Source organism: Tamandua tetradactyla, chromosome 2, assembly GCF_023851605.1.
Source record: "Tamandua tetradactyla isolate mTamTet1 chromosome 2, mTamTet1.pri, whole genome shotgun sequence".
Taxonomy (NCBI): domain Eukaryota; kingdom Metazoa; phylum Chordata; class Mammalia; order Pilosa; family Myrmecophagidae; genus Tamandua; species Tamandua tetradactyla.
The window spans coordinates 44,335,771-44,406,297 of record NC_135328.1 but is presented as its reverse complement, the minus strand read 5'-3'; the positions used below and the strand labels follow the sequence as shown (position 1 = coordinate 44,406,297).

Genomic DNA, 70,527 nt, shown 5'->3' with positions numbered 1-70,527 from the left:
TTTGAAAACCAGTTTTTAAAGTTTTAATTTCATAAAAATATAATTAAAGCTGCAGGTAAAGATTTACTGCTGTGATACATCGTTATCTTCATGTTTATTTCAGTTATTTTTAGGTTTATGAGTTTTATATCTTGATATCAATACTTTTATATGCCACTCATTTGTACAAAACAATATTTGTGAGTTAAAGAAATCTTGTAAGCAATTGCATGTTGGACATTATATCATGTTCCCACAAAAGATGTGTTCAAGTCTCATTCTGCTTTCCTGTGAAGTTCGTTTGTAAATGCAGATGTTATAATAATAATAACAATATTATTATAATATTGTCATTAATATTCACTCATCTGTGAATAGGATCTGAATCAGGATTGGCCTTGTGTTTGAAGACGTTTTAAAGAGAGAGAATTTTGACAGATACACTAACTGAGCAGGAGAAGTAGAAGCCAGAAGGAGCAACAACGTAACAGAGATGCAAGCCAAGGAACCCAAGGATTGCAACAAGCCAGTTCAAGAATGTGACAGAGTCCAGAAGAAAACATGACCTTTGGAGATCTTGATTTTGAACTTTATAGGCTCCCAAACTGTGAGTCAATAAATTCCTGTTGCTTTAATCAACTATTGTGTGACATTTGTCATAGCATCTCTGGTAGACTAAGACAGTGCACAAACACACATATCTGCCCTCATCAAAACAGTAATGCTAAAAAACAGAACTTTGACTGTCAAAACCTCTCACGTAGTATTGGGGATTGTTTGTTTTTACATGTATGATCTTTTTGAGTATTAAGTGAAACAATGATTGTAAAGACCATGTTTTGTTACATAGTAAGAAGTCAAGAAATGATAATTTTATTATCTGTGTTAGAAATCAAGTATTTCTAATATTTGCTTCAGTGGGATTAGACTGTAGAGTGAGTAGGAGAAGACCTAGATATCCATTCCATCTGCAGAAACCAATGAGCATTTCCAGAAGTAAACAGCATTTGAGCCTCGAATGTTGGATAGGCTTTGAGAGAGTAGATGGGGAAAGGATACCCATGTTGTTTTAGTTTACTATAACTGCTGTAACAAATCGTTCCACAAACGAATGGAACTTACAAAGTAAAATTTATTATTATCTGAGTTCTGTAGGTCAGATGTCAGCCACTTTTATCACTGTGCAGAAAATAGAGGGGTTGGCAGTGATGGCTTTCCTTCTGGAGACTCTAGGTGAGACTATGTCTTCTTGCCTTTTCCAGTGTCTACAGGCTGCCTGCATTCCTTGACTCATGGCCCCTTTCCTCATCTGCAAAGCCAGCAATGACACAACTCTCTGAACCTTCTTCAGTTGGCTCTCTCTGATCAAAGCCAGGACAGGCTGTCTTATTTTAAGGACTCAGGTAAGTAGATTGAATCCATTTGTTTTATTTCAATATACTTTCCCCATCTCAAGGTCTTTAGCCTGAATAATCATATTGGAAAAATCTCTTTTGGCATTTGTGGTGGTTTGAAGCTGTTATGTACCCTAGCAAAGGACACATTTTATAAATTCATTCCTGTGGGTGCAGACGTGTTGTAGGTGGGAACTTTTGATTAGGGGAACTAGGTCAGATTTTTATACCCCCTGTTTCCCTCCCCACACAGATACTCAGACTTGATACAGTGCTGAGATTCAGAAGACAGAGTCTTAGGCAGAGATCAGTTTTAGAAAAATGCTCTGTTCATGACACTTTTATTTTGTTTACCCATCTTCTCAGTTTTCTTCATGAATTGTTCCTGACTGTGGAAAGAAGAGTTTACCTTAACCAGAATGAATTGTGGACCCCAGTTTAACAATAGGCATGTTGTGGGAGCTGAGACCTCATTTTGGGTTCTGCCCTCAAACCCTTTCATTTGTTTATCAACAATGAAATATTACTGCACTATTACTCACTGCCTAAGTCCTCCTAATCCTCTCCAAAGATTCAGGTTTCTTGGATAATATGTGTCATTACCTTTGTTAATTGTTGCCTTGGAGTCCCAAATCAGTGCTCAGAGATTGCCAGCAGATGGCTGTCCAGTTCAGAGTTCCAGGGACTCAGTGGGCCATCAATTAGTGATAGTTTTGAATCATGTGAATAATGGAAATAAACAGACAGATTAGCAGTGTAGGATGTTAATGAGAAACAGAGCAGAGTATGGTCAACACAGTTTTATATGTAAATAACTCAAAGACCCTAATTTGTAGAATTATAGAATTTTGGGAAAATGGGTGAATTGGCATTGAAACTAGAGAATCTGGGCACCCCAGAATCACTTAGATGCTTTTCTTCATTAGCTGGTTTCTAGTTGTAGTCAGCAGAAAGGCAGAGCTGAGTCAGGACTGAAGCCACGTTTCTGAGTTTCATTCCTGTAATACAAAGATGGTAGATAGGTTTGGTCTTCCATTCATTTGCTGATCAGTTAATGAGGTTTTTGAGTGCTGTCCTTACAAGAGTTCTGAAACTAGTTCTGTGCCTACGGGAAGGATTTCCATCAAGGATTAGTGGTGTTCCTGTGAAGATGAAAGTGATAATGCTGGTATGTATGCTGGAGTCTCCTGTGTTAGATTTAGACCGTTTCGAATTGCTAATATGTAATCTGTGTCTTCATGGCTTTTTCTGTAGCTATTAAAATCCACAGTATAGCTTTGTTAGAAAGAAAGCCATACTTGAAAGAGAACCAGTGCTCATCTAGTTGTGGAGAAGAAAAGAATTTATTCATGATCTTGCAAGAATAGGCGCTCAACCGAAAAAATGATGGCTGATACACGAAGTGATAGAATGCCACAGCCTTCATACCTTAAGCTTAGCACATAGGTCCCTCCAGTACTCCTCCACTGATGGAGTACTCCAGAGGTTACAGCCTATCCAGATAGTCTAACTGATTCAAATTTCCTGCTGAAAGTTTCTGCTTTTGATTATGCTTTACATTTCAGTGACCCTGGCCATTACTTATTTAAACTTGTTTCTACCTGTATAAGGATTTCGTGCCAGTTCTAGGCTTGCTTTAGAGGCTCTCTCCTTTCCCTACCTGCAAGACCAGTTTGAGCTGCCTTGAAGCCCTTTGTTTAGTAAGTTCTGTTTCTCTTTACTGTGCCATCTTGCATGAAAGCTAAACTTAACTTTATTCTTACAAATCCCCCCTCCCCTCTTTGTTTTTGAACTCTTTTAGTTTTCACATTTTAGTCTTTTTTTCAAACTAATAAGAGCCTTTTCATACTCTTGATCATTGGGATCTTCCTCTTTAAGAGGGCACAAATTGTTTTGCCTGTACTGAATAGGCATTTGCTTGGTTAAGGCATCCTCAGTGAGTCTCTGAACTAACCTTTGGGCATATGGGATAATGCAGTATGCAAGTTCTGTGAGTTCCCCAGCTATGATGATTAAAGAAGTTAGCGTGGACAGCGCCATCCCTTTCCATTTCCCAAACCATTCCATGAGGGGGTTATCAATGCCTGAATTTCCCACCTTTTCTTCACAACTGCTTTGGTGATAGTTCCATTTGGGGCTGTATTATTGGGTATAAATGTACAACGGCTACCCCATACCATAATAGAAATGCCTCCCTTTTCATCTAACATAATATCTAGGGCCATCCTATTTCTGATGTCATTTGACGAGTAGCATCCAACTGTTCTGCTATTCCCTTAACTGTATCCTTGGTGTAATTGACTGGATTAGATTAAAAGATCATGGCTTTTCTACAGTACAATAGTTTCAAGCCAGCACACACACTTAATAGATGACAGTATAACATAAATAAAACTTTTACGTGTACTGGAAAATCCAAAATTCATGTGACTCACTTTATTGCAATTTTTGCTTTGTTGTGATGTTCTTGAACCTAACCCGCAATATCTCCAGGGTATGCCTGTATAAGTATGGTTGGTTTTATTTCCCTAGAGATACCTGACTAATATATTAACTCTGGGATCTAGTCCCTGTGCTGTTGGTTCCTGAAGTTTGTATCAGTTAGTTACATGACAGAGATTTCTTTTGAGTGCCAGAAGCTAATGAAACAAATCAACCAATGCAAAAAGTACTTTTCACAGTGTTTGCAAATTGTGCCTGCATTGGCTGGTGCTGTCCTTCAGGGTTTAGCCCTCCAATCAAGAAAATCAGCCTTACATAAATTAAGGACTCATGTCTTTCTTTTCTGACCATCTGTCTTGTCCTGGGCTTGAGCTTTCTCCTGGTCTTAGGAATTTCCCCATTTACAGGAGTTCTAATGTCCCCTGTTCTCCTTATGAAATAGAATTCCCCTCATTACTGGGTGCTCTATTGTGACTTAAAGCTGATAATCCTTTGTCCCTACCTGCTTTGATTTAATAGTTTCTCACACCTCTTAGCTATTTGCAAGCTGTTTCTGCCTGCGTGGCAAAGTCTGCTGGCAAAATCTGTGAGGGTAAGCCAGAGCCACGTTTCCTTTCAGACTGAAACCTTATAGACTGGCACTGATATACAGGCACCACAGAATGTGCAGAGAGGTTACTCAGGCTCGTGGGTCACAGAGCAGGGTGGACAAGGTTAGAGAGAGGATCAAATGGGTAAATGGAAGCTATCTATACAACCCATTTCCATCTTCCTTCCTTATATTAACCAGAGTGGTCTTTATAATTTACAACTAATTACTTGCTCTACACCTTCAAAGACTCCCCCTTGTTAATTCCCTGTGTTTTTAAGGTGGTTTGTCATGATGGTGATGGTATAGAATTACATGTTTGAATGTGAATTTGAGTAATTTTTTAAGCAGGAGGAAGTTTATAATACTTACTTGCAAAATTAATGTAATAGGAAACAAAATATGTTAAGTGCAATTAATAAAACCCAAAGCTGTTCATTAAAAAGATCAATAGAGTGTACAAAGTTTGGTAAGTACAAATACATAAAAATGAGGGAAGACAACTAATAGCATTAAGAATAAAAAGGGGTAATAATATTATAGATATAAAGATGATTAAAAGTCATTAGGTATAATTACAGTAAATATAAAGATTTAGATTAAATGTGTGAATTTATTGTAATGTGTATATGATAAAACTGACAAAAGAAAAATTAGAAAACCTGGATAGCCAAATCAATAGGAAATTTAGGTAGTAACGTTAAAACCACTGCAATAAAGATACCAAGTTTACATATTTAGCAGTGAATTTCAGCAAACATATATTTATAATATTATCCAAATGGTCCACAGCTTAGAAAGAGAGGTAAAGCTTCCTAATCCACTCTATATGATACCAGATGAGACATGGAAAACACAAAAAGAGAAAGCTATGAGACAATCTAATTTAAGATATTATCTGCAAAAATTTCTCTTTAATATTGATAAATAATCCAGATGAGTAGTAATAGAATAAAAACAATTCACCATAATCAATTATGGTTTTTCCTAGGAATCCATACAGGATCAGAATTAACAAATTTATGAATATGCTTCATTACCCTAGCTGATTACACAGTAAAAATGAGACAATTAATAAATGTTATCAGTGTTCTTATGTTTTAATACTATTCTTGATAAAAATTTAATTAAGCTAGAAATATGATGAGACTTCTTCAACTTGCTAAAGTCAAGGTAAAAACCTACAGCAAATATGATATGTAACAAAACACTAAGACAGTGTGACTGAAGTCAGAAACAAAATAAACGTGGTCCCTACATTGCAACTATTTACCATTTCACTAGAAATCTTATCTAATGCAGCAAAAGAATTCAATACAATTCAATATGCCATTGTTTGTTGAATAGCTTTTTTTTTTTTAGATTTTTTATTTATTAATTAAAAAAAGAATTAACAAAACAATTAGAAATCATTCCAATCTACATGTACAATCAGTAATTCTTAATAACATCACATAGTTGCATATTCATCATTTCTTAGTACATTTGCATCGATTTAGAAAAAGAAATAAAAAGACAACAGAATAAGAATTAAAACTAATAGAAAGAAAAAAAAACAAAAAAAACAAAAACAAAAAACCTATACCTCACATGCAGCTTCATTCAGTGTTTTAACATAATTGCATTACAATTGGGTAGTATTGTGCTGTCCATTTCTGAGTTTTTATATCCAGTCCCGTTGTACAGTCTGTATCCCTTCATCTCCAATTATCCCTTCTCTTTTTTTTTTTTTTTTAATTAACGGAAAAAAGGAAATTAACCCAACATTTAGAGATCATACCATTCTACACATGCAATCATTAATTCTTAACATCATCACATAGATGCATGATCATCATTTCTTAGTACATTTGCATTGGTTTAGAAGAACTAGCAACATAACCGAAAAACATATAGAATGTTAATATAGAGAAAAAATAAAAGTAATAATAGTAAAATCAAAACAAAACAAAACAAAACAAAAACCTATAGCTCAGATGCAGCTTCATTCAGTGTTTTAACATGATTACTTTACACTTAGGTATTATTGTGCTGTCCATTTTTGAGTTTTTGTATCTAGTCCTGTTGCACAGTCTGTATCCCTTCAGCTTCAATTACCCATTGTCTTACCCTGTTTCTAACTCCTGCTGAACTCTGTTACCAATGACATATTTCAAGTTTATTCTCGAATGTCCGTTCACATCAGTGGGACCATACAGTATTTGTCCTTTAGTTTTTGGCTGGATTCACTCAGCATAATATTCTCTAGGTCCATCCATGTTATTACATGGTTCATAAGTTTATCTTGTCTTAAAGCTGCATAATATTCCATCGTATGTATATACCACAGTTTGTTTAGCCACTCTTCTGTTGATGGAGATTTTGGCTGTTTCCATCTCTTTGCAATTGTAAATAATGCTGCTATAAACATTGGTGTGCAAATGTCCGTTTGTGTCTTTGCCCTTAAGACCTTTGAGTAGATACCTAGCAATGGTATTGCTGGGTCGTATGGCAATTCTATATTCAGCTTTTTGAGGAACCGCCAAACTGCCTTCCACAGTGGTTGCACCCTTTGACATTCCCACCAACAGTGGATAAGTGTGCCTCTTTCTCCGCATCCTCTCCAGCAGTTGTCATTTTCTGTTTTGTTGATAATGGCTATTCTGGTGGGTGTGAGATGATATCTTATTGTGGTTTTGATTTGCATTTTTCTAATGGCCAGGGACATTGAGCATCTCTTCATGTGCCTCTTGGCCATCCGTATTTCCTCTTCTGAGAGGTGTCTGTTCAAGTCTTTTTCCCATTTTGTAATTGGGTTGGCTGTCTTTTTGTTGTTGAGATGAACAATCTCTTTATAAATTCTGGATACTAGACCTTTATCTGATATATCATTTCCAAATATTGTCTCCCATTGTGAAGGCTGTCTTTCTACTTTCTTGATGAAGTTCTTTGATGCACAAAAGTGTTTAATTTTGAGGAGTTCCCATTTATTTATTTCCTTCTTCAGTGCTCTTGCTTTAGGTTTAAGGTCCATAAAACCTCCTCCAGTTGTAAGATCCATAAGATATCTCCCAACATTTTCCTCTAACTGTTTTATGGTCTTAGACCTAATGTTTAGATCTTTGATCCATTTTGAGTTAACTTTTGTATAGGGTGTGAGAGATGGGTCTTCTTTCATTCTTTTGCATATGGATATCCAGTTCTCTAGGCACCATTTATTGAAGAGACTGCTCTGTCCCAGGTGAGTTGGCTTGACTGCCTTATCAAAGATCAAATGTCCATAGATGAGAGGGTCTATATCTGAGCACTCTATTCGATTCCATTGGTCGATATATCTATCTTTATGCCAATACCAAGCTGTTTTGACCACTGTGGCTTCATAATATGCCTTAAAGTCAGGCAGCGCGAGACCTCCAGCTTCGTTTTTTTTCCTCAAGATGTTTTTAGCAATTCGGGGCACCCTGCCCTTCCAGATAAATTTGCTTATTGGTTTTTCTATTTCTGAAAAATAAGTTGTTGGGATTTTGATTGGTATTGCATTGAATCTGTAAATCAATTTAGGTAGGATTGACATCTTAACTATATTTAGTCTTCCAATCCATGAGCACGGTATGCCCTTCCATCTATTTAGGTCTTCTGTGATTTCTTTTAGCAGTTTTTTGTAGTTTTCTTTATATAGGTTTTTTGTCTCTTTAGTTAAATTTATTCCTAGGTATTTTATTCTTTTAGTTGCAATTGTAAATGGGATTCGTTTCTTGATTTCCCCCTCCGCTTGTTCATTGCTAGTGTATAGAAATGCTACAGATTTTTGAATGTTGATCTTGTAACCTGCTACTTTGCTGTACTCATTTATTAGCTCTAGTAGTTTTGTTGTGGATTTTTCCGGGTTTTCGACGTATAGTATCATATCATCTGCAAACAGTGATAGTTTTACTTCTTCCTTTCCAATTTTGATGCCTTGTATTTCTTTTTCTTGTCTAATTGCTCTGGCTAGAACCTCCAACACAATGTTGAATAATAGTGGTGATAGTGGACATCCTTGTCTTGTTCCTGATCTTAGGGGGAAAGTTTTCAATTTTTCCCCATTGAGGATGATATTAGCTGTGGGTTTTTCATATATTCCCTCTATCATTTTAAGGAAGTTCCCTTGTATTCCTATCTTTTGAAGTGTTTTCAACAGGAAAGGATGTTGAATCTTGTCGAATGCCTTCTCTGCATCAATTGAGATGATCATGTGATTTTTCTGCTTTGATTTGTTGATATGGTGTATTACATTAATTGATTTTCTTATGTTGAACCATCCTTGCATACCTGGGATGAATCCTACTTGGTCATGATGTATAATTCTTTTAATGTGTTGTTGGATACGATTTGCTAGAATTTTATTGAGGATTTTTGCATCTGTATTCATTAGAGAGATTGGTCTGTAGTTTTCTTTTTTTGTAATATCTTTGCCTGGTTTGGGTATGTGGGTGATGTTGGCTTCATAAAATGAATTAGGTAGTTTTCCCTCCACTTCGATTTTTTTGAAGAGTTTGAAGAGAATTGGTACTAATTCTTTCTGGAACGTTTGGTAGAATTCACATGTGAAGCCATCTGGTCCTGGATTTTTCTTTTTAGGAAGCTTTTGAATGACTAATTCAATTTCTTTACTTGTGATTGGTTTGTTGAGGTCATCTATGTCTTCTTGAGTCAAAGTTGGTTGTTCATGTCTTTCCAGGAACCCGTCCATTTCCTCTAAATTGTTGTATTTATTAGCGTAAAGTTGTTCATAGTATCCTGTTATTACCTCCTTTATTTCTGTGAGGTCAGTAGTTATGTCTCCTCTTCCATTTCTGATCTTATTTATTTGCATCCTCTCTCTTCTTCTTTTTGTCAATCTTGCTAAGGGCCCATCAATCTTATTGATTTTCTCATAGAACCAACTTCTGGCCTTATTGATTTTCTCTATTGTTTTCATGTTTTCAATTTCATTTATTTGTGCTCTAATCTTTGTTATTTCTTTCCTTTTGCTTGCTTTGGGGTTAGCTTGCTGTTCTTTCTCCAGTTCTTCCAAATGGATAGTTAATTCCTGAATTTTTGCCTTTTCTTCTTTTCTGATATAGGCATTTAGAGCAATAAATTTCCCTCTTAGCACTGCCTTTGCTGCGTCCCATAAGTTTTGATATGTTGTGTTTTCATTTTCATTCGCCTCGAGGTATTTGCTAATTTCTCTTGCAATTTCTTCTTTGACCCAGTCGTTGTTTAGGAGTGTGTTGTTGAGCCTCCACGTATTTGTGAATTTTCTGGCACTCTGCCTATTATTGATTTCCAACATCATTCCTTTATGGTCCGAGAAAGTGTTGTGTAAGATTTCAATCTTTTTAAATTTGTTAAGACTTGCTTTGTGACCCAGCATATGGTCTATCTTTGAGAATGATCCATGAGCACTTGAGCAAAAGGTGTATCCTGCTGTTGTGGGATGTAATGTCCTATAAATGTCTATTAAGTCTAGCTCATTTATAGTAATATTCAGATTCTCTATTTCTTTATTGATCCTCTGTCTAGATGTTCTGTCCCTTGATGAGAGTGGTGAGTTGAAGTCTCCAACTATTATGGTATATGAGTCTATTTCCCTTTTCAGTGTTTGCAGTATATTCTTCACGTATTTTGGGGCATTCTGATTCGGTGCGTAAATATTTATGATTGTTATGTCTTCTTGTTTAATTGTTCCCTTTATTAGTATATAGTGTCCTTCTTTGTCTCTTTTAACTGTTTTACATTTGAAGTCTAATTTGTTGGATATTAGTATAGCCACTCCTGCTCTTTTCTGGTTGTTATTTGCATGAAATATCTTTTCCCAACCTTTCACTTTCAACCTATGTTTATCTTTGGGTCTAAGATGTGTTTCCTGTAGACAGCATATAGAAGGATCCTGTTTTTAATCCATTCTGCCAATCTATGTCTTTTGATTGGGGAATTCAGTCCATTGACATTTAGTGTTATTACTGTTTGGATAATATTTTCCTCTAACATTTTGCCTTTTGTATTATATATATCATATCTGATTTTCCTTCTTTCTACACTCTTTTCCATATCTCTCTCTTCTGTCTTTTTGTATCTGACTCTAGTGCTCCCTTTAGTATTTCTTGCAGAGCTGGTCTCTTGGTCACAAATTCTTTCAGTGACTTTTTGTCTGAGAATGTTTTAATTTCTCCCTCATTTTTGAAGGATAATTTTGCTGGATATAGGAGTCTTGGTTGGCAGTTTTTCTCTTTTAGTATTTTAAATATATCATCCCACTGTCTTCTAGCTTCCATGGTTTCTGCTGAGAAATCTACACAAAGTCTTATTGGGTTTCCCTTGTATGTAATGGATTGTTTTTCTCTTGCTGCTTTCAAGATCTTCTCTTTCTCTTTGACCTCTGACATTCTAACTAGTAAGTGTCTTGGAGAAAGCCTATTTGGGTCTAATCTCTTTGGGGTGCGCTGCACTTCTTGGATCTGTAATTTTAGGTCTTTCATAAGAGTTGGGAAATTTTCAGTGATAATTTCTTCCATTAGTTTTTCTCCTCCTTTTCCCTTCTCTTCTCCTTCTGGGACACCCACAACACGTATATTTGTGCGGTTCATATTGTCCTTGAGTTCCCTGATACCCTGTTCAAATTTTTCCATTCTTTTCCCTATAGTTTCTGTTTCTTTTTGGAATTCAGATGTTCCATCCTCCAATTCACTAATTCTATCTTCTGTCTCTTTAAATCTATCATTGTAGCTATCCATTATTTTTTCTATGTTTGCTACTTTATCCTTCACTTCCATAAGTTCTGCGATTTGCTTTTTCAGTTTTTCTATTTCTTCTTTATGTTCAGCCCATGTCCTCTTCATGTCCTCCCTCAATTTATCGATTTCATTTTTGAAGAGGTTTTCCATTTCTGTTCGTATATTCAGCATTAGTTGTCTCAGCTCTTGTGTCTCATTTGAGCTATTGGTTTGTTCCTTTGACTGAGCCATATTCTCAATCTTTTGAGCGTGGACAGTTATCTTCTGCTGCTGGCGTCTGGGCATTTATTCAGATTTCTCTTGGTGTTGGACCCAGCAAGGTTGTAATATTTTTCTGTGAAATCTCTGGGTTCTGTTTTTCTTATCCTGCCCAGTAGGTGGCGCTCGTGGCACACGTTTGTCTGAGGGTCCCACCAGTAAAAGGTGCTGTGGGACCTTTAACTTTGGAAAACTCTCGCCGTCCTGGGGGTTCGCTAGCCGAAGCGGCTTGAGCCGGCCCGGGGTCCGAACGCAGGGAGGGTTGCTGGTCGCCGCAGCCAGGGAAAGAGCCCGTCCGAATTTCCTAGTCGGCCCTGGGCAACAAGCGTGGCGGGAGGGCGCCAGCGGCAGCGGCCCGCCCGAGAGAGTGCACGTTCCCCGGGAGTCACGGGGTCACCGTTCTCCGCGGCCTGGGGGTTTCCGATCCAATTCTCTCAGTTGGTTCGGGGGCTGCGCGTGGTGTGGGCGCCAGTCGCCTTGGTTTCAGGGGACCACCTCTCCAATTCTCCCAGCCGGCCCGGGAAGGGGGAAGGGAGTAACTCCGGCCGCTTGCCACCCCGCCCGGTAAGGCCCGCGCGCCTCGGCGATCTCACCCGAGCTGCTTCTCTCAGCCAGCCAGCCGTTCCAGGATGGGGTACGCTGTCTTTTTTATCTCTGTTGTGGCTTTGGGCACTTTCTGTATCGTTTCTACTCCCCTAGTAGGTGTCCTGGAGAAGAAACTAAGATCTGCGCGTCTTACTAAGCCGCCATCTTGAATAGCTTTTTTATGGTACAAACATTTTAGAGAAGTAAAAAAGGAATAAACCATAATTGTTGAAATGGAAGAGTGAAAAATTGTTAAAACTGTTATTATTGTAGACAATGATTATCTGCCAAAAATATTTGAGAAAACAATTAAAAGTTTATTACATTGGAAAAGAGAATTTTGTAAGTTTTCTAGATTAAGGTCAATCTATAAGAATCAGCACCAGGGCAGGCTACTGTGGCTCAGCAGGCAGAGTTTTCCCCTGCCATGCTGGAGACCTGGTTTTGATTCCTGGTGCCTGCCCACATCAAAAAGAAGGAATCAGTACCAGAAGATGCATATGGAATATTTAATGGAGAAAAAAAGCAAAACTATTTATATTGACATAATCATTAGGAATTAACCTAACAAGAAGTGTGTAAGATATATATGAGGAAAAGGATATAATCTAGTCAAAGGTGTAAAAAAACCTACCGATGTTTATTAAAATTTAATGTGTTCCAGACACGCTTCCAGGTGAATTCAATTATTGTTTTATTTAATCCTTACATCAACTCAATGAGATAGGTACTATAATTATCATAAGTTTGTGGATGAGGCAACAGACATGGAAAGGTTGGATGCTTTGCCTAGGATCACACAGGTATCATATGGCAGCGGGAGGAGTCAAACCCAGGTAGGTTGGTTCTGGATCTGATGTTCTTGCACAGAAGTGTAAACGGCTTGGTGATAGTGTAAATGTGCACATGGTCACACAAACCATAGTTCTAGATGGGAAGATAATATAGTCAAGATTCCAATTCTGCACAAAATTAATACATATAGCCAATAGATAGAAAATATGCAAAAAGTACAAAATAATTTTTAAAAGCAACAAAACAATGAAGTGGGCTTCTCTTCCCAGTGAGTAAACAGACAATAATGCTATGCTAGTTAAAATGGCATAGTTCTGAGTATACATTCCAGCTGATGGAAAAGCATAGGCTCCTGAGACAAATCTCTCTTTGAAAGGACACAATCTTTTTGAATGTGTCAAGAAAGAGAAATAGTGGGACAACTGTATATTCAATGGAAAGAAAATAAATGTAAATTTCTACTTTGTACCATATATAAAAATGAAATCCAGATGGATTTAAAGACCTAAAAGACAAAAATCTATACAACTATAGCAAGTATGGGATAATATTTTTGTAATTTTGTGATAAAATAGCCCTTCTTCAGAAAAATACAAACCCTGGATATCTAAAGGAAAAGTCTGACAACCTTGACTCTAAGAAAGTTAAAACATGCATGACAAATGATGACTTACACAAAATTACAAGGGAGGTAAAGGATTAGGAGAAAATATTGATAAAATATAAAACATTTAAGATTAGTTTCCATATAATACAAAGCGTTCTTATAACTCAATAAGAAAATGATAATTATTCTAATAATGGCAGAGATAATGATGTTTACCAACCATTCTGTATGAAAATCTACATCTCCTACTTTCTTAGAATCGAGTATAACCACATGACTAATGTTGGTCAAAGAAGTATGATTTAAATGATATGAGTAATTTCTGGATTAAGGCAATGGAAAAGCACATGCAGTTTTTCAGTCTGTCTCTGCCTACTGCAGCAACTGAAGAGGCACATGTTTTAGCCACACTATCAATGTGTAGCTGAGTCAGCGTGGTATTTTCGGAATGCCTATATACATAGAACACCCAGATGACCCACAAGAGATGTGTAGTGTGAGTGCAAATTAAAGTATTATTGTGTCAATCCATGGAGAGTTGGGGATTAATTTGTTATTGCAGCACATATAGTATGTCCTGGCTAATATTACATTAGAAAATTGAGAATAGAATATCAACAGTCTATTCACTGGCTAGAAATAGAAATGACCAATAAACATATAAATGATATGTGAATTAAAGAAACATAGATAATTTTTGGACCAGTAGATTAGGGAAAACAGATGTTGATACTATGTGGTATTGTTGATGTATGTGTGAAGAAGCAGGTGCTTCCACAGGTACTATAGGTTGACATATAAAAGTACATAGCCTTTTTGAAGGACAATTTGACAGATACTATAAAATTTCACTTTCAGATGTATAAGGCATGCAACATATTTGAACTATATATCTATATGTATATATATATTTATGCACATATGGCATCATTGTTTGTAACATAGAAAATAGAATTAATTGAGATGTCTAGCAATAAGGAAATGGTTAAATTCTGGTGGTTTTATATTATAAAATATTATATGGAGCATTAAAAAAAGAATACTGTAGATTGTAGATAGTAGCAACTGGGAACTATTTCCAAGACATGTTTTAGATTAAAATTCAAGTTACAAAATAATATCTATATAGAATGTGATTTCCATGCTGTTAACATTTATATTTTCCTATGTAAAGATATATTATTTCTATAATGGGTTTGAGGGTTGGATTGAAGAGGGACTTCTGACTTTTACTTTATGACATCTGTTTAAATCCCACAACTAGAATGCCTTCATGTGTTATCTATGCAGTTAAGAAATAAAAGAAAAGGAGGATATTGATATGGAAGACAGAGAAAAAGAGAATTAAAATTTTTTAGTACCATGTCTTCTCACAGCAGCCAATACTGATGCACAAAATGTTAAGAAAAGTATTTATCATAGTGAAAAACATATGTAGAACATAGGGGAAATGTAATTTATCTACCCTTAAATTGCAACAGTAACTCTAACAAATTAAACGAGGCACTTTGGGCCATCTCTTTACATTAGTGATTCTTAGCCTTGACTGCTCATTGGAATAATCTGGGGAGCTTTAGAAATACTGATACCTGTGTCCCAAACTCAGCGATTCTTGTTTAATTGGTTTAGTGTGTGACCTCAGATTTTTTTTTTTTTCAAAGATCCCAAGATGATTTTAAATATGCAGAGGGGTTTGAGAACAACTGCTTTAGATAAAGTGGATTCCATCACAAAGATTTTTAACTAGATCAGAGGTAATATGGGAATAGATTTGCATGTCTCGGGGCAGTGTTACTCAGAGAACACAAGTGTTCTAGTTTGCTTGCTGCTGGAATGCGCCAGAGATGGATTGACTTTTATAAAAGGGGATTTATTTAATTAAAAACGTGTAGTTCTTCAGAGGAAATGCAGCTGACTTTGAAGTGAGGTTATTTCTTATGTGGGAAGGCACAGGGTGATCTCTGCTGGCCTTCTCCCCAGGCCTCTGGGTTCCAACAACTTTCCCGGGGGTAGTTCCTTTCTGCATGTCCAGAGGCCTGGGCTGAGCTGTGAGTGCTGAGATTAGGTATGCTGAGTAAGCTGTATATGATCTGAATCAGCATCTGCTGTATGATGCTGTTTTTCCCATAGCCAGTATCCATGGGTCCAGGGGGGATGGGGGGGCAGGAGCGGGGAGGAATGGGAGTAGCATCTCTCACTATTACTCCTAATGATCCACTAAGAAATTTTGCTTCCTTTCCCTGCAACCCTGAGCTCTGCTGGTTTACAGGTTTTAGTTCCAAAAGGGGGAGTGCTCCCATCAGGAGAAGCATCAGTAATTCCATTGAACTGGAATCTAAGACTGCCATCTGGTCACTTTGGGCTACTTATGCCCCTGGATCAACAAGCCAAGAAGGGGATTACATTGTTGGCTGAGGTGATTGACCCTGACTATCTGGGGGAAATAGGACTACAACTACAAAATGGAGGTAAAGAAGAGTTTTCTTGGAATTTAGGAGATCCCGTAGGGCGTCTTTTAGTACTACCGTGCCCTATGATTAAAATCAATGGAAAATTGCAATAACCTAATCCAGGCAGGACTACCAATGGCTCTGAAACTTCAGGAATGATGGTTTGGGTCACCCCTCCCGGCAAAGAACCCTGGCCAGCTGAAGTGCTTGCTGAGGATAAAGGGAACATAGAATGGGTAGTGAAAGAAGGTAATGATAAATTAACTATGACCATGTGATCAGTTACAGAAATGAGGCCTGTAATGCTGTTTTGTCCATGTTACACTATTTAAATTGTAAGATATCAAGTTTAAGAATGAATATTACCCAAGGACTTACCCTATTCTGGAGAGATTTAATGTGTTTCCAGTTATATGCAGGACAGTTGAGCATTGTTAGATAAAAGAAAAAATATGTGTTTTATTGTTTTTTATTTAGAAATTAGGTATGGTTTAAGGTGTTATGTATAGCTGCCAAATTGACAAGGGGTGGACTGACATGGTCTGGTTCATTTGTCTACTTGGCCAAGTGGTGGTACTTGTTTGTCTGGTTGGGCAAGTGCTGGCCTGTCTGTTGCAATGAGACATTTCATAGAAAGAAATCATGATCACGTCAGCCTTATCCACAGCTGATTCCATTTGTAATCAGCCAAGGGGTGTATCTTCTGCAATGAGTGATGCTTAATCTAATCACTGGAAGCCTTTTAAGGAGGATTCAGAAGAGACAGCCTCTCTTCCTGCTTCATCTGTCAAGCCTCTCCTGTGGAGTTTGTCCAGACCCTTCATCAGAATCGTTGGCTTCAACAGCCTACCCTGTGGATTTTGGAGTCTGCGTTCTTATGGTTACATGAGACACTTTTATAAATTTTACATATGCGAGTGTTTCTTGTTGATTCTGTTTCTCTAGAGAACCCTAAGTAATACAAGACCCAAAGTTTGATTCATGACATTTGATTTGGAAAGAGCTTGACCTTCAGTATCAGCAAACATAGGTGGGAAATTGAAATACTATGGAAGACCTTAGAAATAAAATAGAAGTTTCCTGATGCACTATTAGAAAGGCCCAGATGTTTAGAAGAACATTACGTGTTCTTTTATGAAACATTCAGTATTCCAAGCATGAAAATGTACCTGAAATGTATCTATAAGTTCAACTAAGCCCCAGTTAAAGTCTCATGATTTTTTTTGGAATGATTCACAGATGTTAAATTTTCTCTTGACAAAAACTTGTTTGAGAATGACCAAGAAATTTAAAAATAAATACTGTGAAAGCAAAGCCTTCCCCTTTCTTTGATTCAGTTTTCTTCCCCAAAGTCAAATAATATTACATATTTCCTGTGTATTCTTCCATAGTTATTTTACGTATTGTGATAATTTTATAAAGTAAAGTGGATTATTCCATTCCTTCTCCTGCATCCTTTCAGAAGCTCTACTCTTGTACATTGAGTTAAAATTCATACGTTTTCCCCAGCCAGTCTTAGTTTTGGGGAGGCAAATGCTCCTGTTCCTCCCTGAAAGACTCTGTCTTTCTCCCCTCTCATTCTTCTTCATACACTGTACAGAGGAGTAAGGGGGGAGTGGTGGTTGTCGGTAGGAGAGTTTGCAGTGGTCCTTCCCCAAAACTCTGAGAGGTGGTGATTGGATTCCAGCTGCTGGGTTGTTCTCTGGAATGTGGAAACAGAACCTTAAACCTCACCTTTGGACCTTAACTGTATTCTGGCACAGCAGGGTGCCTCCCAGTGGAGGGCCAGTTATAGGTTCCCCCTTGCCAGCCCACCACAGGGGAATTCCCATGGGCCTCCCCAAGACCCGAGGAACCCTCAGTACAGAGGTTGACCAATGGCCAATAATCAAGCTGTTGAGATGCTGAAGTGTATCCAGAATGATTTGTTCTTTCCCAATCAGTTTTTTTTAGACCCTTTGATCCTGGCTGTACATCGTTCCATTTTTCTGTAAAATCTGGCAGTGCACCAGAGATTCTCACCTTCCTTTGTTTTTCCTGTGAGTTGAATCTTTATACTAGGCTAGCATTATTTAAGTTGGTTAGTTTCAGCAAATTAACTAACTTAACTTTTCCAAGCAACAGGAAGGAGCTTCTGGTCCTCGTCTTTGCAACTACCTGTACAGCCCATTCTGTTTTCTCACTTGGATCCCAGGAGACCCTTGGCTCCTTTGTGGATATGTACCTTATCTTCTTCAATATTATTTTCTGTGTGCTTAGAATAGAGTCTGTGATGACTAGTAAATCTGTAATGAATGAATCAACAAGGTCAAATAAATGTTACTTACTGGGGAGAGGCCAAGTGCCCAGTTCGTACTCAGCTATGTTGAAAAAGGCAAGATAAGGTGCTGTCATAGGTTCTGCCTTTATAAATCTGAATAGGAAGCCAAGACATTTCTGTATTTTCCACATAATTCATGAGTTTGATGGTAGGGGCATCTTAACATTAATTCTTTATCCAAGGGATGCTTCAATTAGAAACTACGTTTCCTTGTCTTTCAACCCTTTTATTAATTTTTGCACTAGGTTTGAGTTCTGGGTCTAATTTCTGGGCAACGTAGACATTATGGTAAAATTCTAAATTTTATATTCTTGTATACATGACCCATAAATCAGAGATTTTCCAGGTTCTGAGGGCTAATTTTATAGCCAGAATGAAAAAAATGTGGCAGGCATACATTGTAGATTAAAAATTTGAGACAGTTATCACTATTTACTTTTCACTTCTCACTGGCAGTATCATTGAAGATGTGCTAGTGAACAGACACACCAAATTCTTAGCTTTTAAATACAGTAGTACATCTTTCACAGGGAGGAGTTGAAAGAGAAATCAAACTGAAGGAACAAGTTTAGATAAATTCAGAGAGCCTTTAAGAAATCTCTTTAGATTTGAAAATTTGAACGTAGATTGGATGTGAGCTCTGTTTCCAATTTGAGGGTTGTCCTAGTCAACGGAGTAGTAACACAAATGTGTATTCAGCTATAGAGTTGTCTTGCTAACCATTGGCTGACTAACATCATTCCTTATACTCTTGGGATTAGGAAGAGCAGTAAAGATGGTGGTAATGGTTTTGTAGAAACCAGTGAACTGGAAATTTCCCCCAGTAGTTTCCTGTAGGTAGTCCAAAGATTTACAAGAGTTTTAAGGGGCTCATTCAAATTAAATGAGTGAGAGAGCCAAAAAACTGGTTGATAGGGAGAAAAGACAGATATCAAAGTGATATGGCACAAATCATCTGATGATGGCCATGGATGATATGCTTAGTGGAATCATCGTGAGAGAGTAGAAAGAGTAATGAAAGCCAGTTACCAATCAATAATATAAGCCTAGTGATATCATCCATGGTGACAAACAGATGGGACAAGGTGAGATGTCAGCAACAGATTCTAGCATTGGATCAAGGATGGACCACTAAGAAATGTATCAGTCTGTCTTAGGGACATCAGGGGAAGTTGCATTAGCCCTTTGAGTTTAGAGATAGAACTTGAAGTGACAATAATAGTCTTGAGAGTTGAGAAACATGCATGGTTCAAAATTATAAATCTGAAGTGACTGAGAAATTATTGAATTGATAAAAGTCAGATTTGGGTTTCAATTAGGCAGACTGAGTGTTCTAAGTCAAAAAATAAAATGAATTTATAGAAATAAAGTTCCATTTTGAGTCCCTTTGTCTTGGGGTGTATGCTTGACTCTGAAAATTGATTTGCTATATGTACCAATACTCTTTGCTTCTATGTCTTTAGCAGATATTATAGTCAACCTTCATTTGAATTGCAGAACTTAGAGGCAGGCACATAAGTCTTCTCACCATACAATGTAAGAAGACATCAGTTGATCAGAATTTGGTAGAAAACTTAAAACTGATTTGTTATAAATGTAATAAAGAAATGAAACTGAGTAATATATCCTCACCCTTACTCTGCCCTGTCCCAGGTATAAGTGAATTGTTGAAAAATCAAAGGGATTTAAGAGACATCTTATTATATGATTTAAAACTTTAAGATTCTTCTGTCCCTTCTCTAACATACCATTAGAGATTAAGTTGAGTTAGACATTTTCATCTATTAAAAAACAAATAACATAAGAGAAAGAGATAATTGCACTAAACTACCGATTTTCTTAACAACAAAAATAAGTCAGCTGATCTGACTGCTTTTTAAAGTCATATAATTCATTTCCCAATTACATTGAGAGCATCTTTTACATCAGGAACTCTCAACTAGATCCTTATTTATGATTTCCATTCATTGATATTTAACTCTCTCCTGTGACCATAGAAAGCATGTAGAATTTTAGTTCAGGTATCAACTTGGCCAGGTGATGGTGCCCAGTTGTTCTGTGGACTTAAATCATCAGCATGTGAATTTCATCTATGGCTGTTACATCTTTGTTAAGCTGTGGGGATGCCTTCTGCTATGAGTGAAGCTTAAAAGAAATCAGAAGAAAGAAATAGCTCAGTACAGCTCGGCATAGCCTACTACAGTGTATCTCAGAGAAGCTCAGACACAGACCGTTGAAGATACAGAAAGGAAGCACCCTGAGGAAAGCTGTTTGAACTCAGAAGCTTGTAGGGAAGGCCAGCAGCTGTCCCCTGTGTGCCTTCCATTGTGACAGAGAAAGCCAGAGGAAAGCCAGCTGCCTTTCCTCTGAACAACTGTGCATTCATAACTAAACAAACTGGTTTTATAGAAACCAGCCCATCTCTGGTGTATTGCATTCCAGTAGCTTAGCAAACTAATTAAAGCATTTCTGGTAATGTGGAATAAAACTTCCTTTATTCTGAATATATTGACAGAACAGATAGTAGAAATACTGACCTCCCTAGACAGAAAAGCACATAGGCAAGAAGTCTCATGAAGAGTCAGGGTATAAGTATACTTTGAATATACAAAGGATGGGAAGGGTAGTGACCCAAATGTGAATGCACCCATAGAGTTGTTTTGATAGCCATTGACTGATTAACATCGTTTGTTGGGAAATCTAATGACTTCAAAGCATAGAATACTCATCGGTTGGTGTGAAGTAAAATATAGGGCCATAGCTCTATCATATCATGATGAGGGAGCACAGATTTTCCAGTTGGGAGCCCCTAGGCTTCTGGGGAGGTAACACAATTGAACACATATATACTTGTATACACGCTCATGCATACCCCTGCAAAAAGTATCTAACAGCTTCAAATAGAAAAATGTGGATACATATGTATAAATATATTTGCATATATGTAGATTTCTATGTAGCTATGTACAAGATTTATCTGGTAATTAAAGTAGCCAAACCTGGGTGAATATATACAGAGATGATTTAGGAAATCTGGGAGATTCCAAATAAATATGGAAGGAGAAAATGGAATGTGATTTTTATGGAATGGAAAGATATAGTGGGATAAGTTTATGGTTGATGGATAGTACCAAGATATGGGAAGAATTGTGAAACTAGAGAATATAGAGACCGCAGGCTGGGAGGTGGCAAACTGTAGGGTATAGTTACAATTGACAAGAGCATTTCTCACAAAAACCTTGCATCTGGTTTGGTTCTCTCTCTCTCTCTTTCTGTCTCTTTCTCTCTCTCTCTCTCTCATACACACATCTTGCAGTCAGAATTGATGGATATTGTTAGAGTCTGTAGAAGAAAGCTCATCCGTTTGAGGCTTAATACTGCTTATCGTTTTTTCTAAGCTCTGTTTCATGTCTTTGTTCCTTAAGCTATGGCTAAATGGGTTCAACATCGATGTCAATACAGTGTAGATGATTGCTACTATCCTGTTCTTGATGGTATAGCTGGCCACAGACTGGAAATAGACGTAGCTAATACTCCCATAAAACAGAGTTACCACAGTGAGATGAGAGCTGTAGGTGGAGAAGGCTTTGTGTTTTCCAGCAGCTAAGGGAATGGTGATCACAGCAGTGAGGATTTGCATATAAGAGATGATAAGACAGGCAAATGGGGCCATCACAGAGGCCAGTCCTTCTGTCCTGGCCACAACTTCATTGACAGAGGTTGAAGAGCAGGATAGTTTCAGAACTGCATTAACATCACAAAATAAATGATGGATAACATTTGAAACACAAAAGACCAGCCCACCAGAAGGACATGGAGGAGGGAGTGGAGATAGGAGAAAGTGATGGAAAAGGCCACTAACCACATACAACATCTGTAGTTCATAACTGTGACGTAGTGAAAGGGATTACAAATGGCTACGTATCGGTCAGTGGCCATAGCTGCCAGGAGATAACTGTCTATGTTTCCAAAGACCAGGAAGAAATACATTTGTGCCAGACATTCCACATAGGAAATGGTCTTTGTCTCTGATAAGAAGTTCACCAGCATCTTGGGCACTATGACTGTTGTGTAGCAAATATCAGCAAAGGATAAGATGCTTAGGAAGAAATACATGGGGTTTTGGAGACGAAGATCAGAGCGGATGGCCAAGATGATAAGCGAGTTTCCCATCAAGGTGACTAGGTACATGATAAGAAAGAGGGCAAAGAGTGGCTTCTGGTCCTCAGGCCGAGAGGAGAGTCCCAAGAGGATGAATTCAGAGGGTGTTGTTAGATTGGATGTTTCCACGATCTTGTGTGTGCCTGCAGATAATACTGTCACTTTTTGGCTCTTATGTCATATATTGATTGTCCCCTCTTGTTCTTACATGCAGCAGTTAATAGAGGATTTACTCAGATATTTGTCTTTCTTCCCGAGTATGGAAAATTCAGAGGTGAAATAGTGTCTTCACTTATGTATAAATCTTTGACACAGAGAGTTATGGAAAACAGATACAAGAGAAGAGGGTGAGGAGAAGGGTGGGGCAGAGAGGGACAGACTGATTCCCTTTTCCATCTCCTTGCTCTTTGGATGGCAATTGCAGGAACATCAGATGCAGATATCAGGTTCAAGTCAACTTCTAATTTAGGAATAATGCTATTTTCTGATTAAGGAGGCCAGTTGCTAATCCACATGTAGATAATCATGAGTTAGCTATATCAGTAACTTGTGGCTAATGAATAACCATCCCTTTAAATTGAGATGTTTATTTCCACTGCCAATGGAAGCAGAAACATCTGCTAAATAACATTGAATTTAATTGAATTATGTTATCTTCAAACATTTTATCCATGAACTTTTTTTGGTTGTTTTTTTATGGGAATTGTTTTGATTAAGAACTTAAAACCAAGATTTTTAGAAGTGTTTTATGTAGTAATTATTTTATTTAATATCTTAAGTATCACTGAATTCTCAGTGTTAGTCTTTTTCAACATGAAAGATCATTTTAAATATCTCAGTCTTGCAATTTGTCCCAAGAATTAAAACGTGATCATAATCACCCAAGTTTCTATGATGAGAAGAAGAAAGTAGGACCAGAGAATTGTTGTAATTCAAAAAGTTTCACAGGTTCAAAAGAACCTGGGCATAGGAGGGTGACTCACAGTTAATTAATATTGCTTCATTTGTTGTTCATGCCCCTCAAAAGTACTTTAAAAATCTTGTCCATTTGTCTTTTATTTAAAAGGAAGGGGGAATATTGTCAGTATTTGCTCACTAGGTGTTAGCAGTATCTAGGGTTTTTCATTGATAAGCACATGGGTCTGTTTTCTAAACCAGAGAAAGACTGGTTTGTTCAAAGCCCAGAGAAAGTCAGGTTTCTAAGGAAGTCCAACAGTGTGGAGTCTGAATTGTTCCTCAAGGTCATCTTTCCTAAGATTGTGAGATGTAACATGAAAAGCTTGAGCTTGATGGCTAAAACCTAACATGCAAGTAGTGGTTTTAAAGTAGCATTTTTACAGTAAATCAGCTACAGCATCGCACAGTGCCATATTAATTTGATATTTAGGTGCCTGAAATGTTTAAAGACTTTAAAAAATGGTAATACCAAATTTACCAAAATTACTAGAAAGGTTCTTTTAGGCAATATATAGTATTAAGATTTCCTCCTATTAAATATATGCCTCAATGACTTGGAGATCTCTCTGTACAGAAATTTACCTCAAAACTATGTAAAGAGAATAAATGTTTTATAAACAAAAGCCTTCCAGTTCTTCAGAATGAGTTTTCAAAGTTTAGTACAGCTATAGGATGACAGTGTTTGAAGATCTCTGTGGAATAAAACTAGCTCTAAAAATGGAATATATTACTTTAAAGGTCCAGAATCAAAATATGAAGGAAATGCTCAGTCTTGCATCTAACACCAAATTCTCATTCACACAGCTTGAGATGTTAAGTTGGCATAAGCAAGGTACCTTTTTATGTTTTGTAAAGAATTTTAGTACTCACCCTCCTGGCAGATTCCTGTCTTGGCTAAATAAAGAAGGCCTTAGTTTAGTCTGTAATGAAAGCCAGTATTTTTAAAGATCATTTTTCTGTCCCCAAAGCAAACATCTGAAGAGAAGGAATATTCCATTTAAATTCTTACATTTGTACTTATACAAGCATCACCATTCTCACATTAAGTTTGATATATAAGATATTCTGATTAGGAATCATAAAATAGTAATGCATTTCAACCAAAAGTATGAATATTTTACATCATCAAAATTTGGTCATTGTTAAGTGTGGTAGAGGAAAACAGAGAAGGTGGGGATAGCAACATCTTTAATTGCTATCTTAATAGTCTTCCTACATCCCCTCAGTGGGCCAGTTAGTCTCAGCTTACAAATAAAGACTGAATTTTCAGACTTAAAATTCTAAATGTCATTGCCAATAATTATGCAATGCACAAAAGTCTCTAGTGGTGTCCACCAAGTGGCCAGACTCCAGGAAGTGATTAATTCCCCACTATGCTTTCTAAACGCTATTGCATTATTTAGAAAAATAAGTGACAGTCACATTATTCTACTCTGAATACATATCATAATATACTTTGTTTATTGAAATGTATTTGAACTGTTAAATAGTAAGTTGCTGGATGATAGTTTAAAGAAAAAAAGACAAGCCTTATCCAGCCCAGATAAGTCTTCAGTATAATGGTCTACAACATGAAGTGTGGCTAAACTGAAGTTCAGTTTTTCAGTAACTACCATGGTTTTAGTTTTGTTATACATGGAGTCAGTGCTACTTTCATATCAAGTAAAAAATGAGTCAGTGAAACTCATTTTTGACTTGATATGAATTCTTTCACTAAGAAAACTGAACATGGTGAAAATGAGTCTTATCTTGCAAGATGGAATGATTTTATTAGCTATGGAGTTTTAATAGTTATTCAGAACAAGATTAAATTTGGTAAGCATCCATAACCATGTAAAGATACTTGGTGTCAGCATCTTAAAAGATTAAGATGCTTTAATAGAAAACTTTCTTCCTCAAGAAACCAGATGAATGTCATGTGTTTTCATCCAGTCCCTTAAGTCCAGATCAACTCTTGCATGTGTCTAGCTGTGTTTAATGGACTATTATTAACCCCCTCCTTAACCTTCCAAAGAATTTCTGGAAAATGTATCAGGTATCACCGAGAGTCAAGGAACTAGGCTGGGGCAGAGAAAACGTAGGTCATATTATCTCCTAGTCTCCACGTAGCCTCCTCTGCTCAGCCTTCATTTTTCTCGAAGGATAAGCTGCACATGGGCATTTTATTACTACTGATCATTTCTTCTCCACTATCCTTCTTTATAGAAAAACTCCTTGAGTTTTCTGTATTCTGTGACTCCAAGTCCTCATCTCACATTCTCTCCTTTACTAATCCAATCAGGCTTTTGTCCTCACTACTCCACTGAATGACTTTTTGTCACCAGTGATTTCCATTTTGCCAAACCCAGAGGACAGGAATCAGCCCTCACCCAGCCCTTACCCAGCTTCCTGACAACATTTGCCACATTGATTTCTCACTTCTATTTTTAAAACGTTTTAAAATTTAACTTTCAGAACACCACCTTTCATGTTTTTTTCCTTTCTTTACTGGAGTCTTCCTTTCAGTCTTTAAGTTGGATTCTTCTCCTTTTACCTCCTCCTAAATATTGGATAGTCAAATAGTGTCCATATACCATCACGGCCAGTAGGAAGTCTTCCAGCAGGGTGAGCGCCATAAAGAAGTACATCTGCGTGAGGCATCCAGTGTAGGAGATTGTGTGCTGCTGTGTCTGGATGTTCACCAGCACCTTGGGAACAATGGTGCAAGTGAAGCAGGTATTCGATGGAGAGGTTGGCCAAGGAAGAAGTACATGGGGGTGTGGAGGTGCAGGTCAGAGCCGATGGCCAGGATGATAAGCAAGTTTCCTAGCACGGTGACCAGGTACATGCCTAGGAAGAGCCCAAACAGGACAGGAGAGACTGCTGCTCCAGCTGCTCAGAGAAGTACATAGGAGGATGAAGTCAGAGATGCTCATTTGGTTTCTAATTTCTTACTAAGATAGGGAAATTAGTAATCCTGCTTAAATAAAATCAGACTCCAAAAATTTGAGTTCAAGGAGTTTGGTACATTTTTTTCTGTATTCCCTGAGGAAGTGTCTGAGATTCACAAGTAGCTGAAAGTGCAGGTGTGCAAATATGTACAAATATGAAGAATGTGGGCTATGATAGTGGACATCTTGATGGGGGTTGGTTTAGGTTCTAGATACCTATAATACCTTATTTTCCCCATAGATTTCCTGAGTGAGGCTGAAATGACATTTACATGTAATATATCTAAGTTTTAATTTCTTTTTTAAAAAAGGAAACCAAAAATCTTAGAATTTCTTATTCAACCTTATTGCCTTATTTTGGAATCTTGCATGGACTAGGATATCATGCGTAATACTGGGTATTCCTCTGTTTGCATGGTGTGATTGTGTGCATGTATTGAGACAGATAGAAAAACGAAAAACTTCCTTGAGATAAGTGTGATGAGACTTACAGGTTTCTAAGTGCACTGGGAGTTCTCTACCTTTTTTTGCTTTTGAAGACTCTTCCATGAAGTTGATGTGCATATGAGAACTTTATAAATAGAAAAGCACATTATCAATAAAGAACACATAATTTTCATCTTCATCATCACTCAACATCAGCTTCAACAGTGTTTATATCATGGGTCTTCAGCATCTAGAGATTGGTTTGGAATCCTTTCTCTAACCCCTCAACATTAACCTTTCTGAATCTTATTTTCTTAATTTGTACGTGTGGATCTACTTTATTGAGTCCTTGAAGTTATTGAGACCAGGTGTATGGAGGGCCAGGCCTCAATAAAGGTAGTGATTATCATCATCACTGTTAGTAGTAACTGATGAAACATGAACTTGGGACACAGTGCAATGGATAGCATCAGAAAAGGTGCTTTCCAGCTCTGTTCCTCACCTACCTTTTAAACCTTGGGAAATTACCCTCTGTGAGTCCTGCTTTTAAGATAACAAACCAGTGATCAAGCGCTGGAACCAGTTGAAGTTTCATCATGAATCATGATGTGCAATCAACATGAGAGATTTCAGCGTTCTTGTTTATGGAGTGAAGCAACAAATGCAATGAACCATCAATGTCTGAATGTGCTGTTGTCACACTTGTTCACTGTATGATTTAAAGTATCCCCCTCTACCCTTTACTTTCTGTGGCATTTTGAGAAAGTTATTTTAATGTTTTTTGGCATCTGTTTCTACATATGTTTAAAAGTGATGATTGTGGAGTGGTTATGAAGATTTATTTTGAAAATGATTGTAAAATATTTAGAACCTCACTAGCACATTGCAAGTGCTTAATAAATTTTGTTAGTTATTATTGTTGTTAACAAATTGGGTGACTTGTCCTGTGTCATAGTGTCCCAGGCAGTGCAGAGGGTGGATTGTTATATGATTAGTCATCATCATAATCATCATCGTGATCATCACCGCTCTTGAAAGGTTATGACTCCACTGAAAACTACTAGTGGGAAAACATTTGTTTTAGCATCTGGAAATCACCTTGGAACTTGATCAAATAACAATCACAACCTAAGAATTATTAACTTTTATACTACTGATGGGGCTTTGGGAAGGATCATCTGAGACCTGTTCTCTACAATGATCTTAGGCTGGATTCTCAGGGATCTGATGAACAGAGAAATAGACGTTCTTACAGTGACTAGAAATATTAGGAAATGATTGTCAGAGATGGAGGAAGGAAAGAAAGGGAAAAATGAAAAACAGAGATGCTTTTTGAGTCCTCTCTGTGTGAGTGTGTGGAAATGTGAGTGTGTGTGTGTTCACCTGCATGTACGCCTTAAGTAGACGTTGCTCTCTGTCCCCATCCCTGTACCTTAGTTCTTACTTTGAGACGCTGATCAGCCCCAGATCTTATCATTACCCTAAAGGAGAGTGGATTCATTGCCCCTTTGTCTCTCCAAGAAGTCATGGTTGGATCTACAGAGACCTTCTTCACTGCAATGGCAACATAGACTGAAGACTCAGGACTGGAGGTACTTGATCTCTGGCAAAGGAGCCAGGAGGAACTGTTGGCTTTTCACAAGTAGTATCTCCTGGGACTCAATCTCAGACCTCCCAGTTAGAGACAAGATGGGGCAAATGTCCATCCTCCCAGCTGTCCCCTTTGGGCTCTGACACACTGTTTCCCAGCAGTGGCATCAATGTCTCCATTCAGAGTGACCAGAGCTGGGGTCCATGGGGACACAGCTCCTGGTATTTTTCCCTTGCGTAAGGGATAGGTTGGATCTGTCCTCTCCAGCCTTTGCACTGAACATCAGTCTGCCCCTGACCATCAGTCCATATATTCTAGTACAGAGATCAGCTCTCATTGATGAGTCATGGTTTCTTCCAGAAAATAAGTTAAAAGGAAGGATAGAACAGATTGCATGTAACAATCCTTACTTTTAAATGTCATGTAGAAAAGGGAACACTCTTGTTCTCTGTGACTCCAGGAAGGAACGTATGAGTAATACGTAAAATCCACTGGGAGGATTTCCCCTCACCACTGTCCTTCAGGGACACCCCAGAAAGGGGTTGTAGTGCTACAGCTATCACTTTCAGGTGGTACCTGCATATCGTGCTGAACCATCTGTAAACTAGGCCTGAGTATTCTCTTCCTCAGTCAGTTCACTGTAAGGAACTCCCCAAGAGGCTATAGCTCTGGTCTGAGAAAGAGAAGGTAATGTGGCAGGAATGGAGACCATGGGCATTTGGGCTGCTTCCTCATATAACTTACTTCTGCCTTCAGGACCTGCTCTGGCCCTATCTCTTATATACCATTTCCATTTTATGATAGAGTGCTGCTGTGCACACCCCACTTTATGGCTTGGTGGGTTAGAAGACCCTCAGCTCATGATAGGCAACTCAGGTCTCATGGTAACTTGGTGGCCCAAGCTTAAGCGTTCAGTCTCTACTAAGGCCCAGTAGCAGGCCAAAAGCTGTTTCTCCAAAGAAGAGTAGTTATCTGCAGCAGATGGTAAGGCTTTGCTCCAAAATCCTAAGGGTCTGCATTTTGATTCTCCTATAGGGGCCTGCCAGAGGCTCCAAACAGCATCTCAATTTGCCACTGACACTTTCATCACCATTGGATCTGCTGGATCATATGGTTCAAGTGGCAGAGCAGCTTTTCTAGCAGCCTGAAGCTGTTGCATAGCTTCTACTTGTTCAGGTCCCCACTCAAAATTAGCAGCTTTTCTGGTCACTCGATATATGGGCAGTAGCAGAAATGAGGAATGAAGAATATGTTGTTGCCAGAATCCGAAGAGACCAACTAGGCATTATGACTCTTTTTTGGTCATAGGGGAGGCTGCTTCTCCTGTTGTAACTTGGAGCTTTACAGCTTTTGTGACACATTTGACTCCTTTAAATAGCTTATGTTTCTCCCCATACATGTCCAAATGGTTTACTTTCAAGCCTGAAATAGCAAGCTGCTGGATCTTGAACTGTATATTAAGGCTTGATTTGTCTTCTGGTTCGGGTGCTCCAGACTGTCAACTGACCAGTCCTTTAAGACTTGGGAGCTTCTGTGGAATAATTTTACCCACATCCCATGTTAGTGCCTTTGTGACTGGATCAAATGTATAACTGCCTTGTGTTGGTGTCAGGTTCATATTCAGCACAACTTTTGGCTTGTGAACTGCCACTGTGATTCCTTCAGTAGTTTTTCCCATATTCTGCTTTGGTCTAACAGTAATATCAGATCTGTTTTTGATATTACAAGAACTGTTCTCCTTAAAGCTGATGCTATGTTTCACATAAACTGGGATTACCACTAAATTTTTGTGATCTGACAGGGTATGATATGTCAGAAATCTGTCTGGATAAATAAATGGCAAAACTCTTTCAGTGCTTGAATCTGATGCAGGGGTGGAAGCTGATATCATTTAGAAGTCTTGGGTTCATGAAAGAAAGGGAAAGACCAGGCATTCCAGATAGTTTTATGAAAACATTAATGACCCCCTGAATTTCTACAAAGACTGCAGATCCTGATTTATCTATAATTGCATTTATTTTCTTCACTAACATCAAAATAGGCTTCGTTGTTCGTGTACTTTACTGCCCAGTGCCATAGACACTGTATAGCTGCCCAGTTGAAACTGTGCCCCCCGCATTACTACTGCTGGTAATAGACGTGACAACAGAACGTAGAATTGTTGCTGGTCTAATCAGTTTTTTCAGAATGTTAGATTCTGTAGCCAGTGGAAATCCATTGTCTGACATTTCTTCTAATTGCAGTCTCTGAACACTCACCAAAGTAGTCCTGAAAAGTGTCAGTAACTCAGTGTAGGAACTCAGTTACAAAGAGAGGTGGCACTTCAGTCCTTAAGACAGAAACAAAGAAGAGTTTGTCCTGATAGATACAGATGAGGTAGTGGTGAGGTGTTGGAATGAAGGGTGGTCCATTTTCAATATCATCAGTTTTCTCCTGAGCATCACAGAAATAATCGGAGAGACTGGCTCACAGCACTCTTCCAGTGCTTTTCTAGAAATATGTCAGTGGAACATTTATGAGAAATAGACAGTGAATCATTTTCGCTGTTCCTGGGCCTGTCAGTGATTGGATTCTGGATCCTCTCGTGAACTAGCTGCACAAGTCCTTTTTAAATTACTACTTTCTGCCTCCCCTTCCCTTCTAAAGAGTTACTGTGACCTAACTTCTAATTCCAAAGAGTAGTCGTTCCTGTTTGTAAATCATACAGTACATACTCATTTATGTCTAGCTTCTTTTGCACAACATTGTGGTGGTTAGGTTAATTCAGGTATGTACATGTAACAGTCATACTCATCTCCATTGCTATGTAGGAATTTATTGTATGTATATACCATAATGTGTTTATCCATTCTTCTGTTGATGAATATTTGAGTTTCTCCCCTATGTTTATGGCTGTTACAAATAGCATCTTTATGAACTTTCCTGCACCTGTCTCTTTTGGTATATATATGTACACAGTTCATTTGGATGTATGCTGAGGGATGGAATTTTCTGTGTCATAGTGTATACATATATTCAACTTTAGTAGATACTGCCAAATAATTCTGCTGTTATACCAATTTGTACTCCCTTCAGCAGTTGCTCAATGTCTATTTCAAAAAATAGCATTGTTCTTTAATATTAATCATTTTGATGTGTGTTTTCTGGTATTGTATTGTGATTTTAACGTGGATTTTCATGAAGATTAATGAGGATAAGAACATTTTTATATGTTTACTGACCCCTTGTTTATCTTTTTTGGGGGGGATGAAGAATGTTCTAGTTGTTTGCACATTTTTTCTATGGCTTGTTAGTCTTTTTCAGAGATTTATGTACATCTTTAATACATTCTGATTACAATGTATCATTATTTATACAGATATATCTTTTACAAATAACTTTTACCAGTCACTGTGTGGCCTTTTCATGAAGAGGCAGGGACAGAGGTCCAATTCTGTCTTTCTGTTTCCCAACCCATGCCCTACCCCTGTTGAGGGAAAAGAGATCAGGAAAGTAGTAGAGATTGTGAATAGGGGCTAGGGTTGCTGCTAATTCTCCTGTTACCCACAGGACACATTTCCCCCATTCCCCACAACAAATCATTATTCTGGTGCAAAACATCAATGGTTCCAACCTTGAGAAACAATAACTTAAGAAGACGTAAAAGTATAGGGCATTCAAGGTAGTCTGGAGAAGCCAAAAATGAATGGAGATTTGGAAGAATTTCAAAGCGTACCTGCCTGCTTAGGTTACTCTGCTCTGTTTGGATATGAAGTAGCTATATTTATTTAATGCATATTATAAAAAACTGGCATAGATAAAGAATTACTATGAGAGAAAGAGAGGGAGGAAGAGAGAGAGCAGGGGAGAGAGAGAGATTGATTCCATCTGATCAGTGTGGAGGATGTGAGTGGGTTCATATTGTAGAAGGGAGGGGACTTAAACAGGTCTGGAGAAGCTTGAGGTGCCTCAAAAAGGGGATTGTGTGAGTAAAGTCTCTGAATGAAAGGGTTTGATGTATATATAAGTGAATGATAGTTCAGAGATAGTCAGCATTTGTATTTGTAAATGTATTACACAAAAATGGAGAGGAGCCACTTGCAGAATGTGAGAGGGATGTGTTTGGAGAGAACCACTTCAATCATATGATTTCATTACAAAGTCATATATGGTTTCATTAAAAGTTATATTCCACAACAAATGGAGAAAATGCTGACTATTTGCACGAATTCTACATTGAGGATTTTCTCATTATAATGTCACCAAAAGAAGCTACAAAGAGGAAGATCTCTTGATTTGATAATATGTAGATTGAAAACTTCCTTACATTAAAAAAAATTGCAAAGTAAGAGATCAAGAATTAACTGGGAGCTCAGCAGGGTGAATATTAGAAGCATTAAAAGTTAGAGTTCTGAGACCTGCTCTGGAGTGGGTGGTATCAAACTGAGAAATCCTCATAGCCTAGATCAGCTTTTTAAATTTGAGTTACAGAGACTGTATTTTATTAGCTTGTTCATGGATGGAACTTCAAGTTAGAGAGAAGCATTACAATCTGCTACAAAATTTCAGCCATTTACCCTAAGCCATCAAAAAACTGTTTTGTTGGTAAGCCTTGTGTTTCTGATTAAGGAATTGAGAACTCAACCTCCATTCATCTGCTTGACGCAAACCGAAGGGCTGACATCATCACATCTTACATGGGATACCTGTGCTCTCCTGGGCTCTCTGTTAAGTCCCCTTTCAACCGGTTGTGTGGCAGTGCCAGTTTTAATTATTGTCAAAGCTGTGATTGAACAGTGGCAGTGCACTGGAATTTGGAACTAGAGAGATGAATTACTATTGAAGTGGACCTTGGTGAAAAGTACTGGTATCACTGTATACCAGTCTTATTCTTTGTGAGCACACAGCTAGCAACCACCCGTGAAGTTAATCTGTGGTCATATTATTATATTAAGAATTGCCCTGAATAAAGTTTTTAATGGTAACAAATTAGAATGTTCATATAGGCCAATGGAATAAAGTCCAGGAGGTTCAAAGTGATATTTTTCTGAGGCAGGAACTCAGAAATTGAATTTTGGGCATGTTTCACAAGAGTACATTCCATTTGATGCAGCTAACCAAGTAAACGACAGCCAGCAGTTGTTATTCATTGCAGGTTTTTGTACTTAATTATATGGTGATTTTTTTTACTTTTTAAAAGCAGAAACAGAAATTGACCTCCCTACCTTGTGTTTAAGATTTCTCTTGCTTTTACTTTTGTCATTTTCTTGACAGTTGTAAGCCTTTGGAAAGTTCATGAAAAAATTTTATTTTTTGTTACTTATACATAATTAAATGATAATTCTTCAGAAAAAAAACAAGAAACAAAATGAAACAAACCAATAAGAATTAACTTGGAAATTACCAAGACAAAGAAAACAAAGATATAGTATCTGTAACATATAAAGGCTTATACAGGTCAATAAAATATCTCTAGTAGATAATGGAAAGATGATGTGAACAAATAATAAGAAAATTAAAAGTTAACAGTCTCAGCAATATGGTCCACTTACCAGTAAAAAGGAAATTAAAATTAAAGCAAAGAAGTACATTTTGGCTATTATAATAGTATGGCCATTAAGGGGAGGGGATGTAGACAAAGGGGCATTCTCATTAGGGCCTTTTGGTGACATGGATAAAGAGCCCAATAAATGTTCTACCTATAATTCCACTTCTGAAATATTGAAAGTAACATATTGTAAACATAAAAATGGTTTCTTTTAAGAGATTTCCTTGTATTGATGTTTGTGAGAATGAAATTTGAGAAACTCCCTAATCATCCATTGATAGTGAAACAGTTCTGAATATCATAAATCTTGCTTCCGATTTAATCTCAAAAGTTCATAAGGAGTTAATAATGTAGAGACAAATCTACATTATTTATTACATTAAATATTTAGCATATTTAAGTTAAAAATATAATGTGTGTTTTCTCAACAAGGTAAAAAAGCAATTAGAAAAATACAGAAAGGAAGTGTTTAAAAATACTAACAAGTGGTTGTTTTTAAATGGAGGTATGTTTTCTTTTCTTCTTTTTCCTACTTGTTTGTGTTTTACTAATTTACTATAATAGACATGGGTTGTTTTTCAGTAAAGGCAAAATATAAGGCAGAGTATAAAAGCTAAAGAATGAGAGACTTGTCATGATAACTATAAGCATTCACTACCAGAGTTTTAGAGCTAATCCCAGTTGTGTGATTTTGGACCAGTCTCCTGATTTATCTGTGCCTAGTTTCCTCCTCTAGAATTATTCTTGCTGATTTTTTTTTTGCATGGTCAGGAATTGAACCCAGGTCTATGATATGGCAGGTGAGAACTCTGCCTGCTGAGCCACCATGGCCTGCCCTCCTGCTGATTTTTAATCAGCACTAATAGCCTTCTCCATGTGGAGGACAATCCTTCTGAGAATGTTTCTTCCAAAGCTGGAATTGGAAATAGTCCCTGCAGGTTGGAACCCTCAATCCTTCTCATGTCTTGTCTGCATTTCTTATAGTTAGGTGGGAACTTTAGTTATAGATTGAGCTGCTGACTGGTTTTCCTTTTAGAATCTAAGCTTTTTTTTTTCTGTTTTCATTCTTTGGGTGAATCCCAACATTTTGGTTCTTGGATACCTGTACCCACTAAATCAGGTCACCCTGTAAGGATTGCCAGCCACTTCTGCTTTCCAGACTGCAGCTCTATCTTTGGCTAGTTGGTTCTATTCTAGTCTGGCCACCTCAGGCCTCCTCTTTTTGTTAAACCTGTTTGTGATGCTAAGCATCCATCCTGAATGTGAGACTTCCAAAATTACAATGGAAAAGTCTAGTGAGGAAGGTGTTTTGAAACTTCTGTGCTTCTACACAGAGAAGTCTTCTTTATGGAGTGGAGCATTTTCTCCAGCCCAGGACCCTCCACAATGCTCCCTTCATGTCCCTGTTTCTCAGGCTGTAGATAAAGGAATTCAGCATAGGGATGACCATTGTGTATATCACAGATGCCACCATTCCAGTTTCTGCTGTGTAGGAAGATGAGGGCTGGAAATACACCAAAAAGAGGGCTCCATAGAAGAAAGTGACTACTGATAGGTGAGAGCCACAGGTAGAGAAGACTCTGTGCTTCCCCTCAGCAGAGGGGACCCTGAGGATGGTGTGGATGATGTGGGCATAGGAGACCAGGACACAGCTTAGAGGGACCACACCTGAGAAGGCTGCTTCTATGAACATCATCACCTGGAAGACATGAGTGTCTGCACAGGCAAGCTTGAGGAGTGGGTGTACATCACAGAAAAAGTGTGGGATAGAATGGTAGGCAGAAAAGGAGAATTGAGCCATCTGGAGAGTGAGTGAGAGGGCCAAGAGTTGGGAGCAGATCCAGGATGCAGCCATCAGCAGGAAGCAGCGTTGGGGCTGCATGGTCATGGTGTAGTGGAGAGGAAGGCAGATGGCCACATAGCGGTCGTATGCCATCACGGTCAGCAGGAAGTCATCCATCAGGGCGAGTACTATGAAAAAGTGCATTTGCATGAGACATCCAGTGTAGAAGATGGTGTGCTGCTGTGTCTGGATGTTCACGAGCATCTTGGGTGCAATAGTACAAGTGAAGCAGGTCTCAGTGAAGGAGAGGTTAGCTAGAAAGAAGTACATGGGGGTGTGGAGCTGCAAGTCAAAGACAATGACCAGGATGTTGAGCAGGTTTCCAAACATGGTAACCAGGTACATGCCCAGAAAGAGCATGAACAGTAGAGGCTGCTGTCTTGGGTGCTGAAAGAAACCCAAGAGCAGGAAGTCTGAGATGGTTGTTCGGTTCCAAATTTCCATTTATAGAAGAAAAATTGGAAAAAATCTTGTTTCAATATAGGCAGACTAGAAAAAGAGTTATATCCTTCAAGTCCTGTGGTCTGTTTTACTGCATTCTTTTCAAAGATCACAGAGAAATGCTTGTATCTCTTGGTGGTAGGCATGTAACCATGTGCAGAGGTATGAACTCTGAATGATGATAGAGATTTAGATGGGGTGAACTTTGCATACTAGTTGTCTTGTGAATTATCCTGTAGCCTTCCTGAAGGATGTGGCCCTGGGATCAGATGTGAAGATCCTAGGTTTTAGTTCCCTTTTCTTCTTTAAATAACAAAGCTATTTCATTGGATTTTGAAGTTTTCATAAGATAATCTTGGGGCTGTGCATTTACTATGGGCAAGCAGTGGTGTGTGTGTGTGTGTGTGTTTGGCAGAATTGAAGGGATAACAATTTACACAAGGTTGGTGAGAGTGAGACTCAGTCATTCTTGGTTTGTTGGGAGTACCTGCCCAATTTTTCCATTGAAGACACATCAAATGGGTTAATATGGATAAAATAACTTTACAAACTGAAAAGCATTTTATAAGTAAAGGCTTCCATCATCTTCAACATCATCAGCATCATCAGTTATTAGGAGTGTTGGCTTTGGTGTCTTGTAGACTAGATGCATCTTTTCCTGCTGTTACTGCCTGTGCATTCTCTTGCAACATACACATCTTATTTTCTCTGAGCTTTCGTTTCCTACTCTGTAGAATATGTGCACACTTTATTTAGCTTCTGAAAATAGTCAATTAGATGAAATAGAATGCTAACACAGAATGGGCCATCAATATATTGTGTCATAGTTATTACAGTTATTGGTGATAGTAGGAAAAAAAGGGATCCCAGGTGCCTCATGCTAGGAGGCATGATGAACAACGCACCTCCCAGCTCTAAATCTCAATTGCCTTTTATATTTTGGGAAATTATTTACTTCCTTGAAGCCTCATTTTCTTAACTGTAAAATGTGGATCTAATCCTACCACATAGGACTTTGGAAAGCATCAAAATGCCAGAATTAGTTGAAGGTTTATTCAGGACCCATTATATAAAATTAAAATGATTCTCACATTTACATTTGGACAGCGTGGAAGGATGATGACATGAACAGGCAATGGCAGCATGAATTTATGACAGGCTCTTTGATAGAGGAATAAAACACACTGTTTGTAGGACTTGACACACCTTCATTTGACACTAACCCTCTTATGGGCTGTGACCTTGAATGAGTTGTTTGTTTTTTCTTGACTCTAATTCTTGCATCTGCTTGAAGGAGATGATAATAATTTCCAACTTATAGAATTGTTCTGAGGATTGAATTAGTTAAGTCCTACTTTGAAAGAAGTAGGGCAATGACTGGCTTATATAAAATGCCTGTCAAACATTAGTTTTTCTTGATATTATTGTTTCTCTTGTTGAAGTTAAAGAAAATGAGGGTGATTTCTAGAGTAATCAATTAGTCCATTCAGTTTGCCCAGAAATTTCTGAGTTTTAAAACTGAAAGTCCCTGTATGCTTAATTTCATGTTTAAACTTGGCTTGGTTTTGGTGATCAGTTGTTTTGCCAAGCAAGCAGTGGCCTGATTGTTACTGTGAGGTTATTTTGTGGATTTAAATCATTAGTCGATTGAGTACATCTTTGTCTTATTACCTCTTTTCAGCAAAGGAGATTGCCTTAAGCAGTGAGAGAAGTGTTATCCTTTAATTGAAGATCTTAAAGGAGAAACTGGTGATTGCAGCTGTCAGAAAGAAGAATTTTAACCTCTATAGCCTGACTAATACAGTCCCATTTCCCAGGAAACCCCTGATTTCTAGGAACACTGGAATGGCTGGTCAACTTACACATTGCAATTTCCTGGTCACTATCTGTGGGGAGTTGAGCCTTGAAAACTGTAAATTTCACTTAAAGATTCATAGCTACCATTGTCATCAGTATCATCATCGTGACTATTGCGTAACTATGACTTGACTCTGCAATATCATGACAAAATTTCCACCTGTACTAACTTGGTCGAATCATTTCAATTCTACCTAAAATAATTCTGAGGCTCATGTTAGAACAACAAAACAGCACTTGGTGAAGTATTACGTGCTTGGGAAATTGTTATTGTCCTTGGGTGATGACATAGAATGGTTCTGAAAGTGACTCATGATTGCGTGACCTGAGAGTGAATTGTCCGTGCATAGTAAAGGAGCTTTGGGCCTGTTATTGCACAGTTACAAAATCTCGGCCACTGCCAGGGATCTGGGGAAAGTTGGTCTGCATTGACTTCAGGCTAGATTCTCAGGGAATTCATGAATTTTGAGTCAAGCTATCCTCGTGTTGATCAGGAGAGCCAGGATGGATTTGACTGAGTGAGTAAAGGGTAGAAAGGAAGAAAGAATAAGAGAGAAATTTGTATGTATGTGTGTGTGTGTGTAATGTCTCCCATCTCAATCCCCTTCAATCCTTACCTGGAAATTCTGGCCATCCCCAGATCCCATCATCACTGAAGAGACTGAATATGCTTCCTATACTCCATCTGCCTGCCCTACTTCTCCTCTAGCACACTGGCTGGAGCACAGATGTCTTCCTTTCCTGAAGCAGGTAGCACTGACTGAAGGCTTCAGGCACAGGAGGCAGGAAGAGCTGTTGACTTTGCACATGGACTGTCCCCTGGGACTCAGTCCCACACCTCCTAGTTAGAGATAGGATGGGGCAAATGCCCAGCCTCTCAACTGTCCTCTCTGGGCCCTGGAGTCCTGAATCCCTGAAGTTTAAGAGTGACCACTTCTGGAAACTGAAAGGCTGCTCCTGGTACCCCTCCCTTGGGTAAGAACATGAGGGTTCATCTTCCTCCATCCTAACCTGCCGTGGAGTACACACATTTTAATGATTCTAATCCTTATGAAGAAAAACCATTCTTTCCCTCATGTAAATAAGAATAAGGGAATAGAGCAGATTTGGTGTGAGATGATCAACACAATCATTGCCTTCAAATTCCTATATTTCTGTCATGTGGAAAAAATGCACAGATTTGTTCCTAGTGTCTCCAGAGGCTACATTTTCTTATCCTGTCAAGTACGTGCACACTTTATATAGTGATTATAAATAATCAATGAGTTGGCATATTCAAAGCACTAGCTCAGATATGTAACATCATATTTAAAATCTTAGAAGCTATAGAGGCATTGATCTGGCCTCCATCAAATTATTTCTAATTTTTAAATTATGGAATACATAATATATTTTAAAAATGTATAAAACATATAGGAAAAATTTTCTTTTAGCTTACTATTTATATAAGTATGTATAATCATATATTGTTTATATTTGCCTATTTTTGTCCTTTCCATAAATGGAATAATTTGGTTTCTTTCACTCAATATTATGTTTTTTTTTTTTTTTTCTTTTAAAGAGGGAGGAAGGGAAGGAAAGACAGAGAGAAGGAAGGAAGGATGGAAGGAAGAAAGGGAAACATCTTTAAACATTTTCTTGTTTTATTGTATTTTGTTTGTTTGTTACATGGGCTGGGGCCGGGAATCGAACCGAGGTCCTCCGGCATAGCAGGCAAGCACTTTGCTCGCTGAGCCACCGCGGCCCGCCCCACAATATTATGTTTTTGACATTCATTCATGTTGATACTTGTGGCCATTGGGCATTCTTTGTCACTGTTTTATGGTAAAGAGCCACATGTTCTTATTCAGTATCTTTAGGGCTTTTTATTTGGAATGCACAATGTTTTCAATTTTAGAAAGGAATATTGTTGAATATATTATCTATTGTATGATACTAACAGTGAGTTCAGAGGATACACACCATATTCAAACACACTGATATTTTGACAAGTGAAATGGATGTGGATATTCATACCAAGTGGGATACATAAAGATTTTTAAATAGCCACATGCCAGTTCTTGAGAGGTTTTGCCACAAAATGAGTCAATTGAATCTGTACAAAATAGCTTTCAGTGATGTTTGGATTTCAGGATTGCAGATAAGGGATTGTGGATTTATACTGTATTGTGGAATTCCATCATAGTGTATTTAAGTATTCTAATGTTGATGGGCATTTGGGTTTGTTGCCAGCTTTTACCATTCCTTTTTCAAAGGATATTTTTTATCTCACATGGAACTTTTTATTCTCACTAGAATACATAAATGACATTTGAATAAATATAGCATAGCCTCCTTTATTGCTTACTTGTTCTTTAAAAAGGTTTTCCACTTGCAAGTTGGAGAAATATTCTGAGACCATCATTTCACTAAGGAGAGCATCTCTATAATAAGAATAATTTACCATTCCTTTATTCTATTATTGCTATTTTAGTAATAGCCCAGACTTCATTAGTTCGGCAGAAATGGCTGGGGAACTGCAAGTTTGTTTCCTATTCCATCTATATCCAGTTAAGTTATATAAAGCTTAAAAATGAAATAGCAATAAATGAGGTCAGATGTTCAAGCTTGAATAGTCTTTTCCTCTTTTATCTTTAATAAAAAACTTTAATAATATAAATACTACTATGAACATCATGTACAGCCTCCTGGTATACCTGTTCAAGTATCATTAGGCTATGTATCAAGAAGGGGAGTTGTTTGCTGGCTGACTGATTAGTGCATTAGTTCATATCCTCCCAGAAGCAGATGTCAAAATGGAATTAGCTGTGTAAGAGATTTATTGGGAAGGGAGCAGGAGAAATCAGGAAGGTCTTCAGATTATGATGCAGACCTGACATGGGAGGAAGAAAAGAGGGAATAAAGGATGATTAAGGTAAGAAGAGTTTCAGACCTCAGCAAAGTACCAAGAGAGTTTCAACCATGCCAATGAGGAATCCACGAACCAAAGCTGCCCATTGGAGGAGTCCTGTGTTTCTCTGAAATGGGCCTGGCTTGGTGCTCATTTGTTAACTGGCAACAGCCTGTATAAGTGTGGACTTTGTACAAACATGGTAGCACACCCAGGAAACCAGTAGCTGGGTCATTACACAAATGTACTGCCCACCACAGGAGGTCTGAGTGGTGCATCTTCATGCCTGCCACAGTGTTCCTTTTGTGCTACACATGGCTGTTTTTCCACACAAGTCCAGTGAGCTGATCCTCCTTGGTTTCCATGGGCCGCTCTTATTCAGGGGAAACCTCGAAGAGAGAGGTAAGTGGAATGAAATACCCACCCCTTTGCCACAGTTAGTATCAAGGTGGCAATTAGTATTCATCCTTACCCTTCTCCACTATCCATTCTGAATTCCTCTTCTTTCACATTGACAAGTTTTTATGTGACCCAAACCTTCACTCCTAAGATGTCTGTGACTTTGATAAGGACACCCTTCAAAGGCCAAGATTGCGGCATGTATCCATCACAGTTACAATTGTGAAAGGAGTACCACAAGGCACCCAAGTGTATCACCCAGGTTGCACATGTATTGCTTCCTGTTCCTCTTGTGTGAAAGCAGCCTTACCTTGAGAATGGGCTTTGTCTGGGAAAATGGATTCGATGTCCAGCTATCATCACTGATTGGTATTTTCCCATCTGCTCTGATCATCTAAAATACTTAATTTATCTGTCTCAAGTTATAGAGTTCCAAATTCTATCTCAATAATAATAGTTGATTATCTCCATTATGTACATGAGAAAAGTGAGGCTGAGAGAAATTTAGTGACTCAGTCACGGTCACAGACTTGTAAGACTGCAGAACTTAAGCTCCTTGACTCAGAATCTTAAGTTTTCTAAGTTACAGATGTTTTATGTGAGCTGGCCCATATAACTGAAAGTTTCAAAATATTACTACAGAACCTTTACTTGCTTTGCATAAGGACACATATTAATGGCAGAATATCAGTCACCTATGAAATAATTATGGACCAAAGATTGCCAAACAAAAAGAAGGAAACTATGTGGCTATTTAAAATTGAGTAAGGTGTCTCTATCTAGGACTCAATTTATTTATTTTTACTAAAGAGTACAATTACCTTTGATTGCAGTTATCTTCTCTCTATTCAGTGAAATGTAGTTACTTTTGAAGGCAGGAATTGTGATTGTTATATCTTTCCATTCTTCTTGACTACAGGTACTGGTATGTAGTAGTACCTGCTGCATTCATGGTTGAATGAATGATGCTGAGAAGTATCAGAATATAGTTATGCTATTCTACCCTCCTGGTCAGCTTTCTCAATGCCTGCTTCATGTCCTTGTTCCTAAGGCTATAAATGAAAGGTGGTTAAGCATAGGGTTAACTACCATATAGATGACAGTAATCCCATGGTCCTTTGTCACTGTGTAGGTGGGCAAGGGGTGAATTCACACATATGATGGTCCTATAGAATAATGCCACAACTATGAAATCATGACACTAGTGATGAGCAATCTGAGGATGAAATTAAGCAAAAAAATTTCATAGACAGTAGCAACTAAAGGAATCAAATATCTAGGAATAAATCTAACCGAGGATGTAAAGGGCTTGCACACAGAAAATTATAAAACATTGTTAAAAGAAATTAAAGAAGGCTTAAAAAAATGGAAAGATGTTCCATGTTCATGGATTGGAAGGATAACAATCATTACGATGTCAGCACTACCTGAATCAATTTATAGATTCAGTACAATGCCAGTCAAAATTGCCACAAGCAGAAATGGAAAAGCTAATCATTAAATTTATATGAGAGGGTAAGAATAGCTCAAGTCATCTTGAAAAAAGAATGAAGTTGGAGGATTCACACATCCTATCCTTAACATGTATTTCAAAAGCACAGTAATCAAGACAGCATGGTACTAGCACAAGGACAGGCACATAGATAAATGGAATAGAACAGAGAGGTCAGAGATCAACCCTCACGTTTATTACAATCTGATTTTTGACAAAGTGGCAAAGACTACCCTATTGGGAAAGAATAGTCTCTTCACCAAATGGTGCTGGGAAAACTGGATATAAATATGCAAAAATAGAGGAGGACCCCAATCTCACACCATATACAACAATAAACTCAAAATAGATCAGTGACCTAAATGTAAGAACCAGGGCCATAAAACTTCTAGAAGAAAATGTAGGGAGGCATCTTCAAGATCTTGTGGTAGGCAATGGTTTACATTTTACATCCAAAACACAAGCAAGAAAAGAAAAAGAAAATAGATAAATGGGACCTTCTCAAAATTAAAAACTTTCATGCATCAAAGAACTTTGTCGAGAAAGTGAAAAGAAAACTTACTCAACGGGGGAAAATATTTGGAAATCCCATATAAGTCATAATATCCAGAATATATGAAGAGATCCTACAACACAACAAGAAAAAGAGAAACAACCCAATTACAATATGGGCAAAAGGCTTGAATAGGCATTTCTCCAGAGAGGAATACAGATGGACCAAAAGTGCTTGCATGATTAATGATGATGATGCCCATCATCACTGCTACTAGGGAAATGCAAATCAAAACCACGAGATATCATTTCATACCTATTAGAATGGCTACTGTTAAAAAAAGAAGAAAGCTACAAGTGTTAGAAAGGTTGTAGATAAAGAAGAACACTCATTCACTGCTGGTGGGAATGTAAAAAGGAGCAACTGCTGTCGATGATTGGGTGGTTCCTTAAAAAGTTAAGTACAGACTTGGCATATGATCCAGCAATCCTGCTACTGGATATATACCCAGAAGAACTGAAACTGGGTTACCAACAGAATACCACACACTGCTGTTCATAGTGGAATTATTCACAATTGCCAAAAGATGGAAGCAAACCAAGTGTCCATCAGCTGATGAATGGGTAAACAAAATGTGGTATATATATGCAATGAAATATTGTTCAGATATAAAAAGAAATCAAGTACTGATGTAATGACAACGTGTATATCATATGGTATTGAAGACATCATGGGCCAGACTCTGTGATAGATGCTGGGGGATACACCAATGAACTAAAAAGAACACCTGACTCTACTTTCACAGAGCTGACTGGCTAGTGTAGAAACCGTTTGTTCAGCTTTTCCAGGGTCATGGAGGTAGCAAGTAGAAGGAAAAATTTTAGAGGATCGTATGGTAGCCCATGACGAATTCTGGGATCTGTCCTGTAACTACTTATTGAAGAGTCCTTTTGAAAACTATTGCTTTTTTATTTCTTTGCCTTGTATGTGTGTTATACTATACAATAAAAAAGTTTTAAAATAATGCAATTTTAACCACAATCTATCTTCTGGCAACCTTCAGTCTAGATTCTAATTCTATGAGTTTGCCTGTTAAAATTAGTTAATAACAGTGAGATCATACATTATTTGTCTTCTTATGACTGATTCATTTCACTCAACATGATATCTTAAAAAATGAAATTTTAGGATATGTGTATTATTAGCATGAAACTTAAAAGGTAAAACAGGACTTGTACAGCATAGTGAACCCTATTGTAGATGATGTACAAGTATAAGAACGTTCTTTCATGGGTTATAACAAATGTATAATTCTAATACAAGGTAGTAATAATAGAGTGGTATATGGGAAGATACACTTAATGTAAATAATGTACTATATAGAGAACTATTTTAATAATCTTTCATCTGTTGTGACAAAGATAACTACTGTTAAAAAATACAAGTATAAAAAGGTGCTATCATCAATAGTAACAAATGAAAATGTTGGTGATGGGGTGGTCCATGGGAATCCTGTATGTTATCCGTGATTGTTTTGTAAACACACAACTTCTTTAATTAAAAAAAAAAAAGATTTCTCAATTTCTAACACTCTGGTATGGGACCTGGGTGTGCTGATAGAGTTGAAAAGTATGGCTGTGTGTTAGTTAGATTCAGTTGTCAACTTGGCCAGGTGAGCATACCTATTTCTGTTGCTGCAGACACAAACCAATGGTACGTGAATCTCATCTATTGCTAATTACATCTGCAGTCGGCTAGGAGGTGTGTCTGCTGCAATGAGTGACGTTTGACTTAATTGGCTGGTGCTTAAATGAGAGAACGCAATGTAGCACAGCCTAGCAGCTTGGCATTCCTCATCTCAGCACTTGCAGCTCAGCCCGGGCCCTTGGAGATGGAGAAAGAAATCACCCCGGGGAAAGTTGTTGGAACCCAGGGGCCTGGAGAGAAGACCAGCAGAGACCATCCTGTGCCTTCCACGTAAGAAAGAACCTCAGTGGAAAGTTAGCTGCCTTTCCTCTGAAGAACCAACAAAATTGGCTTTTTTTTAATTAAAAGCCAATCTGTCTCTGGTGTGTTGCATTCCGGCAGCTAGCAAACTAGAACAGGCTGCTTACTCAGGAAAGAGATGATGGCTTCCAGGGTGGTCACTGGAGGGTGTAGCCATCTTCTCCTCAACCTCAGTGATCCTTGTTATTAGGGGAGAAATGGGGGCTGGACAAATAGGTGAAACTCTTTTATCAGGCAAAGAAGGAAAAATCCGCAGACTTGATGTGGGGGGTAATAGGCTTTGTTAACCTTAGGAGTTGTGTGTATGAGTGTCATCTCAGCCCCTTCTCTTATTACCTTTAGAAAAGTAGTCTTTCAGTGTATCCCCAGTCATTGAAAACATGAAGCTCTTTCTTATCCCCAGCTACCGTACTAGCTCTTCATGTTTCATTGAATGATATGGAGGAAATATCTGGACCAAAGTGATTGCATTTCACATTATCTCACCCCAAGGAGATAGGCAATCTTTCAATCCACCATCACCAGGGAGCTCCTTAAAGAGGGAGGTTTGGGAGAGGAGTTAGAGAGACCTTGAAACTCTGGATTCCAGGTTGACAATTTTCTTTGGATGTATGAAAATTGGCAGCTTGTTATCATGTGATTTTGGAGGTGATTAAGGCAGGTCATAGAGAGGGTTTGGGCCAGGGATGGTTTCTGGGCTCTTAGGGGAAGAATGTGTAGCACCTGAAAAGGATCCAGGGCTGACAGTTATGGTTCCTGGATTCTACTTTGTCAGTGAGTGAGTGCCCCTTAGGGCAAACTCTGCCTCTTTGAGGTTTAGTTAGTTGTGTATAAGATGGGTTTAGTAGAACCTATATACCAGAGGTGGCTGACTGGAGAATTACAAAAATTCATGGATGAGAATATTTTCATATAATCATATTATATTTTCATATAATCATATGTGCCACTTTATAGGTAGGCCTGCAAGTGCATTGTCCTTGTTTTTGTTGATGAAGGAATCAAGGCTCAGTCCAATTAAATAACTTGCCCAAAGTCATTTAGCTAGGAATCTCTGGACTTAGAATTCAAATCCAGGGTTGTCTTGCTCTTAAATTCCACATTTATTCCACATAGTTGTGCAACAACTACACTCATGAAGTGCCTCTTATGCTCCCATCACTTTCTTCTCTGAGGTACTAGCCCATCCCTGGATAGTCTACAAACCCAGCTATCTCCATGACCCTGGTAAAGCTGAACAAACTGTTTCTACACTAGCCAGTCTGCTCTGTGAAAATAGGGTTAGGTGTTCTTTTTTAGTTCATTGGTGTAACCCCCAGCATCTATCACAGAATCTGGTCCATGATGTCTTCAATACCATTTGTTAAGTTAATATATGAACGTACCAGACATAGAATTCCTTTTCAATATTTTTGAAAAATTTAAAAAGTAATTCCAAAATGAAATCAGATGTTGTTGCTGTGTTACCAAAACAATAATTATATTTATAATGTATTTAAAGCCTTAAGATAAGGGAATAAATCTGGTCAGCAATAGCAAACAGAGAGACCTAAAGATGTCTATATATAGTCTGATTGACGGTCGCCATTTTATCAACTAGCTTCTTAGAATGAGAAAGCTGGTAAACATTCTGAGATTTTGCCTTTAATTATATCACTCCTTTGCTTAAAACCTTCAATTTATTCACTAATTCAGCACAATATTAGATGCTAGGAATAAGGAAATCAATCACACTAAGCCCTCATTCTCACAGTCTAGTGCAGAGGGAGGCATGTAATCATACAATTATTGGATTTTATGTCATAACAATTTTTTTCTCTTTTTACCTTTACTGACAGTCTTCATTTTTATACTCTTCTCCACACCTCCCTCTCCTGCCTTTTCCTGTCTGCCTATAGTGCTCTCCTTAGTATTTCTTGCAGAGTTGGTCTCTTGGTCACAAATCCTCTCAGTAATTGCCTGAAAATATTTTAATCTCCACCTCATTTTTGAAGGACAATTTTGCTGGATATAGAATTCTTGGTTGGTAATTTTTCTCTTCTATAATCTTAAATATATCATAGCACTTCCTTCTTGCCTCCATGATTTCTGCTCAGAAATCCACACATAGTCTTTTTGAGCTTCCCTTGTAAGTGATGGATTGCTTTTCTCTTGCTGCTTTCAAGATTCTCTCTTTCTCTTTGACATCTGACAACTGATTAGTGTCTTGGAGGATGTATATTTGGATCTGTTCTGCTTGGGGTACTCTACACTTCTTGGATCTGTAATTTTTTGTCTATCTTAAGACTTGGGAAATTTTGGTGATTATTTCCTCCATTAGTCTTTCTCCTTTTCCCTTCTTTTCTGTTTCTGGGACACCCACAACACGTATATTCATATGCTTTATGTTGTCATTCAGTTCCTTCAGATCCTGCTTATATTCTTCCATGTTTTACCTTTATTTTCTTTTGTGTGTTGGATTTCAGATATCCAGTCTTCTACTTCACCAATCCTTTCTTCTGCCTCTATAAATATATTTTTATAGATTTCCATTGTTTTTTTTAATCTCTTCTGTTATGCCTTTCATTCCTATTAGTTCTGCAATTTGTTTTTTCAGTCTTTTGAGTTCTTTTTGTTCACCCAATGTCTTCTTTATATCCTCCCTCAACTCATTGGTTTAATCTTTGAGATTTTCCATGTCTACTTGAACATCCTGAATTAGTTGTTTCAACTCCTATATCTCATATTAATTGTTGGTTTATTCCTTTGACTGTTATATCTTCAATTTTCCTTCTATGACTCAATGATTTTTGCTGGCATGTAGGCATTTGATTTTCTTAGTTCATTCTGTAGGTTATTTTCACTCTTTTACCTAGGATCTTCTTGCTGGATGGCTTTGTTTTCTATCTTTTCTTTGACAGCCCGTGTAACTTATTGTAGACCTCTAACATAGGTTTTGTTTAACTGATCAGAAGTTTTCAGTTCTTGTTTTTCAATTTCTTGTCCTGCCTACATGGTACCTTTTTTTCAGGAGAGTCTCCCAAGATATTATAGACCCCAGTCAGATTTTCGCAGACTGGATTTGCCTCCTTTCAGAAGGTAAGAGTTGCCAGCATCAGTTTTCCCTTGGGGTGAGACCCAACAGGTTGTCAGACTTTCCTGTGAAGCCTCTAAACTCTGTGCTTTTCCTGTTTTGCCCAACAGGTGGCACTTGTCTGCTGTGGCTTCCCACCATTGTAAAGTGAGGTCTTGTCTTTAATTTCAGCAGACAGCCGAAAAACAGCCAGGGCATCTTTGAGACAGAGGTGAAGTTGTAGGTTGGCATTAATTGCTTTAGTTTTCTAGTCCCTGGGTCCTGAGTTCCTTCAAGGATGGACTCTGCTTGAGCTAGGCCCCACCTTTCTCTTGGGGGAAGTACAGCCTTTAGGGAATTAAGTCCTTTAACCTGATTAATTACCTTGTCTCTCAGACATGCTTAATTCTGCCCTTGTCTGGGGCAGTGCTGGAGCCTGAAAAGGCTTCAGGTTCTATTTAATGAGTTGTTAAGTTCTAGAAAAAAGTGAAAAAAAAAAGCCTTTTCAGAGTGATGGAGGGGAGGGCTGTTCCTCAGGTTTGTCAATCAAGAGCTTAATTTGGTATGTGGCTCTGTGTATCTCCAGGGTTTATGTGCCCCCTTTTCTTTGGGTTGAGCCCTTTCCCATATTTTGTGCTCTCTGACTCAAAAAGTTTTTTTTTTCCCATCAACTCTGCCCCCCACTCTGCATGAGCAAAAACTCCTAGTGCCTTTAGTTCTTATTCCAGGTTTATCTGTTCTGGGGGCCTATTTTCAGTAGTCAGAATTTGTTAATTAATTCTGCAGTTGGAGTGTAGTTGAGCTAAGCTCTTGATGCTGGTGAATTCTGTTTCCTTTCCCCTTGGGTAACTAACCTGCCTTGCCTCTGGGGGGGGGGGTGCCAGCCCCCACAGCTTGGGGTACTTAGAGTTCCGTGTGGGGTCTCAGCTGGTCCACCTGGTCCAGACCAGTGTACTCTGTGTGTCTGTCTGGTCACTAACATAACCCTAGCAGTTGTTCTGTACTGTTCCTGGCTATCTACTAGCTGCTTTGGAGGAAGAACTAAATTCCATACCTCACTAAGTTGCCATCTTGCCCTATCTCCAAGAATTGACATCTTAACAATATTTAATTTTTCAGTTCATGAATGCAGAATGTACTTCTGCTTGTTTAGGTCTTCTTTGATTTCTATAAGCAATGTTTTGCAGTTTCTGTGTACCATCCTTTATATCCTTTGTTAAATTTATTCCTATACATTTGATTCTTTCAGTTGCTATTGAAAATGGATTTTTCTCTTTTTAAATTTTTATTTATTTAATTTTTTTTAACATATGATCATTCCATTCTACATACATAATCAGTAATTCACAATATCATCACATAGTTGCATATTCATCTTCATGATCATTTCTTAGAACATTTGCATCAATTCAAAAAAGAAATAAAAAGCAGGAAAAAATAAAACAAAAACAGAAAAAAATTATACATACCATTACCCTTACCCTTCCCTTTCATTGATCACCAGCATTTCAATCTAAATTTATTTATTTATTTATTTATTTATTTTTTATTTTTTTTTTTAAAGAGAGAGGGAGGAAGGGAAGGAAAGACAGAGAAGGAAGGAAGGATGGAAGGAAGGAAGGGAGGAAGAAAGGGAAACATTTTTAAACATTTTCTTGTTTTATTATATTTTGTTTGTTTGTTTGTTTTTTACATGGGCTGGGGCCGGGAATCGAACCGGGGTCCTCCGGCACGGCAGGCAAGCACTCTTGCCCGCTGAGCCACTGCGGCCCGCCACAATCTAAATTTATTTTAACATTTGTTCCCCCTATTACTTATTTTTATTCCATATATTCTATTCATCTGTTGACAAGGTAGATAAAAGGAGCATCAGACACAAGGTTTTCACAATCACACAGTCACATTGTGAAAGCTATATCATTATACAATCATCATCAAGAAACATGGCTACAGGAACACAGCTCTACATTTTCAGGCAGTTCCCTCCAGCCTCTCCATTACATCTTGAATGACAAGGTGATATCGACTCAGTGTGTAAGAATAACCCCCAGGATAACCTCTAGACTCTGTTTGGAATCTCTCAGCCATTGACACTTTGCCTCATTTCACTCTTCCTCCTTTTGGTTGAGAAGGTTTTCTCAATCCCTTGATGCTGAGTCTCAGCTCATTCTAGGATTTCTGTCCCACATTGGCAGGAAGGTCCACACCCCTGAGAGTCATGTCCCATGCAGGCAGGGGAAGAGTGGTGAGTTTGCTTGTTATGTTGGCTGGAGAGAGAGGCCACATCTGAGTAACAAAAGAGGTTCGCTTGGGGGTGACTCTTAGGCCTAATTTTAAGTAGGCTTGACCTATCCTTTGTGGGGTTAAGTTTCGTATGAACAAACCCAAAGACTGGGGGCTCAGCCTGTAGCTTTGGTTGTCCACACTGCTTGTGAGAATATCAAGAATTCAACTTGGGGAAGTTGAATTTTCCCCTGTTCTCACCATTTCCCCAACAGGGACTTTACAAATACATTTTTATTCACTGAACAAAACACTCTGGGATTTATTGGGGCATTACCCTACATAAGTTATATTAGGAAATGCACTAGTCAAAATATAAATTTTGTACTAAATAAGCATTTTTTGCTTTACTCTCACACATAAGTTGAAATTTTAAAATATTAATTACCATCTATTTTCAGCACCCTGCAGTAATGACATTCCTTTGTTCTTCCTCATGCAAAAACATTTTTAAATTTTGTACATTTGGTCACTATCATTATATATTCTAGGCATTCCTAGAGTATACCATCTCAGTCTTTATCATCCATCTTTCCTTCTGATTTCATTTATGCCCCCAGCCCTCCTCCCTCTGTCATTCTCACATTCAGCTTCATTCAGTGTTTTAACATAATTGTATTAGAGTTAGATAGTATTGTGCTGTCCATTTCTGGGTTTTTGTATTCAGTTCTGTTGCACAATCTGTATCCCTTCAGCTCCAGTTACCCAGTATCTTACCTTATTTCTATCTCCTGATGGTCTCTGTTACCAGTGAAATTCTCCAAGTTTATTCTCTAATATCAGTTCATATCAGTGAGACCATACAGTATTTGCCCTTTTGTTTCTGGCTAATCTCTCTTAGTATAATGTCTTTAAGGTCCATCCATGTTGTTACATACTTCATAACTTTATTCTGTCTTACAGCTGCATAATATTCCATCGTATGTATATACCGTACTTTGTTTAGCCACTTGTCTGTTGATGAACATTTTGGCTGTTTCCATCTCTTTGCAATTGTAAATAATGCTGCTATAAACATTGGTTTGCAAATGTCCGTTTGTGTCCTTCCCTCATGTCCTTTGAATAGATACCTAGCAATGGTATTGCCAGGTCATATGGCAATTCTCTAGCTTTTTGAGGAACCACCAAACTGCCTTCCACAGCAGTTGCACCATTTGATATTCCCACCAACAGTGGTTAAGTGTGCCTCTTTCTCAACATCCTCTCCAGCACTTGTCATTTTTCTGTTTTATTGATAATGGCCATTCTGGTGGGTGTGAGATGATATCTCATTGTGGTTTTGATTTGAATTTCTCTAATGGCCAGGGAAGTTGAGCATTTCTTCATGTGCCTTTTGGTCCTTTGTATTTCCTCTTCTGAGAAGTGTCTGTTCAAGTCTTTTGGCCATTTTGTAATTGGATTGACTATCTTTTTGTTGTTGAGTCGAACAATCTCTTTATAAATTCTCGATAGTAGACCTTTATCTGATATGTAGTTTCCAAATATTGTCTCCCATTGTATAGGCTGTCTTCTTACTTTCTTGATGAAGTTCTTTGATGTGCAAAAGTGTTTAATTTTGAGGAGTTCCCATTTGTTTATTTATTTTTACAATGCTCTTGCTTTGGGTGTATGGTCTATAAAACTGCCTACAGTAGAAGATTTATAAGATGTTTCCCTACATTTTCTTCTAACAGTTTTATGGTCTTAGATCCAATGTTTAGGTCTTTGATCCATTTTGAATTAACTTTTGTACAGGGTGTGAGATATGGATCTTCTTTCATTCTTTTGCATATGGATATCCAGTTCTCTAGACACCATTTATTGAAGAGACTGTTCTGTCCCAGGTGAGTTGGCTTGACTGTCTTATCAAAGATCAATTGTCCATAGACGAGAGGGTCTATATCTGAACACTCTATTCGATTCCTTTGGTCAATATATCTATCTTTATGCCAGTACCATGCTGTTTTGACCACTGTGGCTTCATAATATGCCTTAAAGTCAGGTAGCATGAGACATCTGACTTCATTTTTTCCCTCCGGATTCTTTTAGCTATTCGGGGCACCCTGCCCTTCCAGATAAATTTGCTTATTGGTTTTTCTATTTCTGAAAGGTAAGTTGTTGGGATTTTAATTGGTATTGCATTGAATTTGTAAAGCAATTTAAGTAGAATTGACATCTTAACTATATTTAGTCTTCCACTCCATGAACACGGTATGCCTTTCCTTCTATTTAGGTCTTCTGTGATTTCTTTTAACAATTTCTTATAATTTTCTTCATATAGGTCTTTTGTCTCTTTAGTTAAATTTATTCCTAAATATTTTATTCTTTGGTTGCAATTATAAATGGAATTCGTTTCTTGATTTCCCCCTCAGATTGTTCATTACGAGTGTATAGAATCACTACAGATTTTTGAGTGTTAATCTTGTAACCTGCCACTTTGCTGTACTCATTTATTAGCTCTAGTAGTTTGGCTGTGGATTTTTCGGGGTTTTCAACATATAGTATCATATCATGTGCAAATAGTGAGACTTGGTTGTTCATGCCTTTCTAGGAATTTGTCCATTTCATCTCCATTGATGTATTTATTAGCATAAAGTTGTTCATAGTATCCTGTCATTTCTTCCTTTATTTCTGTGGGGTCAGTGGTTATGTCTCCTCTTCCATTTTTAATTTTATTTATTTGCATCCTCTTCTTCTTTTTGTCAGTCTTGCTAAGGGTCCATTAATCTTATTGATTTTCTCATAAAACCAGCTTCTTGTTTTATTGATTTTCTCAATTGTTTTCATGTTCTCAATTTCATTTATTTCTGCTCTAATCTTCATTATATTTCTTTCCTTTTGCTTGCTTTGTGGTTCGTTTGCTCTTCTTTCTCTACTGCTTCTAAGTGGACAGTTAATTCCTTGATTTTTGCCCTTTCTTCTATTTTGATATAGGCATTTAGGGCAATAAATTTCCCTCTTAGCACTGCCTTGGCTGTGTCCCATAAGTTTTGATATATTGTGTTTTCATTTTCATTTGCCTCAAGCTATTTACTGATTTCTCTTGTAATTTCTTCCTTGGCCCACTGATTGTTTAAGAGTGTGTAGTTGAGCCTCCACCTATTTGTGAATTTTCTGGCACACTTCCTATTATTGATTTCCACCTTCATTCCTTTATGATCTGAGAAAGTGTTTTGTATGATTTCAATCTTTTTAAATGTATTGAAACTTGCTTTGTCACCCAGCATATGGTCTGTCCTTGAGTTTGCTGTTCTTTCTCCAGTTCTTCCAAATGGACAGTTAATTCCTGAATTTTTGCCCTTTCTTCTTTTTTGATATAGGCATTTAGGGCAATAAATTTACCTCTTAGCACTGCTTTTGCTGTGTCCCATAAGTTTTGATATGTTGTGTTTTCATTTTCATTCACCTCGAGATATTTACTGATTTCTCTTGTAATTTCTTCCTTGACCCACTGGTTGTTTAAGAGTGTGTTGTTGAGCCTCCACATACTTGTGAATTTTCTGGTGCTCTGCCTATTATTGATTTCCAACTTCATTCCTTTATGATCTGAGAAAGTGTTTTGTATGATTTCAATCTTTTAAAATTTGTTGAGGTTTGCTTTGTGACCCAGCATATGGTCTATCTTTGAGAATGATCCATGAACACTTGAGAAAAAGGTGTATCCTGCTGTTGTGGGGTGTAATGTTCTATAATATCTGTTAAGTCTAGCTCATTTATTGTATTATTCAAATTCTGTGTTTCTTTATTGATCCTCATCTAGATGTTCTGTCCATTGATGACAGTGGGGAATTGAGGTTTCCAACTATTATGATAGATGTGTCTATTTCTCTTTTTAGTGTTTCCACATATATCTTGGAGCATTCTGGTTTGGTGCATAAATATTTGTGATTGTTATGTGTTCGTTCTGAATTGTCTCTTTTGTTAATACATAGTGTCTTTCTTTGTCTCTTTTAACTGTTTTGCATTTGAAGTATAATTTGTTGGATTTTCGTATAGCTACTCCCGCTCTTTTCTGATTGTTATTTGCATGAAATATCTTTTCCCAACCTTTCACTTTCAACCTATGTTTATCCTTGGGTCTAAGTTGTGTTTCCTGTAGACAGCATATAGATGAGTCCTGTTTTTAAATCCATTCTGCCAGTCTATGTCTTTTGATTGGGGAGTTTAATCCATTAACATTTACTGTTTTTACTGTATGGGTATTACTTTCTTCTACCATTTTGCCTTTTGGATTGTGTATGTCATATCTAATTTTCCTTCTTTTTACCTTTACTCATAGTCTTCCTTTCTATACCTCTTTCTTCTTCCTTTTCATATCAGTCTCTAGTGCTCCCTTTAATATTTCTTGCAGAGCTGGTCTCTTGGTCACAAATTCTCTCAGTGATGTTTTGTCTGAAAATGTTTTAATTTCTCCCTTGTTTTTGAAGGACAATTTTGCTGGATGTAGAATTCTTGGTTGGCAGTTTTTATCTTTTGGTAATTGAAGTACATCATTCCACTGTCTTCTCACCTCCATGGTTTCTGCTGAGAAATCTGCACAGTCTTATTGGGCTTCCATGTATGTGATGGATTGCTTTTCTCTTGCTGCTTTCAAGATTCTCTCTTTCTCTTTGACCTCTAACATTCTGATTAGTAAGTGTCTTGGAGTACATCTATTTGGATATATTCTTTTAGGGGTATGCTGCACTTCTTGGATCTGTAATTTTAAGTCTTTCATAAGAGTTGGGAAATTTTCAGTGATAATTTCTTCCATTAGTTTTTTCCCTCCTTTTCCCTTCTCTTCTCCTTCTGGTACACTCACAACACGTATATTCATGTGCTTCATATTGTCATTCAGTTCCCTGAGTCTCTGCTCATATTTTTCCATTTTTTTCCCCTATAGTTTCTGTTTCTTGTCGGATTTCAGATGTTCTGTCCTCCAGTTCACTAATCCTATGTTCTGCCTCTCGAAATCTACCATTGTAGGTTTCCATTGTTTTTTCATCTCTTCTACTGTGCCTTTCATTCCCTTAAATTCTGTGATTTGTTTTTTCAGACTTTTGATTTCTTCTTTTTGTTCATTCTTTGCCTTCTTTATATCCTCCTTCAATTCATTGTTTGGTTTTGATGAGGTTTTCCATGTCTGTTCTTATATTCCATGCCTGTTCATATATAAATTTACCTCTTTCTTTCTGATTTTGATGCTTTTTATGTATTTTTCTTGCCTATCTGCTCTTGTTTAGAACTTCTAGCACTATGTTGAATGTGATAGCAGCCATTCTTGTCTTGCTCCATTCTTAGAGGAAAGGCTTGTAGCCTTTCACAATTAAGAATGATGTTATGTGTGGGTTTTTTTTTTTTTGTGTGTATACCCTTAATCATGTTGAGGAAGCTTTCTTTTATTCCTATATTTTGAAGTTTTTAAATCAATAAAGGAGGCTGGATTTTTCCAAATGCCTTTTCCACATTAATTGAATTGATTGTGTGGTTTTTCCCTTCAATTTTTTAATGAGGTGTATTATATTCAATTATTTTCTTGTGTTGAAACATCCTTGCATGCTTGGGGTAAAACCAACTTAATCATGGTGTGCAACTCTTTTGCTGTGTTCTTGTATTCAATTTCCAAATATTTTGTTGAGGATTTTTGCATCTTTATTCATTAGAAGAATTGGTCTGTGATTTTCTTTTCTTGTAGTATCTTTATCTGGCTTTGCTATTAGAGTGATATTGGTTTCATAGAATGAATTAGGTAGTGTTCCTTCCTCTTCAATGTTGTGGTAGAGTTTGAACAGTATTGGTATTAATTCTTCTTGGAGTGATGGAAAGATTCACCTGTGAGTCTGTCTGGTCCTGGACTTTGCTTTGTTCTGAGGTTTTAGATGATTGATTTAATCTCTTTACTTGTAATTGGTCTGTTGAGGTCTCCTGTTTCCTTTAGAGTCTATGTAGGTTGTGTGTTTCTAGGAAATCACCATTTCATCTAAGTTTTCTAATTTTTGGACAACAGTTGTTCATAATTTCCTCTTATGAACCTGCTTATTCTGTGAGATAAGTACTGAGGTCTCTCTTTTCATTTCTGATTTTATGTATTTGCATATTCTTTTTTTTTCTTCTTCTTCAGTCTAGCTAAGGCTTTGTAATTGTTCAAAAATCTATTGTAAAGAAAAATTTAGAAATAACAATTACCACTCCAGAATAGATGTGATTTATATCAGAGCTTACAATCTAGCAACTTTTACAACATACCTTCCCCTGATAACAAATGTGCTCAAATTCAATTCTCAGAGTTTATAGTTGGTCAATATTAGTGAGGCATTATAATATTTTCTTTTTGCTTCTGGCTTATTTTACTTAACATAGTGTCTTCAAGTTTTATTCACCTACTTGCGTGCCTCACAACTTCATTCCTTCTTGTAGCCATACAGTGTTCCATTATATATACCCATCACAGTTCCCCTTTCTGTTACCCAGTTGATGTACCCTTAGGCCACCTCCATCCATTGTGAATTGCAAATACTGCCAACATAAACACAGTTTGCAAATGTCCATTCATGTCCCAGCTCTCAGTTCCTTCATGCATACATGTAACAATGTGGTTGCAGGATCATATGATAACCCCACCCCCAGCCTCCTGTAGAGGAGGGCACTACATTGCCCTCTGGAGGGGCTGCACCACTCTTGTACATCTCTCTCTCCTCCTTTTCTCCAGCGCCCATATCTCTCTGTTCATTTTGAACAGTTTTATTCACATACCATATGTCATGGTTAGGGACAGGTGTCAATTTGGCCAAGTTGTGGTACCTGTTCATCTGATTGGGCAAGTGCTGGCCTGTCTGTTGCAATGAGGACATTTCATAGGATTAGGTCATGATCACGTTAGCTACATCCACAGCTGATTCCATTTGTAATCAGCCAAAGGGGAGTGTCTTCTGCAATTAGTGATGCTAAATGCAATCATGAGAAGCCTTTTAAGGAGGACTCAGAGGAGACAGGTTGCATTCCTGCTTTGGCTGGTGAGCCTCTCCTGTGGAGTTCATCCAGGCCATCCATTGGAGTCATCGGCTTCAGAGCCTGCCCTGTGGATTTTGGACTCTGCGTTCCTACAGTCACGTGAGACACTTTCATAAATTTTATATTTGCAAGTGTTCCCTGTTGATTCTGTTTCTCTAGAGAACCCTAACTAATACACCATACAATGCAACCTAAGTAAAAAAATCAATGGTTCCTGGTATAATAACATAGCCATGCATTCACCAACACAGTCTATATGAGGACATTTCCTTTTCTTCTGCAAAGTATCCTATATGGGTCCCCATGTCCCTGTGTATTGATATTTAGCTTTGTCATCTTGCCTTTGTTACATTCAATAGAAGCATATTACAATGTTACTGTTAACTGTAGTCCTTAGTTTGCATTGATTGTATATTTTCAATATACAATCGCATTTTCAACAGTGCAATGTTGAGATTCATTTATTTCCCTCATGCAAAAACATTCTTATATTGTTCACTCTAGACTTCACTAAGTTACACTATCATAGTCTTTATTCATTATCTTTCCTTCTGGAGTCATACATGCCCCCAGCCCTCCTCACTCAACCATATTCACACTCACCTTCATTTAGTGTACTTACAATATTGTGCTGCCATCAGATAGTATTGTGCTATCCATTTTTGGATCTTTACAGTCAATCCAGCTTGAACATTCTGTACTCCTTCATCATCAAATGCTCAATCTCTACCCTCTTTCTACCACCTTATAACCTGTGTTCTCAACTTTAACTTTCAAAATTCTCTCATTAATATGAATCCATCTTAGTGAGACTATACAGTTATTGACTTTTGTTTCTGGCTAATTTCACTCAAAATAAGGTCCTCAAGATTTATACACATTGTTGTGTGTGTCTTGACTTTATTCTGTCTTATGGCTGCATAATATTCTATCATATGTGTATACCACAGTTTGTTCATTGACTTGTCCTTCCATGGACATTTGGTCTGTTTCCATCTCTTGGCAATCGTAAATAATGCTGCTATAAATATCACTGCAGAAATATCTGTCCATCCTTGCATTCAGATCCTTGGAATATATACCTCGTAACGTGATTGATGGATTATATGGCAATTCTATATTTAGCTTCCTGAATAACTGCCCATCTGTCTTCCAGAGCGGTTATGTCATTTTGCATTTCCACCAACAGTGAACAAGTGTGCCTCTTTCTCCACATCATCTCTAGCACTTATAGTTTTCTGTTTTTTGCGTAATGGGCTTTCTTCTTCTTCTTCTTTTTTTTTAATGTAGGCTTTAGGGTTATAAATTTCCCTCTCAGTACTGCTTTATCCAATAAGTTCTTTTTTTTAACTTTTTCATTTTAATTTAAATAAAATGATCATCTCATCTTATTAACGACACAAGAGTTCTAAACAGGAAAAAAACAGTATGTAACACAAACAGGTCAGAACATAAAATACTGCTATTTGGGAACTCCATGCTTTGAAATCATTGACTTTTTCAACTACAGGCAGAGATAAAGCTGAAGCCACTCATTGCTCTTTCTCGCCCCCTTGAGATGGTGATCCAAAGGACTCTAATGAGCACTATCCCTAGAGGGAAGCTTCCTGTGGCTCCATGTTAGAGTAGCAACCAGAGGCCCTCCCTCTGACAATTTCACTCTGTCTCAAAGCTGTAGCAAGAACATGCCCACCTACTCAAAGTCTGATATCAAAATTGTCCTTGGGTCCTGGTGCTCAGAAAACAGAATAAGAAGCTAGATGGTAACAAAAGCCTGCCCTTTAAAATCAATTACTGAAAAAAATGGGTGTTGGCTACCAGAGCCTAGTGTTGCCTTCTCAGAGCTGAGTCCATGATACTACCACTGGGAAGGAAGATGCTAATAGAAACGTCAAAGGGTGTAGAAGTGGTTGGTGTGCAGATTCACAGTTTGTATTAAAACTGCTCAAGAATGGAGTTAAGACCACAGAAGATCCTCCAATGAAAAGAAAACAGAAAAACAAACAAAGGAAGAAAAACAAACAGAAAATAACACAACCAAACAAACCTGGATGAGACATAAGAGCTCTTGGGTATGGACTGCCAGGGCTACTCCTCACCACCTCCAGAACAAGTGATTTATGAAACCTCAGCCATTTCCCCAGCCCCACCCTTGGAGGGTGGGCCATGACATCACTGTGCCTGTCACTCTGCATTCCAGGCAGGAGCTTTGGAGCTGGTAGGTGCTGGGCTAGGCTGAGAACCTCCCTAGGATCAAAAGGAACCAAAGCGGTGATAGACAATGCTGCTCCAAACTCAGCCAGCATGGGACCTGGCTGCTTCTTCCTTTCCTCCCCACAAGCCAGCTGACAAAGTGTCCAGAAAAATCCATCAAATGTAAAATGAGCTCAGACACCTGTACGGACCAAGAGACCCCAGAAACATTTATTTTCTAAAACAAAACAAGTTCCCACAGAAAACAGAAACCAACAACAAACACACCCCTAAATAGAATAAGCAACATTGCCTTAAGCAGAGGAGAGAGTTGGTGGAAGAAACTTATGACATTCCGCGTGGACCTGAATAGCTACAAAGACCATCCTCCAAACAACTCTGTTTAGGACACAGCAAGTGGGAAGAGGCCAGAGGTAGAGGGGACTGAGAATAGTTGAGAGGTTTAGCCTCAGTAATGGCTCTGGTAAAATCCCATGAGGGCCTGTGGCAGCCCCACCTGTGCTTGTGGTCTGGCTAACAAGGTGGGAGAGAGCAAGGCCACACTGGATCAGGGTGTCCAGGGCCTTCTATACACTTGGATTGTCAAAGCTGATACCTTTAGAAGACATAGGCTTCTGGCTAATGATGTTGCTGGCAGGTGCAAGGCGACTGGAAGGCTGGCCGAGGAACCCTTGGGAAGGAGTCACAGGATAGGCAGATCCTGTCTGTCCCAAATTATGTGGAGGCTGAGGGCCAGAGTCCTGTGGTCTTTGCTGAGGCTGGCTGTTTGCTGCTATGGAAAAATTCTGGGTCTGAGTGCCTTCAGCATCAACAGAGGGGAATACAGAGCTGCTATTGCCTGCAACCATGCCAGTATTGAAGAGTGGAAGATTGTGGCCTGAAGCTGTTGTTGGGTGGTGGGGGTTGCAGTTGGTGTGGGTGTAGCAGAAGAGAGCACTTGGCTGCTCTGGAGCTGTTAGGAGATTTGCTATATCTTCTGCAAGGCGCCTGAGGTCACCCTGCGTGGTTGATGGAAAATTGGGCCAGGCAGAGAGTAGGTTCTGCTCCTCATAAGCCACTCCTTCCTTCTCGGAGATAGTTGATGATATTGTCAGTCTTTTTAGCAGTGAGGTACCTGTTGTCTATGAGCAGGTTGTTGAAGCTCTAGTTGGCTGGAGAGTTCCCCCTCTCCCTTCCTCCACAGAGCCTACTCACTCCCTTTCCTGTAAGATGGGGTCATCTTGGCTGCCTGTCTGGCAATCTCCTCATGTTCCTTCTCTGGGCACTCATTCTTGTAGCGCTCATAATTGTTGGCCACCCGCACCATGGTGTCTGCATGGGGCATATTGTGATGATTTTTTGGGTTCCAAATATGATGTTGACTGTGCAGGTACAGTGAATTTGTTGATGCTGGTCATGACAATAGCAAAAGAAGACTCTTCCTTGCTAACATCCTTCAAAGCTTATGATAGGACACTTCTGCATTGAGGAAGAGCAAGTCTATTACCATGTCCAGGTCTCACACCTTCTGCCCCAAAGATTCAGCATAATCTTTAGTTTGCTTGTTGGCGACCATCAGGAAATAATAGATGGGCCTCTCAGCATCAAAGCATCACTGTATTTCCTCAAAATATTGACGATAAAAAGCTATTCGGTAAACTGAGCCTCACATTTCAGATATTCTTTTCCATGAGACTGACTTTCTGGACCTGAAGGGCCTCATCCCTCAAAGCTATCTCTGTAATGGTCAAAGTAAGAGTCATCCTTCCTCCTGCAATAGTCATCCATTTGCAAGTATCAGTCATAAGAGCTTTCTCTCCTGTACATGAGTCTTTAATGTCTTGGGATCTGTTGGGTACAGGGTCCTGATGACTCCAAAACTCCCTAGAGTCTCCTAGATCCCAAAAGTCCCTGAGGTCCCTCATGTTCTGTGTATCGCACAAACTTCTGTCTCTGTGGTTCTGAAGGTCTCTACCATCTCTGTGGTCCTGCAAATCGTGGGGGTCTTTCATGTCTCTGCCATCACTGGGCTCTCTCCTTATTCTTCCTCTAATTTGGAGCCATCATATCTTGTGTCACAGCTCTCTCCAAAGCCTTATGGATCCTTTCATATGGGGTTCGGTCTTGATGGAACCATATTCACATTTCTTTTCTTTTTTTGCCTTATTAATATCTTTTGAACATTGGAGATGGCCAGTCTGTTTTTCTCTCTCAAATGAGTCTTTGCTCCTGGCAAGAAATCATTAGCTACTTCTTGTGGGAAAGGCTGCTGGCATCCAAGGTCCCTCTGTCACCTGGGAATGCCCATGGTGATGTCTGTTGGCTCTTTTCTGCTTGTTCTGATTTCAAATCTCATAAGATTTTTAAATTATTTTTATTTTGTTTTATTTTTATTTTTTAAACAGTTTTATTCACATACTATGCAATCCATCCAAAGTGTACAATCTGTGGCTGTTGGTGTGATCACAGTTTTGTACATTTATCACCCCAATCAATTTGAGAACACTTTCATTGTTCCAAAAAGAAAAATCTATACCCTTTATATCTTCTTATTATTGACACTTAGTATTGGTATTGTAAATTTGTTATAATTGATGAAAGAATATTATAATATTGTTGTTAACTATAGTTTATAATTTGCATTAGGTCTATTTTCCCCCATATATCCTCACGGTGTGAAGTGATAGCTCATTGTGGTTTCCAGCCTTCTTTTCTTTTCTCTCAAATTGCTCACAAAGCTTTAACCTCATATTTCTTTACACTGTTCTCTAAACACATTCCAATATATATTGCCTTTACATGGCTGGGTGGTTTCTGCTATATGAAGTGTTCGCCATATTTGCTTACCTTCTGTGTCTTCGTCTGGGTAAATTTAGTACATTACTCAGGATGATCTTAGATCACTTCCTCCAAGAAGTCTTCCCCAAATACCTTCCAAACCCATACAAATTTCATTTCTTTGGGCAGATATAGTTCATGATGTACTCTCTGAGTACGGAACATATTCAGGCTTATAGAAGTGTTCCTTTGGTATAGCTTTATTCCATTTTATGGCTGTCAATCAATTGAGGATGGCAGAAACTCTTTTCATGGATTCTGCATTCCTAGACATACTTGACATGGAATGAACATATATTTGGTGAAGGTCTTTGATAGAAACCTAGTGTTCTGACTACCAGACCAGTGCTCTTTCTGCTAGCCGGCACCACCTCTCATAGCATCTTTGGGTGGAAAGAGGAAAATGAGCAGGAGGGAAGGATAACCTGGAAATCTGTAAGGTCATTTCCTAGTTTATGAAACTTCATCATTTTATTCTTTCTATGAATGTATTCTATCCCTTAATTTCCTCAAACCCTTCTTCATATCCTTGTTCCGCAGACCGTAGATGAAAGGGTTCAGCATGGGTGTCACCACCGTGTACATAACTGTGGCCACCCGGTCCTTCACTACCGAGTACATGAACAGAGGCCTGAAGTAGACATAGATGACACTGCTATAGAACAAGGTCACTACAGTGAGATGGGAGCCACAGGTAGAGAAAGCCTTCCTCTTCCCGGCTGCAGAGGGAATTCTGAGCACAAAGATGACAATCCTCAGGTAGGAGAAGAGGATGCACAGAAAAGGGGTCATGATGAACAGCCAGAGTCTCAGTCATGACTACAATCTGGCTGGTAGAGGTGTCAGAGCAGGACAACTTTAGCACAGGTTGGGTTTCACAGAAAAAATGCTTAATGATGTGAGAAGCACAGAAAGACTGATGAGACATGAGCAGCACCCAGAGTAGGGAGTGCAAGTGTGAGACTGTGCAAGAACCTAGTAACATGAGGAGGCAACACCGCAGGTCCATGACCACATTGTAGTGGAAGGGTTTACAGATGGCCACCAGCCGATCTATGGCCATGGAGGCCAGCAGGTAACTATCAGTGTTTCCAAAGGCCATGAAGAAGTACATCTGGACCAGGCAGCCCACATCGGAGATAGCCTTTGTCTCTGAGAGTAAAGTCACCAGCATCTTGGGCACAATGACTGTTGTGAAGCAGATATCCATGAAGGACAAGTTGCTGAGAAAAAAGTACACGGGGTTATGGAGCCGAGAGTCAGAGTGGATGGCCAGGATGATGAGGATGTTTCCCACTATGGTAACCAGGTACATGGTGAAGAAAACAGCAAAGAGGGGTCTCTGCAGCTGAGGGTTGGAGGAGAGGCCCAGGAGGATGAACTCTGTGGTGGTGCTGCTATAGTTCTTTCTCTCCATGTCTTTGGACTTCCTGGATGGGTTAGGAGAAGCATGGAGTGAATACAAAGGGCAATTTTGTCAAGACAGCTTCTTTCCTATCCTCTAGCCTATGAAATTTCCTTTTGCTAATTGTCCTGATTTTTAAGAATATATACGTTAAGAAACTGCAGAGAAACTGATAGGGAGTAAAATCTAAGAGGGGAAAGTTGAAAAATTATAGGTTGCATACTGAATTAGATACCAGAGGTTTCCCACATGTTCTTAGGGATTTCTAAGTGGCTTCATTTGTCTAAATTCTCTGCAATTCTCTTTCTAAGGATTCTTCTTAGGTTGTTCATGATTTCTTAGCCTGTTTTTTGTCCCTTGGGAAGAGGCTGCTTGGTCTTTCTTTTAATGAGAATGTTTTCATACCAGGCACCCCATAACTCTACCACTGCTTATAACTCTGTGGGAGCAGAGGGTGAAGATGGGACAAAATGAGAATCAAACCTAATGAATGTTTCTTGTTACCCAAAAATTCAGTTGAAATTTTTAGAATCTTCAGAGCAAAGTCATGTCAATGTTAATTTAAGGATTTCCATTTTGCAAACAAATCCGACTTTTGGCTAGCGTGATCTGCCTCCTTATATCAAGTTTCCTGATCTTGAGATTCCATTCATATTAGGAATAGCCTATGTTTGTGATATATATTATTTAAATATATTGACATTTTTCTTAAAAATTATGAAGATGACATTTTAAACATCCAAAAATTGACATATAAATGAAACTTAGAGTGTAAGAATTTCGTTTCTACCAATATTATTTAAAAGGTAAGGCAAGGAGGCCCGTGTTATCACTGTTATGCTGTATTGTTCAGCTGGAGCTACATGCCAGTGAAAAATAAAGAAACTGCATGCATAAAGATTAGAGGAGACAAAATTCTCATTCTTTTAAGCAACGTGATTTTATATCTAGAAAATCAAAGAGATCTGAACATCTACTAAGACCTATGTTGATTTCACCTAAGTCACCAGATAAAAGATAAATATACCATTATATATACCTTCTTGTATTAGAAAAATTTAGTAAGAAAAGAAACTTTCAACTGACAATGGAAAAGGCATCTGAAGAGTACTTATGAGTTACCCCTAATCAAAGCAGATAATAATGAAAAACAATAATGAAAAACATACAGACAGAACAATAAACCAGTGGACGAATATAGAGAATCCTGTATTTATTTATTTATGTTTGTGTATAGATATTGATCTATCTATATAGGAACTTAACATATAGTAAAGATCCATTACATAACAGTTATGAAAGATTGGATTAATAAATGATATTTATGATAATTGGCTGAACATTTGGTGAACATATAATGCTAGATTTCTAATTAATGCCATATGTAGAAATAAAGCCCATATGAATGAAATAATCTAAACTAAATACTTGCTAAAAATAAAGGGACATATTTTTGTGGTCTCAGGGTGGGAATGCCATTATAAGAGGGAAAGGAATGTAAAGGCAAGAATGACAAAACACTCAAAATTTAAAAACATACCAAAGAAACCATAAGCAAAGCTTAAATACAAACTACAGCCTCCAAGAAAATATCTGAACCACATTTACAAAAGAAAACCCATGGCAATACCATGCTCAACCTTTTTGGCAGTCAGAAAATACAAATTAGACACAATTAGAAAGTACAGTTTTCACCCATCATATTGGCAATAATTTTTAAACCATACATGTGCAGTAGGGAACTATGCTGGTATGTTCTTTGGTAAGTGGACTTCTTGCAATGCAAAGGACTCATTCCACTAAGTGCCTTGAGCCTTCTTGCTGACCCACGACTTCTGCACTTTCCTTTTCTCTCGCACATTTGGATACTTTTGATTTACTTATTTCCTACTCCCATTTCTGTCTCTAGTCTCAACAAAACTTATTTCCTCTCTTCCTTGGCCTTCAGACAGAAAGGATAAAGGGGGCCTGGGTAATCTGAACTGTCTGATCCTGAGCAAACAGTAATTCTCTGGTTTTACAGCACCAGGACGAGGTACCTCTACCATATTTCTCATTTCCTACTCACTTTAGGTTTAATTTCATTCTGGGCAACTTTAGGTCTTCACAGATCCCCTATTAACTCAATCCAATCAGCTCTAGGCTGGTTTCAGCTAACTTCTTCATCACTTCTTGTTTCTTTCTTCCCTTGCTACTCTTAGATTTCCTAGATGCCAGACTCTGCCTCTATCCCTTTTAGTAATTCCATGAGTCAGACTTTCAAGTTTTCATTTCCTTCTGATTCCTTCCTTACCTGTGTCCAATAAGCATACAAACTTTGCTCCTGAATCATGAGAAGTGCTGAAGCTGTGGCTTTCTAGGGAGCTTTCCTTGACTATGAGTCATGCGGCTTTAAACAGTTTGGGGCTTCACCTTCATCTTTTTAGCATCCAGGCAGGTGATTGTCCAGTTTCAACAATTCCACACAATATTTGGAAGCCAGCCCAGTCCCTTGTGAAGCAACTGTGACTTAGAAAATTCTTCATCACGAGCTGAAGTTTGCTTTTCTATTATAGCCATTCCATAGCTCTGGTTGATCGACGAATTCTTATCACCAGTTTAGTGAGTCTTCTTTGTGAACATCACCCACCCAAGGTCAGCTCCCTCAGAAGTTTTGGGCATGTTTTCTGATGTCACTGTCATTACCGGTCTTCATTTCCTCTCCAAATTGTAGGAAAAAGCTGAAGAGTACCTCAGAAGTTCAGATTGTTAGAGACCCAGGAGTCATGAAGTCCATGCAGGTTCTTTTATGGCTAACCCAAAACTGGGATGCAGAAAATCATCATGCAGAACCTGATTCAGACACAGGCTGACTGTTGTGGTGATGAGTCCTTTCCTTTCGTTTTTATCCTTTCCAGAGCATGGGTTTGAAATGAAATAGTCTTAATCTGTCTCACAGCTACCCCAAATTCTGACTTTTTCGTGTTCCCTCTCCACTCTTTGTTAATGTCTCTAATGTGTGTTTTAAAATGCAGACCAGTGTTGTGGAGAGCGCCCTGGACTTGGAGCTGGAAGAACTGAATTATAGGATTCACTCTGCTGTTGTGCAACCTTGAAAAAATAACTTAATGTATGCAAGCCTTCAATGTATTCACCTTAAAGAAGGCAGTAACATTTTAATAAGATTTTTAGGAATGCACAAATTTAAGTGAGATACTAGAAGTGAGGGTACTTTCTAAAAGTGTGCTACACAAATGTGAAGGCTTTTTACACCCTAGAATTTCCAGGCCCTGTCGTTCTCCCATTGCTCTAATGATTAACATTTCTCTATCTCAAAACTCCCAAGTGACTGTCCAGTTGCTTGAATGTATTCTGTGGTAGGGATCTCACTTTTCTTTATATCTGTTCGTATCATGTTTCCTTTACCAACCTTATCCTCTGAGCCTTAAGTCACACAATTATTTTTAGTGGTCTGCCAAGTTGCCACCACTGCCAGTTCTGATTATGAGCAGGAACACAGCACAACAGAGTTTCTGTATGGCTATTCCAGTGAGTATAGGGCTAAAAGTTCCCAGAAAGTGCATATTTCTGCTTCCAGCTCTGCTATGAGTTAATTTAGTCATATCTCTTAACAATTTGCCTTGTTTCTATATCTGTAACATCAGGGAATTTAGTAAGATTTGTTTCTTATGCCAGATGTTATATTCTAGACTCCAAGCAGGTTTTCATTTAAGATATGACATGGATTCTTTATGCAAATAAATGTGTACTTTTGCTATCAATCTGTTCAGTCAGTGGTGCTTCATGTGGAACTTGCTGAAAACCAGTCTTTCACCTTCCTCTACTAAACTGGCAGTGCCTCTTGTCTAGAGACACCCATTTTACTGCAGCCACTTCCCTTGTACATCGTCAAACGTGGTATTATAATAGCTAGCCATTGCACAGCATTTGTGTGTTGACAGACACTGTTCTAGGAACATTGCATATATGGGCATTTAGTTTTCACACCACCACATTTTACAGAGAATGAAAACAAACTGGAGTGACTTGTTTAAGGTCACAAATCTAGGAGGCAATGGAGTCTAGCTCCAGTATGTGCTCCTAACTCTTGCATTTCCCTACCATTCTTTTCCACTTGTCACCCTGCTGACCCAGTTTCCTGAGGAGATAACCCTGTGGGTCTCAGTTGCAGCATGTAACCTATGTCATTTAGGGAGAGAGGCCAGGGTCTAGAACAGTGCTTTGTTCAGAGTGGATGCTTCAAAAATGTCTGATATTGGATTATATGGAGATACAAGGAAAAGAAAAATACAGGGAGAGACTATGCTTCCTGGATTTTGAGATGGAGGAGAGAAGAAGATAGGATTAGGAAAAGGAGGAAGAGCACACAAATATGTCGATCCATAGTCCCCATTACCAAGATCCCTCAACCTGCCTACCTGTGGGCTCGACAGAGAAGTTTCAGGGTCCTGAATGAGGTTGGGGCCTGCCAGAGGGTTAAAATCAGTCTCTGAGTCTCTGAGGAACGGGGCTGGATAGAAGTATAGACAAAGCTTCAGAAATGTACTGCTTCTTCTCTATCTCCAGTGGGAATTTATGAAAGAAAGGGAGACCCAGGGGCCTTGTCCTCACTGAATATCACAGCCTGGGGGATTTGGACCCATGGTTTCCCAAAAGGGGAGATCATTACTGATCCCTCATTGTTTTGTGTTCAGGAGCCTATGGGGAACCTGGACCCTAAGGGTGCCTCTTACACCTGAAAGGTGAATTGGAGCCATGAAGAGGCAGGGTTGGAGGTGTGCTCATGCACATATGTGTTCTCTGTGTACCTGTGTGTCCTGTGTGTACCTGTTTGTGTAGGCTTACGTGTGCCCCCCTGGAGGCAGGGTGATGGCCTCTGACATCCCTGAGGCCCTGTGTGTGTGTCTAGGTATAGATGATATCACAATGAAGAAATTAAGGGACAGTTCTGCAGCCAGTCTTCCTAGATTTAGATGCTGGCTCTGCATTTTCAAGCTGTGTAAGCTTTTGCAATACTTTTCCAGTCTGAGCCTAAATTTTTACTTTTGTAAAGAAAATGTAAAAGGAAATTAAAAGTAACAGTTTGCTCCAAGTAAAGTGGAAAGTCCAAATGACACCTATTCTAAGATCCAGCTGCCTCTTCCGTGAGGTGCTCAGAGATAAGCTGACAAAAATGGCAAATCTGGAGCAACTTTTTAGCTGTACTTTGGGACATGGTTCCCAATGCAGAAAAGCCTGGTAGGCTAGATGGATTATTGCTCTAGTTTGTTAGCTGCTGGAATGCAACACACCAGAGATGGATTGGCTTTTTTTTTTTAAATTTATTTATTAATTAAAAAAAATTTAACAAACCAAATAAAACACCAATATATAATGAGTAATTCACAATATAATCACTTAGTTGCATATTCATCATTTCTTAGAACATTTGCATCAATTCAGAAAAAGAAAAAGACAACAGAAAAATAAAATGAAAACAGAAAAGAAAAAAAAAAGATTTTATCTACCATACCCCTTACCCCTCGCTAGTTCATTGATCACTAGCATTACAAACTAAATTTATTTTAGCATTTGTTCCCCCTATTATTTGTTGTTATTCCATATATTCTACTCATTTGTTGACAAGGTAGATAAAAGGAGCATCAGACACAAGGTTTTCACAATCACAGTCACATTGTGAAAGCTATATCATTATTCAATCCTCAAGAAACGTGACTACTGGCACACAGCTCTACATTTTCAGGCAGTTCCCTCCAGACTCTCCATTACATCTTGAATAACAAGGTGATATCTAGTTAATGCATAAGAATAACCTCCAGGATAACCTCTGGATGGATTGGCTTTTAATAAAAGGCGATTTATTTTGGTTAGTTCTTCAGAGGAAAGGCAACTAACTTTCAACTGAGATGCTTTCTTCTGTGGGAAGGCACAGGGTGATCTCTGCTGGCCTTGTCTCCAGGCCTCTGGGTTCCAACAACTTTCCCTCGGGTGATTTCTTTCTGCACCTCCAAAGGCCTGGGCTGAGCTGCGAGTGCTGAGATGAGGTATGCTGAGCTGCTTTGGCTGTGCTACATTGAGCTCTCTCATTTAAGCACCAGCCAATTAAATCAAACATCATTCATTGCAGCAGGCATACCTCCTAGCCAACTGCAGATGTGATTAGGAACAGATGAGGTTCACATGCCATTGGCAGATATCCACAGCAATGGATCTAGGCACCTTCACCTGGCCAGATCGACTCCTGACCCTAACTGCGACAACTATAATGAGCATTCTTTTTCTTTCTAAATTAGTTATGCTTAAATAGCTTTAAAATAAAGCATGCTGTGGAGAAGACCACCTGTGACATCTTATGATATTCAGATCCCATTCTTGCATGTTATCCCATTAGTAATTATGTAAGTAAGAATTACAATGGCAACAACAAAAACAACTCAACGACAGTATTGTCGTCAAGAATGTCGACAAGAATGCTTGTCATACCCTGCCACTGGTTTTAGGACTTTATTATATAATTTATCCAATTTTCACACTAATTCAATTATGTTGGACTGTTATATGTATGTGAGAGATATTGAATTAGCTCACCCAAGATCTCAGGGCTGGTGAATGGTGAA

At 38.3% G+C, this 70,527-nt stretch overlaps 2 protein-coding genes and 4 pseudogenes across 2 annotated transcripts; 1 reads left to right on the top strand and 5 right to left on the bottom strand.

Moving 5' to 3' along the window:
* Positions 1 to 21,472: 21,472 nt before the first annotated feature.
* On the bottom strand, positions 21,473 to 28,019 carry LOC143656135 (olfactory receptor 1L3-like). Its single transcript, XM_077127953.1, is given in 4 exon segments — positions 21,473 to 21,954; positions 21,957 to 22,460; positions 25,808 to 25,961; positions 28,014 to 28,019. Coding segments are annotated over 4 exon segments (1,146 nt in total).
* A 1,487-nt stretch (positions 28,020 to 29,506) lies between these two features.
* On the bottom strand, positions 29,507 to 30,759 carry LOC143656132 (AP-3 complex subunit mu-1 pseudogene; annotated as a pseudogene).
* A 1,828-nt stretch (positions 30,760 to 32,587) lies between these two features.
* LOC143656129 (E3 ubiquitin-protein ligase RMND5A pseudogene) lies at positions 32,588 to 33,240 on the top strand (annotated as a pseudogene).
* A 1,853-nt stretch (positions 33,241 to 35,093) lies between these two features.
* Positions 35,094 to 36,035, bottom strand: LOC143656124 (olfactory receptor 1G1-like). Its single transcript, XM_077127913.1, has one exon. The coding sequence runs from the start codon at positions 36,033 to 36,035 to the stop codon at positions 35,094 to 35,096; it is 942 nt and encodes a 313-aa protein (XP_076984028.1).
* Positions 36,036 to 60,136: 24,101 nt separating this feature from the next.
* On the bottom strand, positions 60,137 to 61,494 carry LOC143659941 (nuclear receptor coactivator 5 pseudogene; annotated as a pseudogene).
* Positions 61,495 to 62,985: 1,491 nt separating this feature from the next.
* LOC143659951 (olfactory receptor 1L4-like) lies at positions 62,986 to 64,013 on the bottom strand (annotated as a pseudogene).
* Positions 64,014 to 70,527: the final 6,514 nt, after the last annotated feature.

What these genes read in the sequence shown, in the direction of transcription:
- LOC143656124 (XM_077127913.1), bottom strand. Translation starts at nt 36,035, where the DNA reads ATGGAAATTTGGAACCGAACAACCATCTCAGACTTCCTGCTCTTGGGT.